Source organism: Melospiza melodia, chromosome 5 (genome assembly GCF_035770615.1).
Source record: "Melospiza melodia melodia isolate bMelMel2 chromosome 5, bMelMel2.pri, whole genome shotgun sequence".
In the NCBI taxonomy this organism is placed as follows: domain Eukaryota; kingdom Metazoa; phylum Chordata; class Aves; order Passeriformes; family Passerellidae; genus Melospiza; species Melospiza melodia.
This window is the reverse complement of record NC_086198.1, coordinates 96,778,450-96,850,538: the sequence shown is the minus strand read 5'-3', so window position 1 is coordinate 96,850,538 and position 72,089 is coordinate 96,778,450. Positions and strand designations below refer to the sequence as shown.

The 72,089-nt window shown below is 43.6% G+C and overlaps 2 long non-coding RNA genes across 2 annotated transcripts; one reads left to right on the top strand and one right to left on the bottom strand.

Moving 5' to 3' along the window:
* Nucleotides 1–20,557: 20,557 nt before the first annotated feature.
* Nucleotides 20,558–59,144, bottom strand: LOC134419111 (uncharacterized). The gene is made up of 2 exons (XR_010027981.1): nucleotides 59,051–59,144; nucleotides 20,558–20,858 (listed from the first exon to the last, which is right to left on the bottom strand). It is a non-coding gene; the product is annotated as an uncharacterized LOC134419111 (long non-coding RNA).
* Nucleotides 43,981–56,123, top strand: LOC134419110 (uncharacterized). The gene is made up of 3 exons (XR_010027980.1): nucleotides 43,981–44,056; nucleotides 54,332–54,419; nucleotides 55,648–56,123. It is a non-coding gene; the product is annotated as an uncharacterized LOC134419110 (long non-coding RNA).
* Nucleotides 59,145–72,089: the final 12,945 nt, after the last annotated feature.

The window sequence follows — 72,089 nt, the reverse complement described above, 5'->3', positions numbered from 1 at the left end:
TCATCCATACTGACATGACTGGCATTTTAATTACATAATATTGCACTTTTTGAAATTGCATTTCCCTGTGATGGTGGAACAGCAGTTCTCCCATCAAGATGCATGAAAGTGTACACGGTTGTGGGTGGGGGAAGGAATTTAATATATTTTATGCAAAACTCATCTATACTCCAAAAATGAGCCAATTTCCATGTGGAAACAGATTTGGCCTCCTTTAAAAACTGGCTGACTTCCCTGGAAAATGTATCCATTTCGGCCAACAACTCTCTAAACTAACAGAACTTTCTTTGCAAACATTTTAAACCCAAAACTCAATACAGAAAACTTTTCAGGATGAGTTTGTTTGCTGTTCTTTGCTTCTTCAGTGGTCACCCGGCTATGAAATTGGCTTGGTGTCATGGTGAGCAGCTTCAGCTTTTCCAGAAGTTCAAGACAGCAGCCACAGTCCCAAGCAATGGAAAACCTGGGTTTACCCTCTCATCTAGAGCCTGGGACCAGCCTCAGCACAGAGCTCCTTGGTGCCCACGCTGGGATGCTCATTCTTTATTCATGGAGAGGAATGCCCAGCACAAGCTAACCCCAAAACCAAACCCCACGCCCTATCCTGCCTCTGGGTCAGAAACATTGGGATAAGCCATCCAGACACACTGAAAATGGAGGAAAATGTGTCTATTTGCTGTTGTTGGGAAGTCGTGTGGGGAAATTCCTGAGCACCATGGTGCTCAATTCTGAGCACCATGCTAAGGTTTTCCTGTAGAGTTTGGCTTGTGCCAAGGATGGATTTTGTTATTTGGTGCCCTGCCTTTGTCTCTAGACACCCCCAGACTGCTGGAAGGGCAATACAGATTTGCACAGGCTCCTCAGGGCTCAGACAAATGCAGCACGAACAGCAGCATGAAAAAGGCATTTTGCCCCTTTGGGAAAGGCTGTTCTGTTAGTGAAGGGTGAGGGAATATGCAGCCCAATACCTGATGTTTGACCCGGTTTTGAAATCAAAGTATCTATCCTTCTGTCTTCTTTATCATCCCAGTCCTGCCAAATCTCAGTCTCTGAGGAAGTGACTTTTGGTGGCTGGCATCCATTTGATCCATCCTCACCAGCTCCTGCTTGGCTCTGCTCTCAGAGCACGGTGAGGTCCCTGCAAGGCTCTGAGCTGCAGGACACAGTTTTAAGAGCCCCAGATTTTGGCTCCATCCCGTCTCATTCAGCTGGCCCACTGCAGCTGTCCCCTCCTCTTGAGGTCTCTAGCTGCTCAGAGTGACCCCGAGATGCATTAGAAAGTCTCTTTTCCCAGCCCAGTGGTCAAAGGAGTCAGAGCTCTTCATTTCTCGGTCTCAAGTTTGTTTATTGTACCTTATCTATAAAATTCTTTCTCCTGTCCACCCAAGGTCCTCTCAGCAGGACAGACAGAGGCACACTGCCTACCCTCAGGGTGGTGTTATCTTTTTATACTAAAAGCTACATGTACAACATTTACAGTTACTTTCCAATACCCATCACCTATGTTAGACAGTGAGCTTCTACTCTAAACCAATCCAAAAGTGCCACCATCCCAGCAGAAGATGGAGGCCAAGAAGAAGAAGGAGAAAGGCTGGACATACCCACATTCTTCCATCTTGCCCCCTGAACCCCCATTTAAAAAAACCCCAAAAATCTATTTTTCCACTTTGTGATAAATTCACTATCCTATTTAAACTTTCGTGGCTTGTAATTCTTCATACAAGGTTGGTAATTGTTTTTTCCAAGGGCCAAATCAAAGGCACTGGGGTCTTGGGCTCCGTGCCAAGGCCTCTGAGCCCCCTGACAGGGTCTCCAGTCCTCCAGGGCAGCCAGAGGAATGTCCTGGGTTCCCACATCCCCCTGCTCCAGGTGTGTCACCTGTCACCACAGAGGACACAATGAAGATTTCTGTGTTCAGAACAAGTTAAAGTTTGCAGCTCTTGTCCCCTTGAGCTGGTCTAGGACTGTTGGTGGCAGCAATGGTGCTTTGACTGACCTGGGTTAGTGGAAGGTGTCCCTGCTGATGGCAGGGGTGGATCTGGGTGATTTTTAAGATCCCTCCCAACCCAAACCATTCTGTGGCTCTGTGATAAAGTGTATTTTCTCTTGGTCACTCAGGTGAATGGGAGAACTTGTTTTGCAGCACGTTCCTCTCTGGATTAAAGCACACAGTTAAAAACCCACTCACTAGCTGCTTAAACTGCTAAAGAAAATTCTCTTTGAGGATTCTATTTTCATGGTGGGTTTTAATGTGCAATCATCTTTCCCTTTTGAAAACTTATATTAAAATCTCCAACATAATTTCTTTCCTTGCCAATGTCAATGCAAGAGAAGGAAGAATATTGTCATTTGGGTTTCTGATATGCTATTCTGGGTTGTCATAGCAATAAAATATTATTATTATTATTATGTTTGATTTTTATTTAGGAATTTCCTCTAAGCTCGAGATTTAAACTGAACTAACAGATTTTCTCAAGTGATCGGTGCCATACTTTGGACAAGAAGATGCTTAAATGGAAAAGAACAGACAGTTCAGGTGCTTTTTCATCTTTCTGATAATTTTACTTATCCCCTTGATGCCCCTGTCCTTAATAGAGACATCCTGAAGCTGGTTCAGCTAATCAATACATTTATGCAACAGTCAGGAGCTGCCATATGGCGACATTCTCTTCTGAGCCTGTTCCTGACTCCTGGCTGGGTCTATTTCTGGATTTACTGAGAATCCTCTGAGAATAACAGCTGGGTGTAAAATGATAGCCTGAGGGTGCTGTCCAACACACACTTCAGATTTTGGATTATTTATATATTTAGGCAGATAGTGATAAAGTGGAACTCTCTGCCTTATGGTTTCTGATTCTAGAAAGCAGGGGTTTGGGGGTTGATTTTTTAAAAATTAAATTTATTTATTTTTTTCTTTTTCTTTTTTTTCCAGCCCACCAAATGCTCTGAGTGAGGCAGTGGGGTAGCTTCCTGGAGGAACTTGTTCTTGCTATAGGCACATATACAAAATTAACCTGCTGAAACAGGGAACTGTGGGCTTTGAGTGCTTGTCTTTCTTTGGTGCTGAGCGTATTTAAAATGCTGAGACTGCTGGACATTGAACTTTTTTGATTTACCCAAAGGGAATTTCTGGAGAAGATGGTGGAAGTGACTCCCTGACCTCTGCTTGGGCTCCTCAGGTGTATTGCTGCTCTGTTGTATTGGCTCCCTTGGTGATTTCTGCACTTGCACAGAGCGGCAAAGTACAAAATAATCCTCTCTGTGTTTGGATGCAGCTGAAAACCACCTATTTCCCCACCTTCTCAGAGCTGCTTTTGTCATTTCCCTTCAGCACAGGCTGTTCAAGACTGTGGCCAAAGGAAGCTGATTGCAGATTTTGCCCCTCATTCTGTGTTATGCCAACATTCCATGGAAAGAGAACAGGTTTGCAGCTCACTCCAGATTCCACTCAGCCCCTGGGGTTTGTGCATTTCTCCAATCTCAGTGTGGAGAGTCCACAGCACACATGAATCAACAATTCCAAATGTTTGTCTTTGGTCTGGGAAAGCATCATCAGAGTGGGAGGAATTGCTCGCAATTTACTCTGCAAAAGGCTTCAAATAACCCCAAATTATTCACCTTTTGAAATCTTTTAAAAGTCCCTACAACTGAGGCCAGGTTTTTCAACTGGATGGGCAGTATGGTGTGAAGCAATGAGAAAGAGGAGGAAGCAGGTTTGGCAAAGAGCAGAGCAGATCAGCCCAGCTGAGGGTCCCCGTGAGGTACCTGGCGCTCAGAGGCTGAGCTCTCACAGCCCTCCTGTGAGGATGCAAACTGCTCTGGGCACTGGTGGTGGTGCTGCTGGTGGCTCTGGGTTTCTGCCCCCTGAGGAATGTGCCTGGCACCGTGACCATCACTCAACGTGCTCCATTTCAGTTAGCACGAGCCCCATGCCAGCCCAGGACCTTCTCACGTTTCTCTTTGCTTTCAAGACTGAAGCTGTCGGCACCACCCATGAATGATTCACATTCCTAGAGGCAGTTGTTCCCATTAAAGAATGAGGTTTATTTTGTACATAGAAGTGAATGACCCTATGGAGAGTAAAATATTTTCCTAGCCTAGCTTATTTCTATGCTGGAAAACACCACCCTAAGACTGGCTTATCCAAGGATTTCCAGATAGAACTTCCAACTGATTTTAGGAGTAAGATGAATTTTCCAGGCAGACAGAGGCCAAAGGACATTTTTGTCCAACTGTTCAGTGGTAATAGAGAGATGTGCATGGGCTGACTAGAAAGCAGTCTATGATATGTCTTGAAAGGGTCTCATAGTCAGATTTGTGGCCTACCTTTAGTGTAAGTAAACGCTTGAAGTTCAATAACATCTTCTGCCACTTCCCTTTCTCGGTGCAGAACGTAAAAAGTGAGAGGAGCTGTTAAAGAGTTTCTTGCAGAGCTCTGAAGATTTATGCTGGAAAGTGTTTTGATGTTTACAAGGCACATTCAGTGACCACAGGTGGTGTAGGGGTGATGGATATTTTAGTGCTGATGCTGAGGAATTGCAGGAATCATTCCAGTGTGGTCATGGAGGTGTTGGTATCTCTAGAGGCCAAGCAGTGCAGTCAGGAGTTCATGGGCATATTCCTGATATTATTCACAGAACAGAGGCATGGATTTGAGATGGGTGTTTTATTTTAGCCCTCTGTCCCCACCACCTTCTGGAATCCAAGTCCTGCTTTGATTTGGATGTTGTCTCCAGTCCCTGCAATAATGTGGCCTTTTGGGAGGGCAGGTCAGGGCCAGACTGAGCACCTGGATAATGCTGTGCCCACCATTCCCAGGGGATGTTACAATCTCTACCTTATTCATTTCATGACCCAGAAACTAAGCTTCCTAGACACGTAAATAATCCAACAAAATAAAAACAATGCAGTTGATTCAGATCCCGTGAATGGGATCAGTCATAAGGTCATACCCGTTCCTAACTTTCAAGGAAGGATGGAGCCCAGCCCCTTTACATCTGTCCCCAAAGACAGAATTATCCCACAGAATTATCCATCTTCAAGGTGAATTCTGAATTTGCTGCTCTGCTTCATCTTCTGGTCACTTCTGATACAGTGGCAAAAGAATAAAATCAATGAAAAATGTAGTTTAATTTTTTTTTTTTTTTTTTTTAGATTTTAGGTAACCTTATATTAATCCAGAAAACATTCAACATTTTGAATGACCAATGCCTGCCCAAACTTGGGATCAAACAGGCACCAGACGGGGAGAGGTAACCCTGGGGAACAAAGCCCGAGGTCAGTCAAAGGCCCAGGCAGGAGCAAATGGAGATGAGACTGTGGACAGGACAGCCACCAGCTGAGGATGGTGCTGGTGTCCCCGGGCTGAGCTGGGACGCGGGCAGGAGTGTGGGGCTTTCAGGGGAGGCTGGGCAGGGACATTAACACCTATTTGTGCCCCTAGGACTTTGGCAGTGTCTGATATTTTCTTTACATTTCATAAATTAACTTCACAGGACCAAAAGATGGGGAGCAGCACCTTGGGAAGGTAAGCAGGAATGTGCATTCAGAGGTGTCGGCTTGTAAAAACTCTGAGCTTAGCAGCCCTTGAGGGAAGGGGGAACCAAGGAAGAGAAATCATTGAACCAAGCCAGTGTTCAAGGAGACTTCTGCCACGCATAGCAGTTTATGGGCCTCAGGTAGAAAGTCACCTGTAAGTTCTGTAATTGATTTCAGCCAGTGTAAGTTTAGGGCTGTGTGTTTAGAAACCCTGTTAGCAAAGAGAGTCTGCAATTCCCTTTGAAAACAGCACTTTGGTGTGATGAGGGCTTTCATGGTTGCTGGATGTTTATCCAGAGCAAGAACAGCAGTTACACACAGATGAGTGTGACTGACCACATAAGAGGGTCTGTCCCTGGCTGTTTCATGGCTAAAATCCAAATATAGCTTCATCCCATATATTTGCCCATATAAACACAGACACCTTGCTAGCATGTGTGAGTTGGGAATGAATTTGCCATGGGCTCTTTTCATAATAAATGGAGGCAGAGACAAATCTATGACTCAGATCTTGGTGAGCTGAACTAATATCTGGAGGGAGGAGAAAGCTTTGCTTTGCTCAGATTACTGCTTTTTATGGGTGCAGACAGGCTGACATCCATGTCTTTCCTACACCTAAACCAAGGTGAGATAAATCCAGGCTGGAGAGCTGGTTCCTCTTGCCTTCTTCCCTCACCTATTAAATTACACATATTCTGATCCTCTCCATGCTGCCAGCCCCTATCCAGGGAAGGGAGGTTTGATTATGCCCAAATAATCAATTCCCTGCCCTCCTGTTCTGCCCATGGGACCAGCATGTGGCACCCATGGTTTGGAGTCAATTTTCCCCCTTTGAATGGAATCCCAAGTCCAGATTTCTCTAGCATGGATGGTGAGGAAAATGTGTGTAAAATCTTAAATGTGTGTAAAATCTTAAATGTGTGTAAAATGGCTCAGACATACACTGGAGCCTCCACTTGCACAGGGACACGTGCCTTGGAAATATTCACTGGGTATATTAAGAGACATCATGCGACAGAGACTTTTTAAGCTGGTTTAACTTCCCATTAGTGTGTATTAATTCTTAGTAAACCAAGCAAAAGGTGATCTTAGAGCCAGAAAGATCAACACAGCACTAATATCTTTTCTGTTTGCTCATTCAGAGCACATTTCCAAGAAAATCCTTAGGGCCCAACTATTTTATTGCCCAGAGGGCTTTAATTTGGGGATGGTTAAGGGCCTTCCAGACCACAAAGCAACTGGATCCCCTGATGTGACTGCATTAATAGCACTGATGGGAGAGCACTAATGCAAGAGAAATGTGAGCTGTGGGTGGGAGACACAAGCCAGAGCTCTATAGTTGGTACAAGTGTAGGTGTTCAGCCTAGACAAAAATGCAGAAGTGTGCCTGTGCTGCCTTTGGATATAGGGCCCTCGTGGGGAATCCTAAGTGAAACACCACAAGGCTTTGCTCAGAGCCTAACTCTGTGCTTTGATAATAACGAGACAAAACATCCCTCCCCAGAAAAGGTGTGCTCTGTTTTCTGACAGTTCATGCAGTGAAACAAGCTCCCCAGCTGGCAGCAAAATGAGATGCTGTGATTTCCAGTATTTGGGCAGTTTGAAGGGCTCGGCAGACTGTGGAAACTTTTCCAAGAGCCGGAGGCCAGAGTGTTGTTTGGCTGTGTGAAAGCTTTCCCCTGCATCCCCACGTGCCCCCAGAACTGACCTTGTGCCCAGGGAGGCTGTGGAGGTCTGGCCCATGTGCTCCTGGGGAAAATAGCAGCCAGAAGTGGAAAAGCACCTGTACTGAGCCCAGCCAGCCAGAGCTGCCCGTCTGAATGAGTCCAGTCAGGAATTAAAAGCCCCAGCTGACATCCTGTGCTGCCAGCAGTGTTTCTGGAAGTCACACTCGTCATATGAACTGCATTAGCTCTATTAATTTTCATCAGCGTGCTGTGGGGGTACTTGCTTTGCTGTGCATTTCTGTGAATGAAAAACTGCACTGGGCCCACCGATTTCCATCAGTGCACTGTCTGGGTACTCACTTTGATACACACTGTGAATGAAATCTCAGCAGAACACCAATTCCAGCATTCCTGAGTACTGGCACTGCTTACAATTCATATCTGAATTTAGTCCCAGCCCAGACCTGGCGCGTCACCTTTGCCTTGAACAAAAATACAGATCCCAGCACTTTCTGTTCTTGCAGTGTTGGATTTCTTGACCCAGGCTTCTCAGCTCAAGGGTTTCCCTTTCTTTTACTCTTCTTGCCTTCTTTTTCTCTTCTCTTTCTGAGTTACATGGGGTTTATTTCTCATTTATTAAGTTACAGATGAGAGGCAGTCTCAGCTAATAAGTTGAATACTCTCCTTATTATGCGTTTGGTTTTTAATCTTTTTAGTCCAACTTTGCCATAGGTTCCATGATACTGTTCAGAAAAGTAAATTAATCAAGTCCCATGGTAAAAAAATCCTGATACATTTGCTAGCAAACATTTTTGCATTGTTATGACTGGTGCAGGTAATGGTGGTATTGCTGTTTGTTATTGGTCGTTAGACATCAGCACTGATTTCACAAAGGGTGTTACTGTGAACCTGGTAGTCTGTGAAATGGAAAACAACCTGTCTGATCTTCAGCACTGATGGGTGGTTTAGGTCGTCTCTGGGCTGGAAAGTGAGTAATTATGGAATCATAGCCAGCCCATCTTTGGTCAGAGCTGCATCTTGCACTGCAAGCCCTGAAAGTGCAGGATGTGACCAAGCAGCCACTGAGGAGCACTGAGAACAAGAAAGGACTTTTAAACCAAAAGAGAGTTAATTTAGATTCCATTCAAGGAAGAACTTTGTTGCAATGAGGGCAGTGAAACACAGGAACAATTTTGTCACAGAGGTGGAAGCTAAGCCCTGCCTGAGAACATTCAAGGTCCATGGTTGCCCTGAGAAAGATGATCTAGCTGGAGACCTCCCTGCCCATTGCAGGAGGCTTGGACTAGATGACCTTTAAATGTTCCTTGCAACTCCAATTACTCCATAATCCAATGAAAATCTAGAGGCAAAAATGGGTCTCACTGGCCTGTGTTCCTCTAGTACAGCGTTTGCTGGGAGCCTCCTGCCACGGTTCTCTTCTGGGTGCCACGGGGAGTTTTGGTGTCCTTTGCCACTGCATGGCTGCTGGGCAGGGTTTGGGTGGTGTGACATGCAGATGTGTGACCATTTTTGTTTGTCATTGTGAAGGATCACATCACCTGGCTGCTGGGCAGGGTTTGGGGGGTGTGACATGCAGATGTGTGACCATTTTTATTTGTCATTGCAAGGGATCACAGAGTTTGCTTGAAGCCAATCAATTAGAAGCCAGTGCAGCTGCACAGATTTCTGTCAGCTGAAGATATGGCAAGTGGTTTCTTCTGCCAACTGGAAGAAAACGCAAACTATTTTATGCTCACCCTGGGCTTCCCAGCATGGATGCTGCTGCAAACCTCACTGCTCCCTTCAGTTCAGTGGTATTTCTGCTCCCTGTGCACAGTGCACTCCAGGAGTATCTGCTGCCTGAGCCAATGTCAGTAATCCAGGCCTTGTGTAGGACCCTTGGGGAGACTCAGAGTAGATTGCAACTAGAAAATGTGAAAATACTGAATCACTAAGTAGCACAGCCTTTATTTGGTAATTAATTAGTAGACAAAGTGCCTCAAAGAAAGCAAGCAGCCTATGTATGAGCATGTATATGCACCTCTTTCTCTCTCACTATACATATGTGCAGCTATTTTAGTCACATAAGCCATGTATACAGCTGGATTTACCCTCCTGTGAGTCTGTTTTGCTCCCTGAGCAGACAGAAAGTCTCAGAGTGTGAAGGGCTGTGCAACATCTGCATCCTCATTTCCTCAGTGCTTCACCAGGTGGCCTGGGGTAAAGAGACACAGTCCAGGGGCTGCTTTTGGTACCTCAGGAAAAGGCAGCCCCAGGCACCCCAAAAGCTGTGCAAAAGCAGGACATTTCCAGAACTGCTTCCTTGGTAAGAGTTTTCTGGGACCTTGCAGGAGTCTGGCAGCATGGGTGCTCACGTTGTCAGTTTTCCCAGAGGAGAGCCCTCGCCCAGGGAGTGAAACACCCACCATGGCCTGTCTGACAGAGCACAATGGTGCAGTTATTGCAATGCAACCCAGGGCCTGGAATCTTTGCAGAAAGCAAGCACTATGCAGAACATATTTGTTGGTCCCCTTGTTATGACCTGCACTATGACATTTTGCTACAAGTATAAAAAATATTTGAAATGGGTATTGATAAATAAACTAAAATTACTAGGAAAAATATGTTAAAAATCCTGAAAGCCTTAGTTTTTGTTCATGCTTAGCCAATCAGTCTTTACAATCAGATCACAGAGTGGGGAAATGTGTTTTTAATATCCAGCAGAACTGTTAATATATTTCTTTGACATTGCCTTGAGGACCAGAAACCAGGATTCCAGTTTCCACTGGGATCTCTGAGAGTTATGGGAACACAGTAGTCAGTGCACTTTAAAGAGCATAAGAACCATCTCATGCTGACAGCTCCCCAAAAGCCTCTGTTAGGGGGGGATTATTGAACAGGGATGTTTCTGGAAGAAAGACAGAGCAATAGGAACCATCTGAGTATTTGTCTGAACTTTTTATGAATGAAACTGGAAAAAAAATTCACTGATAGAATTTGAGGAAAACTCTGAAGTGGGTAGCACAGCCAGGAATAAGAGCTGCATGGTTAACCAGAAGCATAACTGAGATAAAATATATTGTGATTCAGCCAAATGCAGTACATACATGGAGGAAAAGAAAAAAGATTAGTTCAGAATTATCCAGAGGCGATTGTGGAAAAACTCATCAGACTGACTTCTGCTGTCATGGTTTATCCAAGGGGTTAGGAGGGACCAGAAACACTTTAAGTATGGAGATACTTCCACCCAAACAGTGTAAAATCATATTCAGTTTTGGTGCCTATAATTGACAGAAATAATATTACAATGATTTGAGTATTGAAGAAAATGCCTCCACACATACCTGGGATATACAAAGCACTCTGTTCAGCAAGCCCAAAGGAGGTGAAGTGCTTGAATTGGTTACAACATCTACACATCCACTCATGAAGGAACCACCAGGTTCTAATGTGCCCTCTCAGTTTATGGGGAACATTTTAGGGAGTATGTAAGGGCTGAACCCAGATGGTTTCAAGCTGATGATGAAGTCTGAGTTTTAACAGTGAAGGTAACTAACCCTTGAAGCAAAAAGTGATAAGAGAAACAGCCATTTCTCCATCTCATATTGCCTTCATACCAAGATTGGTGTCCTTTCTAGAGACAGAAAAGTACTCTGGTATTGCACAAATGAAAATCCTCATCCTGATATCACATAACTGGGAGAAATGCAGTGTCCTGTGAGAAAAGTTATGCAAATTGATTCAAAAGCCCTTTTCTTTCCTCACAACCCTGTGAGCAAAATTGCACATTGGACTATTTCAGGTTGAGCTATTTAAACTCTCTGAATATTTTGTGCTAACAAGTTTTCCTGAACAGCATCAACCAGACATGTGACAAAGGCTGTGAAGGTATCCAAGGACACATCTACATCTTCAGGCAGAAACAGATGTCTGTGAAATGTTGATTTGGTGTCTGGCTTTCCAGCACACACCAATTGTAATGGGGCTGGAAATTGCATTTACTCACTGGATGGGTTTAGATATCCCAGAACCTCAAATCCCCACAGTAACCACTCACAATATCCAGTGGGAACTAATCAAGCCACTGCTGAAATCAAATGGAATTGGAGTAGCCCACTAATCAAGCTCTGGATTTCACAGGACTTGTGGAGATAGTGGCCTTCATGAGGGCTGCAAGGAGACTGCAATGGGAGAGTTAATGCATATATGTTCCCTTTGCTAAATGATTCTGTAATTGTATGGTTGGACTAGGCAATCCTAAAGATCTTTTCCAACTTAAATGATTCTCTGATCCTATGATTTTCTATGATTCTCTGATTTCCTGTGTTTGGTTCCTGAATGGACTCTTTCTGTCTAGTTTCTCATTTCAGTTTCAGAATAATTTGCATGTGGAGTTTTAAGCCCTGCATTTTACCAGCTTGAAAGACAATCTCCCTATTGCAAAGAGCTTTTTCTGTGCCATCAGTTCAACCAACTTATTTATTTCAGATGCCTGGCTGGAGCCCAAGGAGATCTGTCACTGCTTTCAGGCAGGATCCATCCTCTCCTGGCCCAGCAGCAGTAAGGCAGCCCTGGGACACTGCAGAGGGTGAGGGGGCACAGGGGATCAGGGATGGGCCCCAGGAACGCTGAGGGAGACGCAGTGAGCCCCCATCTGCAGGGAGAGGGCAGGAACAAGGGGCAGCTGCTGGTTTGGGGTGGCACAGGCACGTGGGAATTGTCACACACAGCCCAGTGTCCTCTGTGCCCCTCTGAGCTGCAAAGCCATGCTTCAAACGAAGGCTGAGAGTATTTAGCACCTTCCCATGCCAAGAACCTCACTGCTGGTCCTCCAATGCCTGTTCCACCCAGCCAAGCCAGCTTGTGCTTGGGAGAGATTTAATATCAAACCTAGTGTGAAATTCAATCTCTCCTGTTAGGCGAGCTCTGACAATGGAGCTGCCATGTGCTTGGTGGGTCATGTCAACCTTAATTTACTGCCCCTGGGTGCTGTGGAAATGTCTCAAGACTGTCACACTCCCACACTGCTGAGCTCTTGGCTTGCACACAGTGACCAGGCAGAAGGTAATCACAGGAATGGGGCCTTTCAGAGGGGCAAAAAAGCATTCAAAAGCAGCCATGGGCACCCTCCAGTATTACTAGACCTGTTTAAATTTATGTGGACTGGTACATTACTGACAACACAGCAAGCCACCAAATGACAAAAAAAATCAGTTAGTAAAAGAGAAATTCTTGGAGCATTCAAGGAAAAGAGGAGAGAGGGAAGAAGCATTATATTTAATTCACAATGTAGGGAGAAGGCAAAAAAGTAAAAAAAAAGAGTCAAAAAAAGAGTCAAATAAAAGTCAGATGACCCCTTCTCAAGTGTCAAATCCACTTAGACTGTGAGAAAGGAGGTTAACTTCTTTTACCATATATAAAGCACACACAAAACTTCAGTATTCTTTTTATTTTCAATAATAACAAAAAAGGGAAATAGTAAACACCATCTTTCATCTGAGTCAGCTTCAATATCTTTCTCCTTCCCTAACCCAGGCATTGTTGCTACTGTTTGGTTCTGGCTGTTCTTCCTGCAGCTTACAGAGTTACAGCATACATGAGGTTAATTCTGCAATTTTAGTTCCATTTCCCACTGACCATTTTTTCCGTGTATTTCAAACAGTGTGAGCAAAGAGACATTGTTTTTCTTGTAGGAACCAAGCATTAAGGAATCAGAAGTGCAATGCAGGACTCCCCCATTAAAGATGAAATGCAGGTGCTGTATGGGGCAGTTTGTAGGCAGACTGTGCAAGCACAGCTCCCTGAGCCTGTGTAAGCTCCAGCCCCAGGAGGATTTGCCTGTCCCCACACTGCCCCTCTGCACTTGTTTTGTTCTCAGCTCTTTGGCATTGGATGAAAGTCCATGCACTGCTCTATATCAGATTAGTGGTCTGAATGGGAAGACAGATTTAAATAGTTTTAAGACAGAGGAAATCTTTCTTTCTAAATAAATATCACAAAAGGAAAATAGTCATCAAAATACTGTTTGTGTAGGAAAGAGGCCAGTAAAATCATGCATAAAGGTGCTGAGCCTCACTGCAAGTTTATTGATTTTCCCAACACAGACCCCTCTGATGCAGCTTGTGGAGCTTCCCCAGCAGCAGCCAGCAGGACCTTCTCAAGCACCATCAGCCTGGGGAATGAAACTCTGCTTTTTGTGATGGATGTTCCAGGTGGGGCTGCCAGAAATGCAGCTTTCATTCCCTTCTGTTCATCAAGATAGGGGAGGTTTAGCTCCCAGAGGATCTTACAGAGTCTGATACACCATGAGGATCCTTCTCACCCCTGCTCCCAGATTTAAATGCAAAATACCTGGGTGGCTCCTTGGGCACATGTGCTTTGTCCTCTCCCCCAGTAAAACCCCAACCCCTCTGCTACAGAACCTGTCCCACCATGTGAATTTTGTGGTCCCTTTCTAGATGTAAGGACAAGATCAGTGACAGACATTGTGGGTCTGAAAAGCAGCTGTGTCCATGGCTCTCCAGTGGTGGGATATCTGAACTGCCTCAACTGAGCAGGGATTTGAACCAAGGGCTCCCACAATCTGTTTTCCCTGCTGCTTCTCAATGAGAACACAAAGTTACTCCCTAGAAATGGCAGAGACAGGTCCTGTAAGGAACAGGGGGATCAGTACTGTGCCAGCAGCAGGACTCTTCAGCTCACTGACAGTAACTGCTCTGCAAGGTGGATGAATGATGATCTGATTGTGAGCCTATTTGATGTCTTCCTAAAAATCACAATAAAGTGACTTTTCCAAGGTGTGAGGAAAACCTGTGGCATTAAGGCATTAAGGGCTCCATTTTGGGGTCAAGTTTTGCATCAGCCTCTAGTTTGCTTCAAACCTCATCAAAAATCATGCAGGGCTCTGGTACAGCCCTGCACAGAGTTATACTGGTGCAACTTCAGGCTGAACATTCTCTCTTGGGCTTTATTCATCTCATCATTTGCCTTTAAGCCCAACCTAGCTGTGTGTGGTCCTGCTATGACCAGCAGGGACAGACACCTCCAGGTGACAAATCATCCTCTCCCAAGGGAAACACCTAGGTTGCTGCCTACCTTTCCGCACGGGCTACAGACAGGCTGTGTGACTGGCTCTGCCTAGGTGGCTAAGGATGAATGAATCGAATCAGATCTTAAGCCACAGAGCTTTAGTTTCCATAGAAAAGTTGCTTTGGGTGGGTGAGAACAGCATTTTCTCTAATGCATGCTCTCACAGCTGCTGAGTAGCCCTGGGCCACACTTACGGCTTCTTTGAGCAGGAGCAAACTTTAGATGTAAGGGTCATGTTCAAAGCTGCTTTCCAGCCTTCCATTTGTGCCACAAACAGTGCTGTGCAGTGGAGAAAGGCTCTGCTTCTTGCTGCAGGATGGCATTATTCTTGTTTCATTGTCTCTGTCAGTGGAGCAAAGTTTAATGGAAGAGGTGTGCCTGCTGCTCATTTGGCACACGGCTCTGTCAGGCCTGGCAAGGGTCTGATTTTATTATCAAAGTGTTCCCTGGCCTCACAATCACCAGGTAAAATTCTATAGCTCATGAAGAAAGCCATACAAAACCATCATAATGGTCCCTTCTGGCTGCTCCAGACAATTTCTCCCCCTTGCATTAACTTCGTATCTGTTTGATCCCTCTAACTTCATGTAATTCAAAGGAGAATTGGGCTTTTTCTGAAAGCATGCCTTCAAAGCTCACTCCAAGATGGATGTGCAAGAAGTAGAAGTCAGTTTTCCTGATGAGGGCTTACTCAAAGAATCAAGGTAAAATGTGCATGAGTTCTTCCTTAGAGGAGCAAGAAATTAACAGAGAAATGAATGGGAATCCTGAATCTATCGGGGATCATCATGCCCTGTGCTGTGTATAGCATCACTTCCTCATGCAAGTGCCACAGCCCTCTGCTTTTCCACCAGTCTTATGCAGGCAGGATTTTCCCCCTAATTTTTCTTTTGCTGCTGTTCAATTCAAATTCTACCACATTTATGTAGCACTTTCCAAGTGTGCAATTTCACAGCTGAATGGGAGGTGAAGCTGCAACCCAGCCCATGGAGTCACAGACATCCCTGAGTCTCTTCAAACACCTTCTCCTGCTTCCCCTCCTATCCTGGCTAGCAGCACATGGAAAGTTTTTGTCAGGGAGGACATTCTTGGGCAGGAAGGAAGTGAGGACTGTGGCCAGGAGCCATTGTGGCCACCTGCTTGGATGGTCACTTCAAAGGAGAGCAAACCGACAACCCCAGCGTGCAACCCCACCAAGCGCTGGACATGTCTGCGTGCAGAGTTCACCCACATTTGGGGCTGGGGCATGAAGGACCTTTGCCCAGGCTGTGTCTGACCTCAAACAGCAGCAGCAATTGGATGATGGGGCCAGCAAGAGCTGAGCCAGCATTGTGCTGGATGTGCTCTGTGCTGCAGTACATCTGAGGCATGCCATTCTTCCCACATACACTGCTGTACCCACCCAGTTATGAAAGAGCCCTTGGCTGCCTGCCCTGCTGCTCCAACATTGCATCTTTAGCCTGAATTAAACTCCAGTCCAAGCCCTGCTCATGCTCCTTGCCATTATTGCTGTTTGGAAGGAGAGCACTCTCATGGTTTAACACCCTGGAAAGACTCTGAGGCAAGAGTCAGCACACAGCAAGAGGCAGGTGGACCTATTCCTGCTTCTGTGTGGCTTGTGCAGGTCAGGAACAGCAATGGAAATGCTGATAGAGAGGCATTAACTGATGACAACAACCACATTATTAATTTCCATATTAAATCTCTGGAAGATTTGCTTTCTGGTTCTACCCACGTGCTGATATCCAGGCTATCCCTTTCATGGTGCAAAGTTCTATTTCCTGAAGAGAAGGGTCACTCACAAGGAGGATTGAGGAAAAGCTGCTTGTAGGAATGCAGTAGCAAAGGGTTCAAGGATCCTGAGGGGCTCCCAGAGAAATAGCAAAAGGGTTTCTGTCTCTTGTAGGGAAAGGCAGGATGACCTGGTCTCCTGAGGTTAGACAAGCAGCCAGGTTCTTGTGTGTACTGGTCACACCTTTCTTTCATTTATTATATTTTTCCTTCACAGCTGAGCTCTCTGTATTTGCCCTTATTGTCTTTGCATGCAGAGTGTAACCTAACTCTGGGACCTGGCTCAACACCCTTTCTGTCCACAGGCCCCTTAGGTAGAGCTTAGCAATTTACTGCATCAAAATACCAGAAAATGGCCAGTGTGAATGGGCCGTTGTACCCAGTCCTTTATGGATGTGACTTCACATGGATCTGCACTGGATCTGTTTTATTAAATAGTAGTAAGGAAACAAGAAACGGGAAACAAAAGATCCTTTTGTAGATGGTAACTCCTGCAATGTTCAGAAACCAAGAGAAATGAGGCTGTTCTCAGCTCTTTGTATGCATTTATTCCAAATAGGGCCAAAGATCACAGGCAATGTTGTTTCTCTATGTTTCTAACCAGAGGGGCCTATTCTATCACCATTACATGGTGTATTTCTGGGACACCCTCTGCTGGGATGTGATGAGTAGCCTCACCCATTACAGTAACTGCTGTTCACCACGGCCTAAGGGTGACAGAAGCAGGTGACAGAGAGACATAACACAGATGTGACCTTGTCTCAATACATCTGGAACAAAATTTATGCAAAACTGAAGTGAGGCGTTGAGGACAACTCAAAAGTTGCCCCAGGAACTGGTGAATGCCACATGAGCAGGGAGTGAGGGGTCCTGCATGTCAAAGGAGAGCCCTGAGTTTGTAAGAGTTTGTTTGCATTACCTGTGGGTTTGAGTTATGAGATGCAGCATTTGGCTCTGCATCTGAAGGTAATTGTTTATAGTGAATTTTACGACTGTTTACAAATGTGGTTTGAAGAAAACAATGGAATATGTACCATGTTGTTTTTCCCCAGGTCTCCAGTCCATTAAGCTTGTATTATTTAAAGTGGCTAGACTAGAAATTTAAGTCATTGTTATTTATATTAGTGATAAAGCTAAGGATTCAGCTGAGCTCCAGGCTGCATTCTGAGAGTTGCTGTGTCAGGGTTTGAGAATGGTCTTGATCTGAAATACAAAAGGATCAAGACAGGCTGGTTAATCCTATGATTAGATATTCCCATTAGAACGGGCCTTCACTCCTGTTCCTATTGCAAGCACCTTGTGTGGCCACAGTCAGCCTTTTCAGGTTATTTTTGGGGGTATTTATGGGAAAAAACCCCCAAAACCAAAATATACCACATTTAGGAAGACCAAGATCCCCTGGTAAATTTAAGTGCCAGAATGCTGAGATTAATTTAAAGCATTTTCTGCCAGGTATGGGGTAAACCAGCAGTTCCCACCTGCTGAGACCTGCAATCTCCACTTAGCTCAACATGAGAGACTCAGCCCAGGTCTGTAATGGCTGAGGGTGGTTTCATTGATGTTCAATGCCTTATTTGATAGCCATTCCTACTGAAACATCATTCTGGTTAGCAAAAACAGAGAGGAGAGATGCTTGTGCCTGAGGAGCAAGGAAAAGATGCAGAAATTATGGACAATGCCCTCAGCTGCCGTGCAGACTAGCTGGGTGATTGGGAGAGAGTCTGCTAATCTCTCAATAGTCACTTCACATAATAATAATAATAATAATAATAATAATAATAATAATAATAATAATAATAATAATAATAATAATAATCCTTCCTTCTTCCTAGTCTTTGTGTTTGCTATGTAGCTTTTCAAGTCCCAAAGGCAGGAAACATTGGTGTGAGGTGTGCCATGGCTGCTACCCCAAGGCCACTGTCAGGTGAGGAACTTCTGGGGGCAAGAGTGTTGGAAGAGCTCACAGCCATGATAACAGAAGCAGAACCTTTATTGAGCAGACAGAAGGGGCTCTGGAGCTGAAAAGGGCAGGAAGATTAAGCCCATCATGCTGAGAAGTGCTGCCCCAAGGCAGACGGGGGAGTTGCAGAGGAGCTTGCCTTGCCAATGAACACTCTACCTGTTTGTAGAAGATTATACACCTTGCTCTAGGGCTGGCAAGCCAGGGCTTATCTGCTTCAGAACAAATTCTGACAGAGGCTGGGTGCCATTTCTGTGCCCCAGGCTGCTGTAAGCTATTCTCCTTCAGCAGCAATTCTCATAGGATCTCAGTCCAAGGCAGGGTTCTAGCTACCCTGAAATGTAAGATCCATTGCAAAATCTGCAGGCAGCGGTGCTGGCAACTCAGGGGTTTCCTCTGGGCCTGGCATGTGCTTAAACTACTCATGAGCTATCTGGGCTCCTCAGCTTGATTTCCATCCTTGGTTGACTCATACTTTATTTCAAGGATTGTTTGCATTTTTATGCCTCTGAGACTAGGTCCCGTGGGAATCCTTCCCAAACTCGCTGCATTGACCTCCTGTTTTTCCAGCACATAACCCCTTCTCAGAAGAGGCCATTTGATCCTCCACCATAAATACATGAATTAACACTTTATGCTTTTATGGGATTTTGCCTGAGTTTTCCAGTTTCACAGCACCTTTGAAGATGGGTTCAAGGTTTGATGGTGCCAAAAAACTTGGTCTAGTGGGTGGCATCCCTGCCCATGGCAGGAGGTTGAAACTAAGCGGTCTTTAAGGTCCCTTTCACCCCTAACTTTTCTGTGATTCTGTGGTTCTGTGATTCTCTGATTCAGGCCATTTTGCTATAGTGAGATTCAAGGGAAGAAATCAGAGGAGCATTTTGAGAAAGCTTCACCAATTCTCCAGGTAAATCAGTCAGTCACAGGTGTCAGCTTGGCCCCAGCCTGTTAACAAGCTTAACATCCATTTTCTAATAGACCTAACCAAATAGTTTACTGAGGTAGACAACTCAGAGACAGGTACAGGATGGGAGAACAGATCTGCTATAAATCTCTTCTGGCCCTATGGGGAGGCCAAACACCTCTTTGTCAAGTCTTTATTTGTACATGAATGAAACAAATTCTGTCCCACCCTAATTATGGAGGGCAGTCTGTGAAGGTCGAGCTTATGTATTCATAGAAGAGTGCCCATGAATAAAAAAAAATAATTATATACGTATAGGAATTCACAACTAGTACCTACCAAAGCTCATTTCAGTTATCTGCACCTTCAAAATAAACAGTGCATCTCTGTGTGTGCACTTGCACTAGCAACCAGACCTAGTTTTTCAATAGGAACCCACAATGTCATGGGGGGTTCAATGGAAAGGCCAGTGCAAGTTGCTGACACTCTTAATCCATTGCACTTCCAGGGCAGATGTTGCTTCCTGTGACCATGGACCAGGGAAGCAGTACCCATAGATGCACAGCTAATATTCAGATATCAAAGGCCTTTTCTGCTTGTATGTGGCCCACTAGCTGTCTGTTGGATGGTAAGCCTGGGCATGGATTTGGTATTACCTGGTTAATCATCAAAGAAAGCACATCCCCCTGAAAACAACCCAAAGAAATAATGCTTCCACTAAAATGAGATGGATGTTCTGGCCAGAGTCAGAGTACTCTTCCTATGCCTCTGATCTGTGAGACAAGAACCTTCAACCATGAAATATGTACAGGAATTTACACTTTGAGTGCATAAGATAATGGGCAAGTAAATTAACAAAAGGTTTGCAAAGATGTGGAAAATCTTCTGGGTGGTGAAAGAGGAACTTCTGGGAAGGTCTGGAGCCAGATGCTTGGGCCGGCCCTTGCTGCTCCCTCCCTGCTCTGTGGGCACACTCATCTGCCTCACAGCAGGAGAAAGGAGGCTCCTGAGGGGTGGTGGGTCCCAGCCCAGCCTTTCACACATCTCAGGGCTCTGTGGCTTGGGGATGGGGTGGCTCTGGTGGGAAAGGATGCCTGCTCTTGGCTGCCTGATGGGAAAGGAATCCATGGGCCAGCACCTCCCAGCTCCTTGGCTAAACCCAAGGTGCCTCATGCTCCTCTCTGATGTGGTTTGCACTTTACCAGAAATGCTGCAGCTGCTGGACCCAAAGAACAGAAAGCTGTAGTTGTTACAGCAAGAAAACATCACTGAGTCTTGCTGATTTGCAATAATGCTGTTCCGTCATGGGTGTTATCCTGAGAAACTTCAATTCCTTAGTCCCTTAGGGTTTGTGGTCAAGTGAATGGCAAAGCCTCAATCAGTTCAAGAGCAAAAAAACTGGGATTTTATTCAGGTAGGTGTTTCTTTCCCCTCCCAGAAATGTGATGAGACCACATCCTGTGCTGTAATCAAACAGCACTTGTGCTTGTCAGTCATAGTCCCCCTGACCCTGCTCTGTACACAAACCAACACACACAAACGTGCACAGAGTCCAACTGAAAAACAAAATAAAACCCTAACAAAAAACCCAACCAGCTTTCTCTGAAATAATTTTGGCAACACTCCTCTTATTTAATAAAAGGTTGTGATACAGTGCAACAATACACCCTGCATGCCAGAACAGGAAGAATGCTACTTTTGTGTAGGTAGGGAAATAGTGGTGATGTACAAAGGAGATACTGTTTTTCCAACACTTTGGCCAAACTTTGCACTTAGCTTCTCATGTCGGGAGAGGGTGTGACAGTAGATAGGATGTAGCCTTTGAAACTCCATCTCCAGAGAGAAAAGACAGATGGAATCCAGCTGGCGGATATCACACACGTTCTCTGTTCTCCTCCATATCGCAGATCTGATAAACACAGAAGAGTAACAAGCCTTTATAGAATGCAGATGAACAGAGGAGCCTATCTGTATGTAAAAGAGAAGGGCCTCAGTTGACTGAATGCTTATTTCTCCTAAATGAGCGTTAACTCCCACGATCTCATAAAGCGAGAACCTACCTGTTCGAGGCACACATCTGATTATGCACATACAAATTTCTTGACCTCCCATGGCTGTTGTTATCCCGATCTCATTTAACATCATCTCATGTCAGACTGACATGGGTATCAAGGAAAGGCCATGCAGGTAGAGGCTGTCCAGGGGAGTTTGCTGGGCTGTGTGAATCTCTGACTTGGAGAGAACAATTGCTGGTCTGTGATCATCCAAAGCATGCACTCTGCCTTTTAAAATAAAATCTTAGAAACCTGGGAATAATGTGCTAAGACAAGTGTTGTGTGGTGATGGGAAGCAGGAAATGGTAGCTGTGAATACCTGAGCGTGAATGACTCATGCAGTGACCTGCTTTGGCTCTGCTGTGTCCTCCTGTAACCTCCCCATCTTCCCTGCCTCAGACAGAGCTGCGAGGCTTTGTCACCCAGAGGACTCTGTGATATGGCTCTGTGCTCTCCAGCAAACCTGACACAATTAATAATACAAGATGCCTAAATTAGGATCTGATGTTGCTCAGGCTATTACTGTGCGTTTCACCTGTGCAGATATTGGGTCACATTCTAAAATGTTTTGATTAATAGAGGATGAATTTTTATCTCCTTTTACCCAGTAAGGCAGCACTGTCCTAATGGAAAGTGAAGCCATGACAGAAGGTGGCATTATGCTAGTTTTGATTTCCTCCAAATACAAAGGAGCTGATGGTGGCATGAACTCCCTAAAGAGGGACATTTTATGTGTATATTCATTTAATTCAGCCCTCTACTGGGATGGTACTCAAACATCTTTTTTCTGTTTTCTCCTGTATAAATTACAGCAAAGCATTTCCTTCCTTTTGTGCTATTCTTTTATGGATGAAGGAATTGGTGTCACACAAAGGAAATTCCAGAACGTGGACTCTCTATCAGTATCAGCAAAAGACTCAGTTGTCTCTTAGATGTCAGCTCCTGAGCTTGGCCCACTGCTATCATTTAAATCTATTTATAATTTATGAGGTCATGGCCATAAGTTTTTATTTTAGTTCTCCCCAAAGGAAGCAGTGAAACTAATTTACAAAAGACTTCTGGACTCTGCAAAGACACAGCGAAATACAAATAAGATCCCAGGTTGTTACAGAAATGTAGAATATTGAACCTTAAACTCCAGTCTCCAGCAGGGGCCACATCTGCAGCTCCAGAGCATGTAGCAATCTCCTCTTAACCCCTAAATACTTTGGAGCCCCTCTGGTTTTGCCTAGTGGATTTCAAACCAAGAAAATAAACCCATAGCAGTAAGATACCTAAAACCAGGGTATAATTTTAAGAAGATTTACCCAAAGCCAATTGCACTGAGTAGGAAAAATCTTCTCTTAACTTTCACTGAATGACTTTACCCACTCCTCATGTATTTTTTATCTCAGCCTTTCAAACTGAAATTGTGAGTTTGTAGAGCCCAGCTCCTGTGCCTGCAGAGAGGCACTTCTATCTGTGTCCATTTTGAAGCACATGAGGCATTGTGAAATTCTGAGCCCAAGTGCCCAGTGCCTTTCCTGCTGTGCACTGCTGCACACTGGAAACTCTGCCTCAGCTCCAGCTCTGATTCCCCTTCTCAGGACAGCAAGCACATGCCATGCTTTCCACCTGATGGCTGAAAACCACAGATCAGGAGAGAACTCCTATCCCTTGAAGGATAAATAGTTTTTGCAGGTGATAGGTTCCATCTGTCTGACAGCAAGATAAACAGAGAGGCAGAAATTGAATTAGAAATGCACTTTAAAGGGGAATTTTTTCATGTATCTCTTAAATTTTGTTTTGTTTTTCCTGAAGTCACTATAGAGACTTAACTCTCGTTATTTCCCTATTTTCAGCCAATTAAAATCATGTTGGTTATAACATTAGAAGATAATACAATATATTAAGGGGCTTTGGGAGCTGTGGATGCTTTCATTGTTTCCTATAATTTTTCAAGGGTCCTTGGTTTATCTGCCCTTTAACCCAAGTTTGATTTAGATTATTGAAAAAATGTCTTTTAATGCATGGGATGGTTTTCCAGCAACACATGTTCTATGTTTTGTTACTTTAAATAGATGCAGTTTCCTTTTAGGAAGATTCCCTCTAGGAAGATTTCTTTTAGATGCCTGAATTCTAAATGTCCTTTCTATATAAGTACACAATATGGAAAAAGGACAAACCTAACCCAAGCCTGAAATAATTGAATTTGGCATTTAAGAATATTGAAGGAGTGGTGACAAGTTTTGTAGTAGTCATATACAGCAGAGAAGCTCTTGTTGTGCAGTGGAGTAGAAGCTCATCAGCTTGTAGCTGATTTGGGAATTCTGTTAGATCATGTTCCATAAAGCACCAGGTCCAAGTATTGATACTTGCAATTTGAAATCACAAAGGTATGAAAGCTACACAGCTACAGCCAATAGTTCTGCTGCATCCCTGAGGAAACAAGGGGTTGAAGTTTTGCTTTCCTAACTAATTTCTCTGGAGTTCACTTTTTTGCACTGGCATCTGTGACACAGACCAGGAATTTTATGAAAAGCCTGCCCTGCAGTCTGAATTCTGTCCCAGACTCAAAACTGCTGTGAATATTCCCCAGAGAGCCCCTGCTCAGGGCAGCTGTCAGTCACTTGTCCTTTGGCTTCTTGAGACAAGTTAAACATTGATCTTGATCAGCTCCTGCTTCTTCCACTTTCTGCTCTTTCTCTTAAGTTTCTACATCTTCTGATGTTTCTGGCTTTTTCTCTGGAGCTTTGTTGATGTCACATCTTTGTTCTTCACTATGGTTAATTGGCATTGACTCATTTATCCCTGTTCTCACACTTTGCAAGTGTTTGTGGTCTATGTACTCACACTCAGAATAATGGGCTCTGAGTCATTGATAAAGCAGAGAATTTTCTTGAAATCTTTAGATCTGAGCTAGTTTCTGGACAGAATAAGAGATCTTAGACTCTACAGGCACAAACCACAGACTATCAGCTCAAGCTAGACAACATGAACATAAGAAAATGGGTCCTTTTCAATACCCCAGACAATTACACATGTTTTATACAGAACAATACAATTTACAATTCAGTTCCTGCCTCTTTTCACCTTCATGGATCTTCCCAAGCTTTTTCCCAACAAAGTGTTTCATATCATTCCAATGGTCACAAGAAAACACTGTCATGTAATATCAGTGGTATATTTTCTGCAGTAAAAGGGAAAAGGACAAGACCTGAACTTCTGAGACTTTCTTCTTATCAGAAATATTCCACAGCATTTTCTGTGTGCCTGGAAAGAAACTTCAATACAACAGTGGCTTCTCAAACCAGGACTGGAGTCCCACATAATGGTGGCCGGTGTTCATCAGGTTGTTCCACTTAAAAAAAGGTAACTCCTTAACTAACAGACACAAGTTTGAAATTATAAAAAAATATAATTATGACAAAATATTATAAAAATATATTTTTATATTATTTTGATAATATTTATATATATTATATAAAATATTTATATATAGAGAGAGATATTGATATATAATTATTGTCAAAAATACAAATGAGAGCAGAATTGCAGAATTTGACATCATCACTGCCGATCTTCTTCCTTTGGTTACATGTTCCTCACTGCACCTGGAAGTAAAGAATATTGCTTGCTGACTTCCTTCATACTTCCTCTCCTATTTTTTTAAGGCTTTCTAATTATTGTACTATGAAAGAGAAGGGAAAATATCAAAGACAGGCATGAGGTGGAAGAAACAGGATTCAGCATCAAGTAACTTGTCTACCTGACTGCTTTCCAGACATGAAAAAATTGCCTGAGAAAAGGAGAGGAAGAAAACACAGATAGAGAAGGCCCCTTTAATCTAATGGCCCTTTAAGCATCACAGGAACCAAACTAATGCCAGACTCATTCATATGAAAAATAAGTCAGCAACAAAGACGATTAACCACTGGAATAGTGCAGAGGGAAGTTGTACAATTATTTCCTATGTTCTGATATCTTCAAATCAGGACTCTATTCTGTTCTGTAAAATATGCTTTGATCAAAGAAATTCTTGAATTTGACACAGAGGAGGTCAGCCTAGATAAGGTGGTCATTGCTCTGATGCCAAAACTCTACAAATATGTACCTTCAGAGAGAAAGGCCAGACTGTGGTTGCAGTCTGGCATAGGGACACCAGAGAGTTTGGTCCAAGGCCTGGCTGTGTTACAGATTTCCAGAATAATCACAAGGAAGTTGTGTAATTGATCTGTGCCTCTGTTCACCATCTGTAAAGTCTGGAGAATAATCCTTCTCCTGTTCCATTTTTTAGCTGTTTGGGGTATGGAAAGCAACTTATTAGTGTGGGTACAGACCTTGCCTAAGGTCTGCAAGGGCAAGTATGTAAGCATCACTGCAAAGCACAGATATCCATAAGGAAAACTTGGTGGTGCAGGAGGAAAATATATTAGTAGGGAGATAAAGAAATGCCTTTCTTTCAGCAGTAGCCTCCCGAGTGCAGTTAAAAAGCAGCATGTCAAAGTGTGGGGATGGTCACCCAGCCAAAGAATTATGATTTCATCTCAGGATGCTTCTAGACACAAATAGCATCCAAGGCCTCTTCATGAGGGAGCCTCTCACTTCCTCCAGTGGCATTTGCAACATTGCAGGCATTTATGTTCTCAACAACAATAATCAAATGACCAGTGTCTGTCTCTATCCATGCACAATGAAGACTTGTGCTCTCTTTGCTTAGCTAAGAAACTTTGTGAGCTTCTGCCAAGAAGTGAAAGATCATTTTGAATGGCTGGAACAAACTCAAACCATGTCCCAGGGAGCTGGAAGGCTCACAGGCCTTGTCCACTGCCCAGCTGCTCCTCCCTTCCCTGCATCTCCATTGTGTCTGTGGGTCTCTAGCACTGCAGGAGCTCAATTAGCTGCTGCTCCACCTGGTAGCTGGACTGTCTTCCAGCTTTGCCCTTCTCCTGTCACTGGGGCTGAAATATCAATAGCCTTTCATGGCATGGAGGAAGTGGGTTTTAGGAAATGAGCTGAGCATGAGCAGGGCTCCTACCCAGCCAGGGAGAAAAGGGCTGAATCCCAGCTGGAACCTCTGAGCACCATCTCAATGAGTCCTTATGTGAGCTGCTCTGAGTTATGTCTGCTCCAGAGAGAACGGGCACTTACACAGCAGCCTCTGCTCAGATTCCAAGTGCACAGGGCATGCTCTTTGCTCCAGAAACTTCTGGGTTCAGTCCCTGGTGGTGATCAACATGGACCTGCATCTGTGTGTGTGCATATCTATATATCTATCTATATATCTATCTATATATATATCTATACACACACATATCTTTACACACACACACACACACACATATATATATGTGCACACATATTGTAACATAACATGCATAACAACCCTTCACATAAAAAAGGGAAAGCACTTCTTTATCTATAAAAATTATTGCTTTTTCCATGAACAGAACTACTTCAGCACTGAGATTTACTCCTAATCAGATATTTTATTTAAACAGAGAAAACAGAGCTAGCAAAAGAAAGCAGTGGCCACCTGTACCCAGATTTTCTTGGGCTATGCTAAGGGTTGCAAGGAGAATAAGAGGCACCATTGTTTCCAGTTCCCAGTATTCCTCAGAAGCCTCACCAAGCCACAAGCATGACCAGTGTCAGAATAAGGCACTGAAAGGGTGCCTTAGGAGGGTTTGGAGAAGGAAAGGAGGAGACACCTGTTGGGATGAGTGGAGAACCATGTCAGAAATACAGTGAGACACAGCTCCAGAGAGCTACAAGATGCACTTGTGCCATCCTGCCAAGTCCTCCTTGGCACAAAGTCTCTGTCTGTGATCCTCTTAGTCTATTGCTGGGTCCCTGCGATATGTGTCTATCTGCTTGCTTCAGTAAACCCTTCTCCTGCACTAATCTCATTTAACAGTTCCACTGACTTGAAAAGAGCCCAAGTAAAATTGCTGTGCAATTTCTGCTGGCGCTATTATGGCTGTATCACTTGTCAGCTTTCATAAACAAGATAAATATAGTTAAAGCATCAGATATGAAGAAATTTGGCGTGTTACAACAACTCATCAGAAATATTTTTTAAAAGGTACCTTGTAAAAAAAGAAACAAGAGGATGCCAGAGAGGATAAAAACTTCAATTTTCTCTTTTTGCAAAATTCTTTTGCCCAAGGAGGCTGCAAGAGCTCAGTGTACACTGCCTTTCCAACCCCACGTGCTGCCACACACAGCAGCTGGACCCACACTGGCTCCCTAAAAGCAGTGCGTTTGATATCAGCCTCTGTATCTCACAGAGCCTCTCTCAGATTGCATCACTGGGATCCAGCTACCTGCAGGATAAAAGGCAGAACATCAGGAGGCATGCAAAGCTGGAAGGAGGGGGGAAATATTCCTGTTCCTCTCAGCAGGGGAAGCCCCTACTCAGAGGTGATTTGTGACGTGTTCTCACAGCAGAGGACACCCTCTGAAGGGGCTGTGTGAAAGGCCATCCCACACTGTTCCCCACACAGGTGGTTGGTTGGTGCCTGCAGCTATTCCCTGCCCCACAGAAGACAAGAATCTCCCCTCCAGCACCTGCATGAGGAGGCCAAGCCCAGCAGCTCTCCCCACGCCCAGCAGGTGCCCACGCTCTGCTCCCTTATCGCCGCCAGCAGCAAGGGGATGGTGATGGAGAGATGGGGGAGATAACAGCACAGCCCCACAGGGCTGACCAGGGCAAGGGGCACAGGAGTGCCTTGCTCAGGGACTCTCCACAGGGTGGGCCTGGGCTCCCCTCGCTGTGCAGCCCTCAGCCCCCTCAGGGACTCTCCATGGGGTGAGTGGGCCTGGGCTCCCTCGCTGTGCAGCCCTGAGCCCCTCAGGGACTCTCCATGGGGTGAGTGGGCCTGGGCTCCCCTCGCTGTGCAGCCCTGAGCCCCTCAGGGACTCTCCATGGGGTGAGTGGGCCTGGGCTCCCCTTGCTGTGCAGCCCTCAGCCCCCTCAGGGACTCTCCATGGGGTGAGTGGGCCTGGGCTCCCCTCGCTGTGCAGCCCTCAGCCCCCTCAGGCCATGTGCAGGTCAAACAGCACCAGCAAACACGAGGCAGCTGTGCTGAGACCTGAGCCCGTGGCTCCAGGGAAAGGAGGGGCTTCCTAAGGTCAAGACTCCTTCTGGAAGAGATTGGGGATCACAGGAGAGGCTGTATTAGCTCCTGGCCAGAGAGGAAAATACCAGCCCTAAAAATAACTGAATTATCAAGGCCAGTGACAGAGGTCAAGACATTGATGCTCAGGAGATGAAGTAGCTGGTTTCTGATGTTGTCTGAGTGCTATTCAGTCCATAAAGCACTCCAATAATGATACACCTCTCATCGCTCATGCAGTTGTAAAATATAATGGGGCAGATTTTCAGCATTAGGAACGTTTAGGACATTTATGATGTCACTTTTTTTTTTCCCCAGAAATATTGAACACCAAAGTCTTGACAGAGGTACTTGTGGGGAGGGGTGTTGAAATTTGATGGTGGCAGACAGGTCAGGATGTTATGATCAAATAAAGACCTCTTTGTCTTGTGGCATCTTGCTTTTGAGGAAATAAAATTCCCATCTCTCCACACCTGTGCCTTTCCCATTGCAGTAAGGAGCAAAAAACATGCAGTATTCCTGTGGAAGGTAATGGGAAAATATTTTCCTGCATTTAATTGGGGTAAAGCAGTTATCTTCAACCATTTCCATTTCCCTCAAAGAAGCAAAGATTCCCACTCGAGCTGTGTCTAAATTGTGTGACAGAGATGAATTTGAGCCCTTTTTTGTAGTCATGTGGAAGGTCCATCCAGTTGATCCACATGTAAACACATCTTCTCCTTAAAGACAGGAAGATGCAGTCCACGGGGATGCCAGGCTCTTGTGGGCTGCAGGCCCTGGAGCCCAGGCACCTGCAGCACTGCAGATCTCACCACATTGACCCCAGACCAACATCTGCAGTCTCAAATGGATCAGAACTTACACAATTCTGGCACCCCAAATTGCCTAATGCCAAGGAGCAATCAGGGAAAGTAAGGAGAAAGAAACTGTGAGTTGAAATGAGCTCACTACTCTTCTCATCACCTTGGGTCTAGGAGGCTCCCTACTGCTTTCCTGCTAGAGCTTTAGACTGTGGTTTTAATTAGTGACATATTTTATATTTTATATAATAAAGTATTTTTCCACTGATTAGTTATGCTAATTTCTGGGAACAGCAATAAATAGTCTAGAAAAAAATACATGCTAGTGCATTTGCTGTGAAGACAGTTATGACCTGTCATATATATCAGCGGGCTGTTATTGATCAGAATGTTAGTTTTATAACTTTATGTACTTTCTGAACATTTGCAACCTTCTTTCAAGTAATTAAAAGTCACTCTTCATAATAGACAATAATTTACTTCATAAAAATATATAGTCCCAGGAACACTGGTGAGTAAATAGCCTCAATCTGTCCATGTTTATATAGACTTTTCCAGAACTTTAAGGCCTATAAAAATTAAACAAACTGAGTGTGTGTCTTAGAAGGGTAAGAAAAGTCTTTGTCATTCATCTTTGGCCATTGTAGTAAGTCATATGCCAGACAATTTGTCATTGAAGGAGAAAGGGAAGAAGAACACTCTCCCAGGAGAGAAACCTTCACTGCTTTCTCATGCACCACTTCAAGGTTCTTATTAGCATGACTGCTACCGTTGTTCAGAGTTGTCCTGGGGCCATTGAACTGCAGCCATGCAGGAAAGCTGGGTTCAAACCAGTGCTGATTTTTCTCAGCGGCTTTCCTCAGCCAGTGACCTGCCATGTGGATCACAGCTGGGCTGGGCCTGAGCTGGCTCTGGTGGGACAGTCTCAGCTGCTGCTGGAGTCACAGCAATGCCCGTGACAAACCAACTGTGTGTGTGTGAGAGCATGAGGGCTGGACAATCCTGCCTCGAAAATGTATTTAAAAGTACCAGTCCCCAGTGGCAACCATGAGCCTTGTCTCTCTCTGTTTCTCCTCCCTGGTTGAGGAACCCTGGTAGCTGTTTTGTCCACAGATATGGAACAGCTCCTGGGATGTGGAGGATCCTGCTTGCTCTGGTTTTCACCACCTGCAGCAAGCGGACCTGAACCCACAACATCCTTAACTGCATTCCAGTCCAACCAAAACACAGGCACTAATCATATGGTTACAAAGTCCTTCGGTGCTTCAGATGGAAAGATTTATGTCCTCAAAGCCTTGGCCAGCCCATTATTGCTCATTCATTGTGTTTGCCTACAAGTTATGACTGCTCTTTCCATTTAATTTTTAATGTGGCTGTAGCCTTGCTTCGCTAAGCTCCAGGAAAATTGTAAAGGCACTGGCTGTTGCTGTGGGCCTGTAATCTCTTGGCAGAGGCAGTGTGGGCAGGCAGAGTCTCTCCCCATTGCACAACAGCTCCCAGCACCACACTCTGACCCTCATGCAAGAACCACGTTTTTCTTCAAGCAAGTGTGCAGTGCTCCAGTCAGGTGCTTGAGCCAGGAAAAGAGTAAAATGTCCCAGCTGAGGCATATGGACTCAGTGAACATCTGAATCACGCACTGGGGGTCTGCATGTGGTTTGTTGCTGTTCATAAAGCTCATTGCTATGCTTACCTAGTGTTTCTCTCCTGTTTCATTTTTACTGAGTGCTCATTGTCTCACTATCAGTAGTCTGGGTCCTGAGGGGAACTTTAATAATTCTGGCCCTTAGATTTTAACTCAAAGCAGATTATATTACTATGACATTGGAATTTAGTGACTTAAGATGTTTTCCATTCCAGTTGTTTTTATTTAGGCAGCATATCCCAAATTGTCTCCTCATTCTAGCTTTCCAACACTTGGACCTCCTTTGCAGGTGTACCCAAACTGTGAGGCCTGATGCTAACTATCAGCAAACCACCTACACAGTGACCACCATCCAAACCTGGGCAAATTTTTCATATATGGGCAGGAGATGGTTTTCCTGATGCCAACAGTACAGTGTACTGACACATGCACGTAGATCCCTCTGCCCTGGAGCCCAGGTTATTCACCCAAAATGCAGGAGGTTCTTGAATGTCTCTGAAGCACCTAGAATTTCCAGAAAGGACTAGAGATGCCCAAAATGCCTAAGAAAAGGCAAGAATGGAGAGATGCTACTGCAAATCTGCATGGTCTGGGTTGAATTTGTTTCTTTCCCAAACAACTGCTTTAGGCCCAGCAGCTGCAGTGTTTCTGGTAAAGTGCAAACCACATCAGAGGGGAGCAGCAGAGGTTTTAGCCAAGGAGGTGGTGCCCAAGCATCCATCCATCCCTCAGCAGCCAAGCCCAGCATCTGCCCTTTCCCACTGGGGCCACACTCTGGTGGCCCCTTCAAACCAAATGCCAAACACGAAATTCTGCTGATCATGCCAAGCACAAGCTGCACAGCAAAGAGCCTTTGCTGAGGCACCAAGGTCTCACCCCATTTAACAATTCACAGGGACCACAACCTGCTTCTGCTGCAGTGGATGCTGCTCCCTGGCATCCACTGGCTGCAGGACAATGAGGGTTCCCCCAAAGCATCCCAGACACTGAGGGCTGTGTCCTGCCCTAGTGCATGTCTGAATCACAGGAAACCCAAGGCAGACCCTGGCTGGGGATGGAGCCCCCTCTGTGACAGAGCTGGAGTGTCCCAGGCACTGGTGGGGTGCCCAGCACGGGTCAGTCAGGGCAGGGAGCAGCAGCCCCAGCCCACGTCACCCTTGGCAGAGTGGCCACGGCAGTGGGACACAAAGCCAAGGTGCTGCAGGTGATAAACCATTCACAAGGGCTGGGCACCCCATGAGGGAGGGAGCGAGAGGCACCCTGAGCTCCTCCATTGCTTCTCCTTTGCTCCTCCATTGCTTCTCCTTTGCTCCTCCATTGTTTCTCCTTTGCTCCTCCATTGTTTCTCCTTTGCTCCTCCATTGCTTCTCCTTTGCTCCTCCTTGTTTCTCCATTGCTCCGCCTTGTTTCTTGATTGCTCCTCCATTGCTTCTCCATTGCTCCTTCATTGCTTCTCCATTGCTCCTCCCTATTTCTCGATTGCTCCTCCATTGTTTCTCCTTTGCTCCTCCATTGCTTCTCCTTTGCTCCTCCCTGTTTCTCCATTGCTTCTCCTTGTTTCTCCATTGCTCCTCCATTGTTTCTCCTTTGCTTCTCCTTGTTTCTCCATTGCTCCTCCATTGTTTCTCCATTGCTCCACCTTGTTTCTCCTTTGCTCCTCCATTGCTTCTCCTTTGCTCCTCCATTGTTTCTCCTTTGCTTCTCCTTGTTTCTCCATTGCTCCTCCATTGTTTCTCCATTGCTCCTCCATTGTTTCTCCTTTGCTCCTCCATTGTTTCTCCATTGCTTCTCCTTGTTTCTCCATTGCTCCTCCATTGTTTCTCCATTGCTCCTCCATTGTTTCTCCTTTGCTTCTCCTTGTTTCTCCATTGCTCCTCCCTGTTTCTCCATTGCTCCTCCATTGTTTCTCCATTGCTCCTCCATTGTTTCTCCTTTGCTCCTCCATTGTTTCTCCATTGCTTCTCCTTGTTTCTCCATTGCTCCTCCATTGTTTCTCCATTGCTCCTCCATTGTTTCTCCATTGCTCCTCCATTGTTTCTCCTTTGCTTCTCCTTGTTTCTCCATTGCTCCTCCATTGTTTCTCCATTGCTCCTCCATTGTTTCTCCGTTGCTCCTCCATTGTTTCTCCATTGCTCCTCCATTGTTTCTCCTTTGCTTCTCCTTGTTTCTCCATTGCTCCTCCATTGTTTCTCCGTTGCTCCTCCTTGTTTCTCCTCCCTCCCCTGCCAGTGCTGTGCCAGGAGCATGGCCACAGGCACCATTCCCTGCTTTGTGCATTTGTGGGCTCAGCCTCTGAGGCCAGGAAAGGCTGTTTCCTCCATCTGTCTGTACTTAGCTCGTGTTTTATGCAGCACTACACCTCTCATGACCCACAGGATCCACAGCCCTGGCTACTGTAGATATTCAAAGTTCACTTGGACCCAACGGGAGTCAACATTTCCCTCCTTACTCTCTGTTTGCAGTTTCTCACCATGGGCAGCAAACTGCCTGATTAATAATTACAACAATTAATAATTACAATAATTAACTTTCACCAGATAATAGGAAAAAAAAGCATCTGATGAGGTTTGTGGTTGGTAATCTGGGGGTCATTTAAAAAAAATCAGTGTAGTCAATAAAAAATGAAAGCACCATTCCTTTGTTTATCAAATGATTTATTAAGTGTTTTATGCATCAAAGACTATGCACTGTGATATAAAATAGAAAACTAAGGGAATTTAAGTAGCTTGGCTCTGTCCATTCAGTGGTGGTGATGTCTTCCAGTCATTGTTAACTCTTAGAAATTACTATCTTGTGAGAAAATTTTTGAGTGAAATTATTTTCAGAAATAGAAAGACTTTTTTGTGGGGTCCACATTATTTCCTCATGACACCTGTGTACTTTTTGAAGTTAAAAAATCACCTTTGTGTCAGAAATCCACCTGTTGGAGATATAAGTTATGGCTAAGGATAACATTTTCAAACCTGATTGTCCAAACTAGACTTCTAGAAGGAAAAACTAAAAAGAACTTAAATCAAGGGCCTAACATTTTATCAGAAACATATGTATTTGTTTATTTAAAGGAGCCTGTGCATTAAGTCTGTGGATGAGAAGGCATAAGCCAAAGTGTCAGAGAAGTCCCCAACAGCAGCAAATCAGGATTCTCTAGTAAAAATTTGCACTCCATCTTCCGTCTAAGAGCAATCACATGGATACATGGTGGGAAGGAGGGAGAGCCTGTCATGCTTGCAGCTGGTAAGGAAGACACATTGATGTCATCACATAAACTTTAAAATGTTGCTGTCCAAATGAGCTAAAAATTTTTAGTATTTCTGAACACTGTTCCTCAATATATTATTTGTCTTTGGCACCATTATGCTTTCTCAGTGAGAAATTATGATGGAACAATTAAATTTGAAGCATCTTGCCCCTGGGTTGGCTATATCCTGGGCATTAATCCTCTAAAAGTGCTGTGGATATACTAATTGGCAATGCCTCATGAAAAATAAAGGTCACTCTAAACTTATATATTTATTTCCATCTTTTAGATTATAACATTGCGATAAAAGCTTCAGGAGAGGATGTTTCCTAAGTGACAGGCAGAGATTAATGACTTTGACTTTTCCTTTGGCCATGCCAGCTCCTCCCAGCTGGTCATCAATTCCCAAGAAATATGGGAATTCCCTTGAGTGTTTTTGGTTTAACTGCACTTTTAATTCCATGCCAGCCATTAAGAGTGGTGCCTCTTGCATGACAAAGACACCTCTTGAGTAACAGCTTTACACCCTCCCACTTTATTTGGTACTTATATCCCAGAAGTCAGAGAGGAGATTTATTCTGACAATTATTTAATTATAAATAGGGCTGTAAGACCAAAGCTGGGAACCCAAAGCTGCTCCCCCATGAGGAAGGTACACCAGGAGCTGATGGGGATGGAGACTGCAGACGCACAAAGGAGCGCTGACTCCTGTGCTGCTGCCCAGCCCCTCCTGGAGCTCCTGGCACAGAGCTGGTCTGCACAGCTCCAGGCAGAGCTGCTGAGCCCCCAAGGTGGGGCATGCCTGCTCCTGGCTCGGGGATGAGGCACGGAGAAGGTCCCAGAGGTGGCAGATACTCTGCTCTGTCCCTTGAGGCAGATTGCTCAGGGGTATTCCTCAACTTGCTCCAATTTACAGCCAAATCCAAAATCCTAGTCAGGCTAAGCAGAGCAAATTCAATAATAATGGTGTGTTTGAGAGTCAGATGTGCTGGTCCAATGGCAGAAAGGCACAGAAGTCACTGTTCAGTCTGAGTGAGGAGCGGTGCTTTCATGTATCTGTAGGATACAGCACTGCCAGAAGAACTGGAGCAAGGTGCATTTATTTTTACTGATATGTCTTTATTTCCTAACCCACAGACTTTGTAGTTATTGACAATGATTACATATCAAATGGAATCCTCATCCAGATCCCCATTTTAAACAATTTTATATGGGGGATTTTTCAATCCATCCTTTCCCAAAGGCAGTAGTTATAATTTTGTACAAACATGTGGGATTTACAGGTGCTTACCTCACTGTGTAATGCTGATGCACAACTGCTCAGCAATTGAACAGTGTAGTGATGGCCAGGACAAGGTGACCTGTAAATGATGTACACTTTGTGCCTAAATGTGTCATCCAAACATAATGGAGCACTTTGCACCTCTGTGTCCTCTGATCACCTCAGAGCCACTTTGTCAGCTCTGATGACCAGACAGGGAAGGATGCTCCTGTTTTATAGTGAAATAATCCAGCAAGGCAATGCCTGAAGGAATGAAAGACTGCTTTGTTGGGTGAGTTAAGAACAGGTACAACTGATACTGTACTAAAAGCCTTTGCTGGATGCAAAGTTCATGCTGACTGAACTTTGGATTTTTAAGTTCAGGTTAACTGCTGAGTCTGGACTTTCTGAAAATTAACTTAAAAAAAAGAACAACCCAAACCACCTCTCAACCAGAACTGGGAATAGCAGAAATATCGATATATTACAGAATTGAAACCAAGTTGTAACATGGACTTTAGGGTGCAGAATCACTCTGCACAAAGCTTAATAATTTTAATCATGGGCCCAGATACATGTCTTGGCTCCTATAAGGGTGAAAAAAAATAAAGCTTGTTTTAAATATATTATATTTATAAATAGGTATGTATTTGTCACTTTTCTTTAAGGAATAGGTTGGCTAGAGAAAAAATTCTTGACAAAAGCTTCCGGGGATCCTCACTTAAGAGCTGATTTCCCTGTTTCCAGCAGGAACACACAGGCCCAGCATAAACCAGTTAATGCACATTGTTATCACTTGTTCTACAGCAGTAACCAAAGCTCTCAGCCATGATCAAAGACTTGCTCAAGATCATGTAAAAACCTGCTACAAGACAGGATTCTCTGCCAGCTTCCCCTGAGCATTTTTTCTTCTGTTTTTCCTCTTTCCATAAGAGCATTTTTAGCTTTAAGGTTAGAAACAAACCAAAATGCTTCTGAGCAGATAACAAGTGGCTCCTCCAAAGGGAGGAGGTTGGGGTGGGGAAGGCAAGGGCGGAGGAGTTCCTAACAAACCCTGCTGACCTGCAGGGGAGCTGTAGCAGCCAATTAACCTCTGCAACACGGGGATTTCATTAATTGCCTGAAATGGGAATGGTGATATCGCTGCCAGACATGGGCCTGGACACTGCCACGAGGTTCTGTGCAGGAAGAACAGCCCCAGACACAGAGAAAATAGCTTCAGGCTCTTCTGGCCTTAAAGAGGGGGAGGGAGAAAGGGCAAATAGCGTCTGCATTAAATGTTTCTATTAAAGTCAACTGCCAGATAATTCATTGCAAATTCAGAGTACCAGCTTTGTAATGAGTTTTGCTCGCCAGAAATGTAGATGTGTCAGAATCAGGGGAAAGTTAGGCAATTTTCTCATGTGGTGTATACGTATGTACAGCTCTTTTTTGATGTTTTGCCTCGATTGATGCAGGTATAGCTGTTATGTGAGCAGGTGGGAAGGTTCAGCTTAGAGGAAGAGGATTTAAAGATGTAAATACCGAGCCAGTAAGACTTTTCTGGAGTGGCTGGACTAACTACCCAGACCCTGCAGCAAATACACCTTTTGGGCCTGAATCTGAGAATGCACAACTGAGAGGTCTCCTTCAAGCCCTGACTCAGACATGCACCTCCTAGTTTAACCCACCCATACCAGCCAAAAATTAAATTATGTCCGTTGACTCCATGCCAAAGCTATTGCCTTATTTCTGCTAACCTACAAGGTTATTTACACATTGCTCCACCAGAAATTCCTCTGGAACAAACGCATCTTTTCACACCCAGTGGAGTTGGCCCATCATGATGCTCTGAAACAAATGCACTATTTCTAAAGAACACAAGTGACAGACATGAATTTTGCTGTAATCTTCTGGCTGCACTTCTATCAGGGCTAACCACAATCCATCATTACTTTTTCTCACGTCTGTTGCTGTGAATCAGCACCAACCCTCCCTCCCCACCTTGGCTCTGGCCTAAGCAGGGCTCACACACATTATGCAAGAAAACATCAGTCCTCTCACAAAGGAGCTAGATACATTCTCAGGTTCCTTCATGACACGAGGTAATCATCACCTTCCCTTCTGACCCCAAAGATTTCTAAACCCATTTGAATTCAATGATTGCACTGCATTTCTATGCCAGCCTGTAAGAGAAAAATAATTTACCCAGTCTCAACCTAGTGGGTAGTAAAATATGAGTGTACTGCTGGCAGCAACACTGCCATGTAGAGAGACAGAGCAGGGAGTATTCCTTCACTGAGTAACTTTACCTCTGTAATATTTTCTTATTGACACCTGACCATTGTACTGAGCTTTTGCTCAGTAGAAATGTCCCTTTTGACATAATTACATCAAATCACATGTCTACATTGCTTGACATATTTACAAATTTGAATGCCCTTATCATTAATTTGTTTTGCAACATTGTTTTCAGCTGTCCTTAGAGTGATTACATTGAATGACATGAGTGGTGTTAATTAATTAATATTTGTTCATTTCAGGTAGTAGAAATTCCATGGAAAAGTTGTGTTGAATAGATTCATGGCAGGCAATAATCTGTTGCAAGTACACAGCTAATTTTTCTCTTTCTTTCCCATTAGACCATTAGAAGGTTTCTGTAGTAAATTTGGCCATTTCCATAAGACTTTAACTCCATTAGTCCATGTCTTAATGGGATTAGAGAACTGTTCCCTCTCACATTTTTGGTTTGTCACGTGTCCCCTTCTGCCACCTCTAGAAAGGACAAACTCTGTACACATCATAGAAGTTATGGACCAGCACAACAAAGACCTCTGTCTCTGAGGATTTTGAACTTTACCCAGCAAGGCTTGGTGTGGGAGAAGTTCCTGTGCCCTCTGTATGAGCCACATATTTTTGGTCTTTGCAGATATCTCCCAGAAGAAACTGTAACTGCTTTATCTTGTGAAACACTCAGAAACAGGAAAAGTCACCAAGATTCAGGATAAAAACATTTAGACTTTTTACAGAAGGCCAGGAAAGTTTTTATTCCATAGAAGATCACCACAGACCAAACACACAAGTGCTAAGAACAGCCTTTCCTTTGGCATTTTTTCACTGTCTTTTCCAAACACAGATGAAATCAAGAACTGGGGAACATGCAGTTTTGAAAAGTTTTGCTTTGACTTTCTGGGAGAAAGAAGTCCCAGAAGAGGTTTCCAGAACTGAGTAACTGAGTAATGAGATTGAGTTGAGTCTTCTGCTCATGCTGTGTCACTTTATGCCTGAGGAAGCCTCTCTCCTATCCAGAATGTCCTGGGGTGACTGCATAGAAATACAGAGAACAGACATTCAAAGAGCTTTCTCCAGGGCCACCAAGGTCACTGTGGAGAGCAGTGCCAGGCCTGGCTGTGGTGCTGGAAGGTGGCAGCATCTCCTGGATGTTGACAGGAGGGTTTTCCCCATGGCAGTACTGACCTGAGGGCCCCAGCTCAGATTCTGCTGTAGGTTTTACCATCTTGCTCCACCCATGAACACCTATGGAAATATCTGTCTTGCTTCTGCTGGGTCTCCATGCAATGCCTGACAATGATGGCTTTGTCAGATGTGTAGATCACAGGAGGTATCTCCACAGCATCTGATAATGTAGGCATGCATTTATTGAGGGAATGATGCCAGTTTAAATCACTTAAGATTCCTGTGCTTATGGATGTGAAATTAGAAGTGTATACTTGAACCAATTTAATCAACAATCATTGTTTTGCCTGCTGTAGGCTATGAAAACAGACTTTTAAACAAATTTTATCTTGGGCCTTACCCCAGCTATCTGCACACTGAAGTCCTAACAATGTCCTGGCTCCTGCTGGGAAAATATTAAAAATGTTTAATACCCATTTGTATATAAATAGTAATATCAACAACATAAAATCTACTTATGGCCCAATTCAGCAGCCAGAGCTCTTGTTCTTTCTGGTTGTCACTTTGATAATGCAACACAATCACAAGGGCTTGCAGTGCTGTCTGCTTGGTGTGCCATCATTCATAACACATTATCAGAGTGACAGCTGGCAGTAACAAGAGGCCAAGTGCCAGATATGCACGGTGCATCTTTCTGAAAAATATTTCCCCTTTAAAAGGCAGATAGGTTGATTAAGGAGTGAGGGAATTCCTTCCCCTTCCCCAGATGGCTGAGCTGATTCATTGGAAACCAACCCAGACACAGCTTGTCAGTGCATTGGCAAAACTCCACGCTCCACCTTCCCTCCTCTATTCAGGTTATGTCCCATGGGGTTCATCAGGAGAATTCTCCCTGACAAGGATTGAAAACAGTGATCTACAAGCACTGAGCATCACCACTTGCTTTAATTAGGCAGGACTAAAAGCTTGTGGAGGATGCAGTGCAGGGGAATACCCTGGGAGGGTCCTGTTTGCATCCTCCTGCTCTGTGTTTGACTAGGCTGCTTCCTCTGTGGCCCTTGATTCAGGCCCAGACCCTGTGCCCTCAGAGCTTCCCCGCCACCACAAATCCTGACTTCAGGCCCAGACCCTGTGCCCTCAGAGCTTCCCCGCCACCACAAATCCCTGCCTCCTCCCTCAGGGAGGCTCCTTCTCAGGCACCATCTCCAGGCATCCCCACCACCCTGCTCTGATCCAGCCTGGCCTGTTGACCAGTACTATTGAAGAGTCACCCCTTTCAGCTGCAGGAAGCAACCTGGTGTATTAAACCCTCTCTGTTTCACTAAAAAGTCCTGTGACTTCACTAAAAACCCCTCAAAAGGCAAGAAAGGAGTTGTGTCCCCACACAGAGGGTGCTAATTTGGAATGTCCAATGAGTTAAAAGAAGAGCAGCACTAGAGAAGATAGCTTTATGAATTGGTAGAGTTAACTGGCTGCTATTCCAATATAATGCCAGCGGACTGTACAAGACTCCACAATGTTCTCAGGGATGTGGGGAGCAGTGTGTGTTCCCTGGAAGAGACCCAAGATCTAGATTAAAATCTCCCAGAGTTAATTTAGGAAAACAATAATATTTAAAGTTGGAAGGTTGGAGGTTTTTTTTAAGCTTTATCCCACCATGAAACATGTGATCTCTGGGCCTATTTCTTGTCCACATAGATCTTTCCTTGTGGATTCTGTGAATAGCTGGCCCCACAACCTTAAGTGGGAGGACCTAACAGGAAGTTAATAAATTAGTATTTTGATACTCAAATAAATAGGAGTTTTCAAGAAATGTTGAAGTGTGTCTCCAATTAAATTATTGTCACAACCCCAAATGCTTAGTAAACTGATCAGCACTAGTTAGTTTGTACAGAGCCCAGCATTGACACCAGTCTTGGCTGAACTTTTGCAGCTCTTTTAACTCCTTACAACTGCTCACCTGAGGTAATGTCCTCACACTTCAAGCATTTATTCCTAGAGCAGAGGACAACTTGCAAAATGGGATCTGGACATTTGCTCAGCTCTCAGAACCATCCAGCTGCCATCTAAACCACCATGGCATGGTGGTGTCTGCCACACTCCCAGGTGAATATTTGTGTTGTAGGGCTTATACAAGGTCTGGGTGTGTGCTGGGGAAAACATCCCTGCTGCTCCAGCTCTGCCCTGGAGGATGCTGTGCTACACAGGCACAGAGAAATAAGAAAAAGAAATTATTTTCCCCAGATGTTTGTGCTCATGCCTGTAACAGAGGCCAGAGTTGTAGGGTTTCATTGTACACCATAACGTCTGTTTTCACCCCTGCTTCTCCATGTGATGTTGCATAAATGCATCAAGTTTTTCTCTTTCTCTTCACCTGCCATTTGAACTCTTTTTTCACCCCTTTGCATGTTGCTGTGTGCTATGAAAGTCTAAGTTTTACTTTATCAAGGGTTAGTTGCAGTTTTGTTTCTGGTGTTTGTTCTTCACAGACCTCGGCTTTCCTGTAAGAGATGGAACAGGTGAGGGGATGAACCAGTTGGAGATGAGGACTGGCAGGAGCCCCAATTTCAGTGTGTGCACCTCCTTGTCTGAAGCAGGAATCAGTGTGTGGAAGGTAAGAAGCCACCCTTCCTCATTATCCATGGTGACAGAGGGCGATGCTCAAATCTCCTTTGTCTTCAAGAGCACTTTTCATTTAGTGAGTCACCAGTGGATTTGTGCTGAAGCACCTCTGAGTGTCCCGTCTGTAGATGGGATCATTAGCACCTGAAACCTGCCTTGAGCAACATTTTCAATTATTTATTTCAAGTATTTATTTCAATTATTTATATTATAATTTCCAGTGGGGTAGATGTCTACTCTACGCAAAGGTTTGTTGCAGTGTTATCAATTCTGGAAAACTTTAATTTTGTTTTCTAGTCAGCAGAGTCCATGCTACAGAACAAGCAAATAATAGTCCAAAAATACCAACTGCAACTAGTTCCCCTTCCTAAAGTAAAACTGAGCTGGCAGCATTATAACTGCATGCAAAATTGGGTGTACACAGGTTTATCTATTTACACAATGTTAATGTGTAGATAAGGCCTTAACAGACATTTTAGTGTCCCTATCATCTCTGAAAATGAGACTTCAGGGGTACTTCAAGAAATTCACTTTAAAAAAGTTAATCTGCACAAAAATGGAAAAAGAAGAAAAAATATTTGTTGCTTCTGGAAGCTTTGCTTCCACAAGTAGATTTTACAAGAAGACAGATATGTCAATGCACCTGGGGCTGCCTCTGTGACCTGTCAGAAAAAAAGGATTTTTGTGATGTCATCACCATTAAACATTCCCCATTAGCAGCCAGTATCTAGTTAGTAAGTACTAGCAAGTTCACATTTGCATTTTGGCTTTGCAATTAAAGTAACAAAGCATTTTAAAACTCTTCTCCTTCTGTGTCTAACTAAACCAGCACAATTACAATTATAGCACTGCTCATGGAATTAATTTATGAATACCTGGACTGCTGAGGCCAGAAGATTTTGATCAGAAACCATGACACATATTAGCTGCAGAATGCATAACCTGCCCTAATTTTGAACTTTTTAACAAGATTATGTAGTTTCAGCTTAGTAAACTGCTTGAAGATATTAGAAGATATTAGAAGAATAATACACTGTGTTATTCTTCCATTGTATCCTTAATTTAAAACCCTGTTGTTTTGGAAGTCCACTGTTATATCTGATTTCTAGTCCCAGATTGTTAATCTTGTAGTGGATAAAAATATGCATTTTTTAAAAACTTAATAAATCCTTATCTTCTAGTATTAACAGGAACTAGTCAAACTTTGTGGGTTTTGTTGGGTTGCTTCCAAGGCAAATTCACCAGATCTTTCTGCTGAAGATGGCTATGTAAATCAGGAATATCTCCATGAAGCCCATTAAAAATGCATCAATGGAAAACTGGTGTGAAAAAACATCCAAACTTATTGACTTCCTCTGGAATTTGTATGAATGAAAAAAGAATAAAGAAACTGAAAATTTTATTTTTTGCCTTGGATTTTCTTCCAGAAACCTTAACTCCCAAGAAGCATGGCTAAAATAATTTCCAGGGAATAATTAAACAGGTTACTGAACTGATTAAAATGAAAATGAGATGAGGTAGAGGGGAAATCTGGGGGGAAATACTAGGAGTATTTACAACAAAAATTAATCTTTGCCAAACACTTGTGCCTGCATGTAAGACCATACTTTTAACTGGTAAAAATGGTGCATTATCAGAGAAGAGAAGAGAAAAGAGAAGAGAAGAGAAGAGAAGAGAAGAGAAGAGAAGAGAAGAGAAGAGAAGAGAAGAGAAGAGAAGAGAAGAGAAGAGAAGAGAAGAGAAGAGAAGAGAAGAAGATGAAATAGCAAAGATTATCAGACAAAGGAAGAACTGTTAGACACTATCCATAATAACATGAAAAAACGTATTTAGGAGAAATTAAAGTAAAGCAAATGCAGGATGAATATTTAAAAGAAGACCCAGAACAGTTTTATGGCAGAGAAAGAGAAACTCTGTGACATTTTCTGTCCCGAGGTTCATCTCCTCCATAATGTCCTGCTTCTCCTTGCTGGAATGGGCTGTGATTGGAGAATGGTTGGAAATTATGGCAGTCAGTGAATTAGTCATGAAGGTATTTCTGTGTCTAATTCTTGTGAAATCAGTTAAAGTTAAATTTTTTAAATTCATGGCCTTGGTTCCTGTCCAGGTTGGTTTAGCCCACTGTGGGTCTGTTAGCTTCCAAATTGTGCCCATTTTGAACAATTGCTATTGTTGCATATTTTTTCCTTACTGTGTCAATATTTATTCTAGCTCATGGCCCTTTAAAACCATGCTCCAGTAGACACAGGCTTCTTTTAATGCCTCCTCTAGTCCTAACATGCTTTTCCTTCCAGTCTTTGAATGGGAACTGCAAGGATGGGCTCTCCAGGTATTATCTTTCTTGGAGAAAAATATGACCTAGTCTGCTTGCCATGTAAGTGCTGAGCAGAAATGTTTTATAGACCCTTTAATAATACAATTTTTTTGCATGGCTATCTGTACTCTGTGAATTTTTCAGCTGTTCATTTGTTTGGTGTTAAATCATACTCTTTTTTTAAGGTTTGGGGTTTTTTTTAAGTTTTTTTTCCAGTTGTTTCCTCTTTGGAAAAAGTATTAACAATACTTAAACTTGCAGTAGGTCCTATTTAAAAGCATTTGGAAGTAACTGCCTGTCAACTGTTCACTAAAAAAGGAAAAAGTGACTCTAGAAGAGGAATTTATTAAGGAAGTGAATAAATAATTTCTCCCTCTCATTGTCATGTCATTTTCTTTACCACTTGGCATCCACTGCACTTGGAAATTCCTCCAAGTCTTTGTGTTCCTGAGCTTTGAGATTTCAGAAAACTGTCCCGTGGCCCCCAGTCCCTGCCAAGATTGCTACTTTCATACTCCTTTTCCTGTGGATTACAAAACAGGATATTATTATAAAAACAAACAGAAATTGCTGCTCACTGCTGCTAATCTTGAAGAGAACCATAGGGGAATGGAAGCCCTGCAGTTCTTCCTTTTTTAGGTGGCTCAGGCCAGGGATGACTCCTGTTCTGCTGCTGCCAGGTAAAGATCAAACACTTTTCATTGCCAATTACCAAAGGTCACAGGAGATAACTTGGCAGTTTTCTGTCCTTCCTTTGAAATTTTCAGTTACTGAGAGATGAATTTAAATTTTCTTAAAGTTTTTTTCAGTTTTTAAATTTCCCAGTGTGTTTCCTGGTAAAGATGGGATCACTTATACACCAAAGGCAGTTGATAATAGAAAGCTAAGTGAAGACATTTCTGTGCTCTGTGCATGTCTGCAGGCTGTTTCAGCTCTGGGCAGAAGGGCTGCTGTGTGCTGTTGTCTTGCTTTTTCCCTGTGGGTGATGTAGAAGGTGTTTAAAGACCTGTATTTGGCCCTTCTGCAGCTGAGAACCAGGAATATCCTCTCTGCTTGATTTAAAATGAGGAAAATGTGGTGCCCAAAGCAGAATCATGTGCTGGTTGTGCAGCTCAGGAATGGGAGTCCAGGGTGGTATCTGAGGAAGAGACAGATCTCAGAACAAGTCCCCTGTCTTTCTCTCCCCAATTTATTTACTCTCTTCCCCACAGTATCTGGTCCCATTAGGAAAGGATTTTTTCTCTACAGCTCTCTTGCAGGATTCAGAAGTGTGAACCATGGTTTTGACAGAGGGAAAGTGGGATTGATGCAGTTTTGGTGCAGATCTTGCAGGAAGAGTTGGGCTGAACTGGGAATAGAGGTTGGGGCTTTTGCTTTATTAGCTCCAACATGCAGCTCCAAATTAAACTCTTCTTTTGACCATCCTGTCTTGGGGCATGAGGATGATGTGCTAAACTATTAATAGAGTACAAAGACTTCCATAATGCTCCTTAGGCTTCCACCATTTGCCAAAGCAGATTCTTCACCTTTGGTGAGGGCACATTCACCACGTGGCCATGCCATGAAGTCAGCGAGGGTGCTGTCGAGGATGACATCAGGTCAGACCCCAAACAGCATCATGGACATGTCTGAGGCCTCTTGGCTACTGGCTGCTTCTTTCCAAACCTCAATTAGCCCCATTTCCCATTTCCATCCAGTAATAAGCAGCAGTTTATATATCAGTTTATACTGGTTTCAGTTCCAAGATGAGCTCCATGGACCTGCTCCAGGCAGTCCCCCGGAGCCATGTGAGGCATCCTGAGGTGTCCCCAGAGGGCACAGGCCTCCTTCCAGCCCTGTTCCAGGCACCTCGAGGAGCTTGAGGGATCTTGGATTGTCTTTGGGCTGAAAGCAGCAGAGCCGACACCTGCATTCCTGCATGGTGGCACTCCCTTCACTGAAAGGCTGGAAAGCAAACTGGGCTTGGAAAAAACAAACAAACGCAGAACCAGGAGCTCTGGGGTGTGTGTTCTTGGGAGAGTCACTCAGGGTGTGGGCAATGGGCAAGTGGGTGCTTGAGGGCTTTGAGAATGGCATCAGCCCTCTGATAACACTGCCCTGGTTCCCAGGCTCAGGCAGGAGATGCACTCTGGTGGATGTGTAAATTGGCAGATGGATCATTCTATGGGTTTATTAATGTTCAGGACTGCTTTGCTCCCAAAATATGTGATATATGGTGGCTTGTGAGGTGGCTCTCAGTTTCTAGGCTTTACATGCTTTATTTATTAACCTCTGAGCTCCTTTGGACATCAGGCAAGAACATTAATAGAAAATGAGGAAACTTTCCTGATGTTCTTTTGTCATCTCCAAAAGAGACAATACAACCCTAATGAAAGTCAAACTCAAAGATGGGTTTCTAACTAATGCAAAATGCCTTGGACAAATCAAAAACATCTCAATTTCTAACATTTTTGTCTTCCTGTGAACAAACAGGAGTTTTAGATTGTCACTTCATCATTAGCATGCATTGAAATGGGCACACTCTGATAAAACCAAAAAATTATGGAAATTAAGGCTCAGAAAACAAATGAAAATCAAGAATTACTTGGCAACAAAACTTACCTGGGAAAGTAGGGAGCTCAAATGAGACAAATAAATATAAGTAGTCTAGGACCAGGTCAGATTAAGGCTCCTATTAAATGTGTCATGTCACTAAAACCATATCTGAGAATTGAAGTTACAGGGAGAAAAAAAGCACTTTGTGTTGGTAGAATATCATATTTTACATTATTGACAAACACCTAGCAATTTGGCATGATACTTATATTTTACAATGCTTTAAGATCACAGTAATGTTTTAGCCAACAGTGCTTGAAACTGCTGCTAGAATTTTTCATCAGCTTAACATACCATAGACACTGTTAAAATGTCATTCTAAGCCCATTTTCTGACTTTCCCCTACAGAAGGATTAACTTGTCTTTAGAATGTTAAAAATGCTTAAATTACTTGATATTAGATAAGAAGGTTTAGCTCAGGCTCAGGAAGAGTTGGAGAATTTTTTAGGAAAATATGTGTACATTGTTTTTTGCTCAGTGGATGTAAGTCGGGCTGTGCACAGAAAGGATCCTGCTGATGCAGGGCAGTTGGAGTGAGGCTCATCTGCACCTGCCAGGTACCTGACATCACAACCAGGTGAAAACTGACTAAATCCCAGAGCAGAGCGCCCTAGTACAAGTGCAAGTCCCAGTATCTGCTTTGGTTGGGGTCCAGGTGAAGGGGACATGTGACACTCATGCACGTGAATGACGTGACATTGCCATTTGCTCTCTGTGTCTCCATGATTGATTCTGCATGTTAGTTGACACATGGCACAAACTGATGGGTAGGACAATCTGCATTTCAGTTCTGGGTGCTCTGGGACCAATGGCAAATCTCAGGGATCTGGATGTGATACCCAGAGCACCCTGCACACACAGTATCTTGTTCCTTTTTCCACCAAGGCATGTTGTTTCACAGATCTCCCTCACCCTTGAATGCCATTGTCTTCCTAATTATAAATTGGATTTGATTTTTTTCCTTTGAGACACAGCTGAGGAAGTCTTTAATCACCCGCTGCTTGTCTCCTGGCAGAAAGCTGCCCCTGGAAGCAGACTGGTGAACAATGGCAGCCTGATGTTTTTGGATCGATGGTTGGACCATCTTGTGGGATGAAAGGCACACCATGGCCACAGCTGGTCTCCTGTCTCTGGTGGTTCCTCAGGTGTGCTGTGTTTCCCAGCTCAGCTCAGGTTGAACAGGGAGCCAAGGAAGCAAGCAGCCATGCAATTACTGCATCCAATTTCAGACCTCCATTTGCTATCACCCCAACAGGGCAGGGCCATCTGTGTCTGCATGCTGCAGGAAAGGCTCTGCACTATCTGTCTGTAACAGGCTTCTAGGAAGGACAAACTGAGAGAAACTCACCCTGCATTTGCCCAGATACACCCAAGGCAGATGAGCTGCAGGCTTCTCACCATGAGTACAATGGCAGACACAGTTTGTTTGGCTCTCTTTGAATTCTGGCCTTTTTTTTTCCTTAGTGGGATTAGCAGGCAGCAGGATTGCAAATGTGGCATTTGGCTCTCCCCTGATGGGTTGCAGAGCATGCCCACCACCCCGAAGTGTAAGGAGCATTTTTGTACCCTTGGTCTAACCAGCTGCCAGGTTGGCACAAATTATTTATGGGGCTCAGCCCTGCACCCTGACTCTGTGACAGAGGAGGAATGTCTGCTCTCCTGCTCCTTTCCCCTTGCTCCACAGCTCAGGTGAAGCAGATGAGCTCTGTGCCAGTGCTGAGACCAAAGATCACAAGGGACTAAGCATGGGGTCTGCACACTCTACAGCTCCCTCAGGAAACCAGGAGTAAATGGCTCTTACCAAGGAAATTCTTGCTGTCAAAGGCAGGAGCAGCCTCCTAGCTGAAGTCTGCAGCTTGCACATTGCACACCAGCAGGGTTTAGGTGTGACCAGGTAATTACTCCTTAAACCCAAGGCCTTAGCTGTGCCCAGAAGCAATCAGTCCTGTGTGTTATTTACCACTTCCTCCTTGACTGCCCTTTCATTTCAAGCTTGCTTTGCAACAGCCTGATTGATTTATCCAGTTCATGCCATTCTCTTAATGTAGGCCCTGGATTAAAAATAAACTCTGTAAATTGCTGCTACATATTTACTGACCATTGTGCAGCATGGCACCTCCTGCTTGCTCAGAAAAAATGCTTCCTCCTCCTCTCAGCGTTGTTAGCTGGAAAAGACAGATAACTTCCTGCACTGAAATATAAATGGTAGAGCTGCTTATTAAGCTGGACCTTGGTTAGCAACGCCAGCCTGGCAAGAATGAATCAGTAGGTGAATGCAGCGCTGCAAAACCCCTCAGGATTCTCCCACCCTGAAAGAGTCATTAAAAACACTACAGAGAAAGGAAGGGTCTGCCAAGTTTAAGATTAACTGCAGTTATGACTGTGAAAATCGTACTGGGAACACTCCTACGGGCAGGCTTCAGTCTGAAAAGAGGGCATTATCTCCCCTTGGCACCAACGTGCATGTCCAAGTGATAATGCTCTGCAGGCTCACGTCCACACAGAGGGCACAGTGCCTTGCTGCAAAAGGGCAAATAACCCTCAAAGAGCAGAAAGGATCTCTCAGAAGGGAGCACCACTGAATCAAAAAAAGTCAATGTACCTATGGAAAGGACGTGACAAAGGATCCTCTCAAGGCAAGTGAAGGGAACAGGTTTTAAGGAAGGGAACAAACTCTGAGAAATGAAAAAATAAGGGTTAAAGCAGCAGTTCCACCAGGGCTTGTTCTGTGAAAAACAGGATCTTGTGTGTGACTCATCTTGCCCGTCCTATGGCATTTCTCACACACCCATATAGATAACCAGGCTCTCAAAAGTGCTTGGAGACAATTTTCAAGTGCAAAACATGCAAAGATCTCAAAAGACCTCAATTTCTGACATTCTTTGGAGGCCAGATGCCTCCTGCAAGGCTGGGGCAGGGCTGAAACTTTCCATCTTTCTGGTGAGGTTTGAGCTAGTGGTTGATGCCAGGAGGAGGGGTAGCAGGGGTGGCAGAAGGCCCAGCTCCAAGAGAGATAACAATCAGTTGGAAGTACATTTTAAAAGATAGCATCGACCTTTTTCTTAGAAACATCTTGTTGGCTTATTTTTGCTCTGGGAGAATACAGAGCCAAGGAAACAAAGTCTTCTGGTTTGAGTTGTTTAAATAATCAGGGCCCATGACTGAATGAAATAGCAGAACGGGGATGACGATAGCAAAACGCACCCATGCAGCAGCTCCCTGCCAGGGAGGTGAGCTGAGGGCAGCAGCCACCCTCAACAGCCTGCTGGGCTCCTCTGGGAAAAGCCCTGCAGCCTTCTTCCCTTGCACCTTTCTTTCTTCCCTTGCGCCTTTCTTCCCTTGCACCTTTCTTCTCTTGCCCCTTTCTTCTCTCACACCTTTCTTCTCTTCAGATTTTTCCCCGATAGACAGGTGTGACCCCACGCTGGGGGCAGGCAAAAGGAAGGAGCTCAGCACCCAAAATTTCCCCTTCTTTAACTCAGAAAGAGCCCACTGAGTCAATTTGGTGCCTTAACCCAAGCTCTTTTTCTGGTGGCTCCACCTTGAAGTACCACCCAGCAGAGCCAGGAATGGGAGAGATTCAGCTCGTGTCAGACAATTTTCAGATAGTATAACATTAATCTTCTCTTTTATCAACACATGCCCACATTTCTGGTCTCAAACACAGCTCAGCCTGGGAAAAGGGGCTGTGCACATGTCCCAGGGATTTTTGGCGGCTGTAGAAGCTCCTCAGAGACCAGAAGCACCATTTAGCCTAGAAATAGTTTTGCTGGACTCTGAGCATTGCTGGACTAAATGGCCCTCAGCAAATTCGCACCATAACTTTCAAAGGACAACAAAGCATATCCTAAACTTGGAAGAGAGTTGTTTTATGCATTCTCAGAACAAGACAGTTCGACAAAACTCAAAGGAAGTTTTCCACAGCTAATGCAAAACATAAGGAAATGTATGCCTGCTAACAAAGAATGAAAAAGCCACGCAGGCAGGCACATTTTTTATACCAAGTAAAATTCTACAAACAATTTCTATCTGTATTGATACCTGATTTTTGTTTTTCTCTTACAGGGAGTCACATATCAAAGTTAGGTAAATGAGAAATGGCAAGAGAATAACTGCTCTGTTAATGTGAAAACAAAATGGTTAACTATGTTACTGGATATTTTTAAGAACCAAGATTTCATTAAAGAAACATTCAAAGGCAAAATAAAGCATCAGTCATCAAATGTTTGTGGATAAATGTACCAGCTTATTGCGCCGAGCAATGAAATGGGGTTTTGGGGAGAAAAATTTGCAAGTGAGTAATGGCTTCTTTAACACTAATGTGGGTTAATTCTGAATTAAATCCTTGTCCTGCAAACAGAGGCTGTCATAGAGATCAGTATTACTTCATCTCCTTTTTCCCCCCTTCATTTAATGTCATTACAGAAAGCCCAGTACTCCAGAAACATTTGCTGCTACCCAGTATGTATGTATTAACAATAACCACTTTATGCTCCTTTGAAAGAATGGCCAGCATGCCTAGAAAGTACATTGAAATATAAATTAGAGAAATTTCAAAATAATCCATTGGAACTAACAAAAGAGCAGTACAGTTAAAACAGCTTAGAACTGAAGACTTGGTTTTGGAAATGGCTGAAATCTCCTCAGAGAGAAAATGTTTTAGATTTTTAATGATGATTTGGATATGTATAATAAAAATTGCAGTTTTTTTCTGTGGACTGAAAAGAAAGAAAAAAACCTCCTACATTTAAAAATAGACTGCATTAATTGCATGACAATTGTACCTTGTTGGCCATGACAACCAAAGTATTTGAGTATAAACAGAGCAGCTGAAGTTGTGATGGCTCAGTTTCCTCCACAGGTCTCATATTTTATGTATTTTATGTCTGGGTCTCAGGATTTCATGTATTTTGTTGTAATTCCAGGGAAAGGGTAGCACTTGCTGGGCTGGGTGCTGAACAGACCCACATGGACAGTCACCTTCCACTCCAGGCACTCAGAAAGCCAAAGTGGCTGAGATTTCACCCAAAATCTGTGGCACAGGGGAGCAGTGGAACTGCAAACCCTTGGTTCCCTCTCTGGGCTCCCGTGCCCAGTGTCACTGTGGTGGCTTTGGGACAGCACAAATAACAAATAGCACTGAGCACCATTTTCTAAACCATGCAGGGTTTAGGCCACTGAAAGGCCTGTCCAAAGCAAACTGCTCTTTAACATTGCTCAATGGCTTGTTATAAACAGCTGAGAGTGTATCCTGGCTATTTTGCCTGTGAATTTCCTGGTTTTGTTGTAGGAAAAGTGCTGGTGATAGATAAATTTCTATGCATCTGACAGTGAGTATTTTTAATTTTTCCTCTGTCACTGGTTTAAAGATTTCTTGTCAACAAGTGACCTTGCTTTCTGAAGAGTATTAGAGAGTATTCTCTGAGCAATGCTGAAAGAGAAAGAACATGGCCTGTAAAACAGGATGAGAAACACTGCTGCATATACCCCTCACTGGTAGGAATCAGCAATATTTGTGGCCAAGAGATCTGCAGGATTCAGTAAAGGAAAAATAAACATCCAGAGATCTTGGATTTGCAGGAGGAGCTGAAGGACCACTTTAAAAGAGTCTGGAACAAGTTGCTTGGACTGATTGGACTGTGATAAGGGAGCTTGGACAAGAAAATTTCCAGAGGATCCTTCCAATCTCAGCTGTGCTGGTCTGCATATATCAATGCAACCAACCACCCCTAACCTCAATTTCACAGCAGTACCACAGGGAACTAGAAATATTCAAAAAATCAGTCAGCCAGTCCATTTTCATCTTTTCACCTGAAAACTATAACTATTAGTTTTTTCTGTCCTATACCAGCCTTTTCTCTTCTCTTTACAATTTGCTATTGAAAAAACTTGGGGGAAAATAAAGAGGAGAGAAAGAGGAAGACATAAGAATATCAAGGTTTTCAGGTGTTCTTAGGAAACTTTGGTGATTCAAATCTTTCACAATTTTAGTAATATATGTTTCAAATAAAACTTTGAGTGTTTCCTCCAATGAAAAAGTTGTTTAAATTATCAGAACCTTCTCTGGTAAGCAGATTATATTTTCCTCTATTATCAGCAATGAGAGAACACTCCATGTTCCCTGACTCAAGGATTTCTTTGAATACTCAGTCTTAGAATCATTGTTTGGAAAAGGTCTTCGTGTCAAGGGCTTCATGAGCAGAGCCCATGTGGAATTCATCCCTAGGGAAGTGTTGATAATCTCCATCCACTCAAAGACCTCTTCCCCACTTTCTTTCCCCCAGGTACAGTGCTCACAACTCCACGTTATGGAAGATAACCCAGCACACCCTCAGCACAACACTTTGGCCTTTCAGCAGAACACTCAAGTGAATTGTTCCCTGCTTGCTGTTGCAAATGCCAAAAGAATCCACCTTACTTTCTCCATGAGGAATTAGAAATTACCTCATGAGGGAGGTTATAATCCACTGCCAATTTAGAGAGTCAAGATTAACCAGAGTAACCTGATTGATCTCTGTGTGAGGTTTTTAATGAAGCTCTGGTTGTTTTGCACTGCAACAAGGTGCAAAGCAAGGTAACTTGTGGGGTGCTCTGAGGGAAAAGTCAGAGTAAGGACCACTCTGCTCAGGACCGTGTCTCCCAAATCAGAGACACACTGAAGGAAGGACAATTGATCAGTCAAACAAACAGCAAGGACACACAGACACAATTTCCAGTCTTTGGCCTCAGCTGGAACTCAAGATCAAGAGCAATGCACTCCTGCTTGTGTGAGTCAGTCACAGCCTGGTGCTGTTAGAAACACTGCCTATTTGGTCTACCTGAAAAGGATCATTTACTGCTCCCCAAAATCCTGTGACATCAGACAGAGTAGCTGTGGGGACCTGTGAGCATCAGGAGATGTGTTTGTGTTCTGGACACAAAAATTTTCCTCCTTCCTCAGAATTAGATATCTGCTCCCAGTTCTGGTTGTAAACCATTGTGTAGTGTGTCTGTGTTTTGATTATCATGAAAATTATGCCCTGGAGCTATCTGTACTGTGGTTCTCTGTGTGTCTCACTAAAGAGGTGAATGAAATCATCTCTGGCAGTCCAGTTTGTGCAGAGGCTGTCTAGGCAGTGCATAAACAGGATCCTTTTTATTTACGTCAGTTGCATAAAACCAAAATCCTTTCCAAGGATTTGCATGTTCACAGGCCTAATCATGTTAGCACAGCGCACATTTGCAAATTTACTCTCTGTCAATTGCTGGAATCTGGAAATCTCTGTGATTGCTGTTGGAGGCATCGCCAGTGCCAGAGGCAGTGGGAGCAGGCAGGGTGCAGCGGCCGAGGGTGTGAGCAGAGCATGCACCCACCCACCCATGCCAGCAGTGGAAATGCCACTGCATAGCAAATGATCTGTTGTTCTGCTTAAGTAAATAACACCAGCTTCCTGTCCCTCTGCAAGCCATACCTGTAAACAGAAGCTTCATTCACCCCAGCTCCTACTCCTTTATTGTTGTGTGTCCGTGTTCAGACTTGCACAAAATGTGCAAATCAAGGAACAATAAAGAGGGACATATTTCCAGAAAGACTGAGCTCTCATTGAAGCATAGACTAGGACTCAAATTTTTCATGGATTCAGATGTCTCCTGTTTCAAAATTACAGGCAGAGTTTCCAAACAAAGCCATATTTACTGAAGTCTACTGAAGCTTAACCATGCTTTCACTGCACACAAGCTGAGGTTCTGATCTGGTGTTTTCCTAAATGTCCTCCCAGGCACACTCATTCCCCCCTGGATCGAGCAGAGCTTTTCTCCTGTGCCTTCTGATTTACATGGAGGCAACTTCCTTGGCTGCTCACCTCACACAACCTGCCCAAGTAATTTAATATTTCAATGCTGACGACCCACCTCGAATTCCTTTCACACCGCAGGGAAGCCGAGCACATTCCCCCACAATTCATTGAGGAGCAATCCCAGAGCTGCTCTCGTTATTGGGGCAAGGCAGGGAAGGAGGGAGGAGCAGCACCTGAGATCCCACACTGTGCTTGTCACACCTGAGATCCCACACGGTGCTGCTCACACCTGAGCCCTCCAAGCCAGGTGTGCAGCCAGGGAAGGAGAGCAGCACCTGAGATCCAACACTGTGCTGGTCACACCTGAGATCCCACACGGTGCTGCTCACACCAGAGCCAGCTCTGCAGCAAACATGCACCTCCACATGCACTGCTGAGGGAAAAGTTCAGCTCCTTGGGATTTCAGTCTTTAAGTGCCAAAAACTCATATAAACCAATAAATTTTAAAAAACCAGTGTTTCCATAAGCCCCTTTGCTGTAGGTTTTACATTCGCTCTCCTTTCTATGCTTTTGTACGGATTTTAGGTTGCACTGGGGACCATGTCTGAAATATATTTCGTCTTTTAAGGAGAGATCGTACTGGATAAGAGAGGGACAGACAACCCAGTTTTATGTAAGTGTGGTTTTTTCACCCTCTATCACAGTTAATTCATCGTTTAACATGAGGCTTTAATTCAGTTGTCTTCATCAACGAGCTACTTTGTGTCCATATGGCTAATAAGTGTTATTCTGCATTCCAATTAATGGGAAAATAGAAAGTATTTTAACAGTGCAGCTGATCTAACAAAAAACACATCTGAGGAGGATTAACATTTCAAAGGAACTATTTGCTCAAGTGAGCTGTCTTCATTATGATCTAAAGAGGGGGGAGTTGAAGAAGAAACCTTGAGTAACACTTTCATTATGGTAGCTTAGATACTGGAAATTAAATAGACCTGACTGAATTATAAAAAATCCTTGTAGTTGAGCCTGGAGATAATTAAAACTGTTTTACCATGTGTCAATAGTAACAAATGAAAACTGGTAGAGATGAAGGATAATACAGTACTGTAAATACTTTCTGGCAAACAAAAATAATGCTCCCTTTAACTATGGCCTGTAAAAGAATATGATTTACCAGAAAGCATAAAGAACAGGCTGAACTGTATTAGTATGTTTTTATGGAAGACATATGGCTCATTCTCACTTCTCAAAAATGTAGGCCCTGGTAGTAGGCAATTGTTTTACTACATAATACAAGCACAACTTCAATTTAGATTAAAAACATGACAGGTTTCCGATGCAAGACAGGCAAGTTTGTGTTTTGGGGTTTTTTAAATCTCTATTTTTCCATTTTTGTAAACCTTGTTCTATTTACAGCTGTTGTCTCACTGTCCCCATGTGATGGGGAGGAGAAGCGAGCACCTGCTTGCGCAGTCAGAGCCAGCATTGCTCCTTGCAGGCCAGCTGGCCCCGGTGCCACGCCGGGTATGTGCTCCCTCCTCTGCAGAGATCAAATGCACCAAGCAGCGTGGGGATGCTCCCTGCCAGCCCAGGATCCACTGCCTGCCTTTCTGCAGCTCCACAGCTGTGGAATCTGGCTGCAAAATGCCCTCTCTGCTTAAGAATTCATCCACTTTTCTCAAAGGAGTGGGAAGAGTAAATCACACTGTTGAGGCCCAGGGTATTCAGCATTAAGTCAGTTTGTTCAGACTAAACTTTCTAAGCTGAAATCTTATAGTGAAGAAGGATCTCAGGGTTGAAATGTCTCTGATTATTTCAGTTGCTGAAGTTCTTATAGCCTTCCACTGTGTACTTGAAAGGTCTGTGTAACATTCGGATGCTTATTGTGTCCCTTCCAGGCTCCAGCAAGCTACACATTAAGGGGACATTCCTTTGTCAGATCTTGCACGTTCCCTGTAGGTTCCCTCCAGTCTGTGGAGTCCCTGATACTGGTATGTGGATGGTCTCTGAGGGACCCCGCGCTGCAGAGTGAACAACAGCCCATGGCCACACGGCTGATGCAGACTCATGAGAGGCACCTTGAGCTGCTTGATGGGCCCTTTGACAAACATCTGCCAGGATGAACAAATCTCTCAGCTCCCCATGAGTGACTCTGTTGACTGGTGAGGCCCATTTGCACTGCAGGAGCAGAGGAACAACATGGAGCCACTGCTGATGTGGGTGGATATGTTCATAGCACAGACTCAGGTGTCCCGGTGTAGGAAGGGCTCTGCCCTTGCCTGAAGGGCTCTCAGCACTCAGCTCTCAGCACACCAGAGAGCTCCTGGCATGTGAAAGAAGGTGCACAGTCCCTGCAGTTACATTAATTGTGGATCTCTGCTGATAGATTCTAAAACCCACACATCTTATCTCTGTCTCTGGAGGGACACTTCTGGAGGGACATGTCTGAGAAGAGACCTGTGGTGGCCACTAACCAGCATATGGCCTAAGACCCTTCCAACCCCAGTGACAACTGTGTCCAAGATACATTTTCTTGTTGGAGGTGATGGCTATCAGAGGGTAGTATGCATTACTAGATCTGTGTGTGCGTCCTTCCCAAACTAGTGGCCCCTGATGACCCTCTAACCTCCTCTCAGGTGGTAATTCTGATGCGTGCCCAGAGTTGTCACAATGTGGGGACCTCGATTTAGGGGCAGTCCTCCAGCTGTTCTGTTTTTCCGTTGTTGTAGACGAGCAGAGATGCCTGTGCCAGTACTGCAGCTGCAGCCTCAGAAAGATGGAAATCCCAGGGTCCAGCCCTGTGGAACCTGTGTCTGGCTGCAGAGAGGGTGGATCTCTGCTAGCAGATCAAGCCCATTGTGGTCACTGACACATATTGCCTTATTTTCACAAGAACTTTAGGAATTGAAAAGTTTTGACTGATTGCATTAACACTTAAAGAGTTTTGTCAAGTGTGTTTGTCAAAAGAGCACAGTTTCTCTAAGTTCTGAGAAAAGTGGTTGCTGGGGAGAATGAAACTTGCAGGCACAAAAATTAAACTCCTGATTTCAAGCACAAAATTCAACAGTTGGGCTGCAGACTCAGTTTCAAGTCCTCTGATTTTCTGTATATGTGGCTGTCTCTCGAATATGAGCCATCATTCTCCAGAAACCTAAGTGCACATAGATGTTTAAATACATTTTAAATGGCAACACACATTGGGTATTTGACAATAACTCCTGGAGGAGCCCTGAACTCAGGTCATTTCTGCCTGAGCACTGCCAGAACAGCATCTCCCTGTCACCTCCTGGCTCAGTGCCCTTCTTCCATGCCCCCAGAAGCTCTTGTGAGTGGGTTGTGCCTTTGTGTTCCACGGCAAAGCCTGGTGTGCTGAGATCCTTGTGTGTGAGCACGTTCCCATAGCCTGCAACAATAACTGTAGCCATGAGAACCCCAACCGCAAATAGGAATTGTAATGTTTATTAATTGCCTTTCCTCCATAGGATTTAACTGTTTTCAAAATGTTGTTTATCACTATTATTTATTATGTGAGCTCCCTCTTGTGTCTTATTTTGCACCTGTGTAATCCAGTTGGCTGCAGGACTTTTCTTTCAGGTGAAAAATCTAATTTTGAAGTTGCTACTAAACAATTAATTCTTGTAATCTCTTTTTTCCCTTTCAAGAAACCTTTGTTGTGATTCATTCAAGTGATTAAAAAACAAAATGGAAGAAAAAAACCCCAAACAACTAAAATCTGCAGCACTTAACAAGAAAAAGTATGTTTCTGGCATGTGGTGCTGGTTGTCATGCAGGTGCACCCGAGGGCAATGCCTGAGACTGAATTGCATTCAGAGAAGGTTCGATATGGGAGTTTCACCCCTGATGCAGAGAACCCACAGAGGGTATTTATGTAGCTGAGCTATACACAGTTACCCCATTAACATTTCCAGGGCCAGGCGTGTGAGCACAAATGCCCATCCACAGGGAAACGCTGGCAGGGCCAGGCCCTTCCTCATCGTGCTGCTCACCCAGACTCCCAAGGGGGAATTTTCAAATGGTGGGAAAAAAGAGAAGCCTTGGCAGTGCCTGAAGTTTACATACACCTATTGCTCTCTGCAATGACTAACTTTACCCCAAAAAATGACTCATACAGGCAGGGGCTTTGATCTGATTGCATCCATCATTACTATTATTATTATTATTAATGATAATAACAGCACTGCAGCTGTGCCCCAAGGCCCCAGCTGAGATCAAGGCTCTGTTTTGATAGGCACTGAACACACTGAGAAGACAAACCTTGCCCTCAGGAGCTTACCCCTGATCTGAAGAAGGCCCACAGAATGCACGGAGAAGGAAGTGGCGTTATCTTTGTTGTGCCTCAGGACAGAGAGGGTGAGTGGCTTGCCTGAGGTCAGGCAGGTATCTGGAGGCAGAGGCCGCCCAGAGCTGTGCTCAGAGCTCCCAGGAGCTGGGACCAAGCAGGACACAGTTCTCCTGCCTTCAGAAACCCCTTGGCTCATTCCCAGCAAGGGCACTGCAGGCTGGCAGGGCAGGATTCCAGGGCAAGGGCTCCAAGGGGGAATGGCAGCACTGGCTGGGGCGGGTGAGCCCTGGCCACATCCCTGCCTGCAGGGCAGGCCCAGGAAACTCCCTGCAGCACAACAAACCAAACCAAACCAAACCAAACCAAACCAAACCAAACCAAACCTCCCTGTGTCCATGGGTCTGAGCCACAGCCTGCTGCCAGCGCTGGGAAACGAGCTACAGCAAACCCCACACCTCTGTTTGCCCCAAAATCCCTTTGTGGGGTATCTTGGTGTTAGCTCAAAGGCCTGTACCCCAGCCCCAAAATCCGTTTGTGGGGTATCTTGGTGTTAGCTCAAAGGCCTGTACCCCAGGCCCAAAACCAGTTTGTGGGGTATCTCAGTGTTAGCTCCAAGGCCTGTACCCCAGCCCCAAAATCCATTTGTAGGGTATCTCGGTGTTAGCTCAAAGGCCTGTACCCCAGGCCCAAAACCAGTTTGTGGGGTATCTCAGTGTTAGCTCAAAGGCCTGTACCCCAGCCCCAAAATCCATTTGTAGGGTATCTCGGTGTTCGCTCAAAGGCCTGTACCCCAGGCCCAAAACCAGTTTGTGGGGTATCTCAGTGTTAGCTCAAAGGCCTGTACCCCAGCCCCAAAATTCCTTTGTGGGGTATCTTGGTGTTAGCTCAAAGGCCTGTACCCCAGCCCCAAAATCCCTTTGTGGGGTATCTCGGTGTTAGCTCAAAGGCCTGAACACCAGGGTGGAACTGGGAAAAACTGCAAACACCTCATGCCTTACCTCCCCAAACATCTTCCCTTTTGCAAGGCCATAGCAAGTCTTGTGACTGCAGTTGGAGAGCGGCAGCAGAGGTGAAACTGTTCTCAATTATCATCAGTGCACTTGGCCAGATCTAAAAAAAAAAGCCCTGAAATTAGACCCCTCTTGCTACATTTTGGCACCTAAATACATGACCTGCTTTTGCAAGAGTGCTGACAGTCGTTGGTATGGCAACTGTGATTACTGGAAATTTCCAGGGGCTTGGCTTTTTGGAAAGCTGGCCAGTTATTTGGGTGCCAACATTCAGGTTTGGAAGCCTGCATTTAGACATTTACAACTTAGACACCTTTATTTTCCTTTGCTTCCAATCACAACTGCTTATCTATGAAAAATAGATCATGAGTTTGGACACATGTAGGACACGAGATGTAAATATGGGACATTACAGCATCCAACAGCTATGAGGGGCCAGGGGTAAAACATGCTACAAAGAACCATTTGATTTAGCAATGAATGAAAAAAGATGCAAATGCAAAAGCTATCTGGAGCACACTCAGAAAGGGCTATATTTCCAAAAGCACCTGAGCTCTGAATGTCCACTAACATCCTGCCAGGACAGCAATTTTCAGCCAGTTACAGCTGAGGGCACCTCAGCTGGGGACTGCCCAGTCCATTGAGTTTACATGGCTGTATAACCCTTTTTTTGAGATATTTTGGTTCCTGCTACACCCTGTGGCTATGAGTGCCACAGTTCCATATGTACTGTGGGCACAGTGGGTAGTTTGAATACTGAGCACAGAAAGAAAGCTTCAGAATTTACCAGAGCACTCATTGAGCACCCATTAGGTGAAACACCATGGAACTGCTTCTAATATATTTATTATCTATGTTCTTTGTAAGTGAAATGATGACAAACATCAATATATTCGGCTATATTAACCTTTTTTGTACCTGATGCTGAATTAAATTAATTTTAAAGAAGTGATTTCTTGGCTGTTCTCTTTGATTAGTTTTCCTTCTGCTTCTGTTTAGAAATATGGGAACTAGTTTGGCACTCACAGTGATATAACTCCAGTCTGGATTTACACTCTGGTCAGAATTGTCTTGTTTGGTTTTATCCTTCTAATTAGTTCCCTTGCATTCATTTAATTTTGTTTATATTTGGCCCATCTCTGTTGCCATATTTGTAATGGATTTTCTTTGGGAAAAAAGCCAAACTGAGGATGTTCACATGCACATGGGTGCAATGTCTATAAACTAATGCATGTGTATGTGCAAATATGAAATAAATACGTAAAATTGAATATGTACCTGTGGGCATAAATGGGGGAAAAGTGCTTTAAAAAATCACTAATAAAAGTGCTCTTACTCACCCCAATAAATCCACACCCAAACTTTTTTTCTCTCTTTGGGCATATCAACAGACTCTAACAACTTGGGGGCTTTATCCTACCCAAGGACCTCTCTTTGCTGCTGGAAATTTTTCCCTCCTGAGGAACCCCAAGGTAAAGGGCTTTGGTATTTTATAATGACTTTTTGACAGTTGCTCACTGGCAGCAAATTTGAGGCTGGCTCTGAGGGTGTACTTGCCAGTTCCTTTTCCATGCTCTGATTTGTCATTCTTGGTCTGCCACAAGAGTCTGGGGGTTGTGAACAGAGGGGATTTGTTTTCATTTCCTAGACATGTCAGTAGAACAAACAAACCCAGAATCATCCTCAGCAGGCTGTGAAATACCTGGTGCCAAACCAGTTCACCTACTTGCTTGGCTGTCCCGTTGGACATCAAATCAAAGACTTGGTTTTCTCCAGCTCCCAAATTCTGACACTTCCTAAATTTAAAAAGAAAGTTAAATGGCAATTCCAGCCTGGAACTGGCTGACAGGAGCCTACCCGGCTCCAGGAATTAATCCAGAGGAAATGGATACTTCTGACATTGCCTTTATTTTCTTCCAAGATACCCAGAAACTAATACATATTCTGGTCAGCTCCATTCCAACAGGCTGGAAAATACTGCCCAAAAATGAAGAAACTGAGAGCAGGGATTAGCCCACATATACTTGTTGTTCTGCACAAAGTGTCCTTTCATCCTGGTTGAGAATCCTTTTCCAAATTATTTCTCTTACGCCAGTCACGTGGCTCTTGTGGCAAAAGGCACAGCTCTGTGAGTTAAATTGATATTACAGGGAGTAATTCAGTTACTGTGTGGTGCAGCAAAGGAGTGTGCACAGAAATTTCATCTTCCTTGAGTTTCTCTTCACATTTAGCAAAATTTATGAACCAAATCTAAATTATGTTTTGCTTAAAAAAGAAAAAGCCAATTACCTATATCATTCCTTACACAACAGAAGCAGTTCTGCATTCCCTGATCACAGAATCTCAGAATGGTTTGGGTTGAAGGGGACCCTTGAAGATGGTCTCATTTCAAGTCCCTGCCAAGGGCAGAGTGTTGGATATTTCCAAGGAGAGGCACTCACATCTTCCCTGGGAAACCTGGTCCAGTGCCTCAGCATCCACCCTTGCTCTCAGAGCTACCACCCTGATCTGCCACCCTGGGAGACTTTCATCTCTCTATAAATGGGATTTTAGCACTCATCATGACTAAAACCATTATGGCACACAAAACAGAAATTCTGTTTTGCTTTTAGTGTTCCTTTTTATAAAGATAGTTTTATTCAGGCCTGTCCACATGCCACCTGACCAAACACCCTACGTGTCCTACCCTCAAATTAAATTAAATCAAAATATATTAAAAAATGTTTAAAAGGAAGTAAAGCTAACCAGGTGGTATCTACAAAAGTAATAAACATCAAGCCAGTGTTCATTTCCTTGCAAAAAATTCGCCAAGAAACAAATTGTGAAATATTTGTGTGTGGAAATGAAAAATGAAGAAATGCAGAATGCACAAAGAGAGGAGCCAGGAGCCTCTTTTTATGAAAAGCCACCTCACCAAACTTCCCCGAATAAAAGTTCCTCAATGCAAGTGCAGGTTTGGCAATGAGCAAGCCTAAATTCTCACATTGACAGTGTACCTTTAAAGTAAAGTCTGCCCATATTGAAGACCATTTTAGTTTTGAGTATCATCTCAGTATCCTTCCTTCATGCCTGTTGAAGTTGTATAGTTTAAATTCTCCCCTGAATGACAAGGCTTTATTGTAAGGAAGTTAAAGGATGTAGAGACAGAAAGTAAAAACGTTTTTTTGGTGTAGAACTGTTTTTTCTCAGTTGTGGATAGATATCATAGGTTGAAGTTGAGATGAGAACAATCCAAAACAGGAATGAGTTTCATGGTTTTGGGGTATTTTTAAAATAAAAAGCATAGTTGGGGATGTGAAGATTTGCCCATTTCCAATGAGGACTGACTCCTTTGTAAAAGACATGAGATATGGCAGCTGAAAGCTATGGGGCCAGAGCAGGTAGCTGAAATAAGCCTGGCTCACAGCTCAGGCTATGGAAAGTGTCTGATACACAGTGGAAATATGTGCTCTTAACTACAGTCATTATGAAAAAACCTCACAATATAATTTGTGTCTGTGTCCAATATCTACCTATCGTAAAGGCAATTAATTTATTCCTTACTTGTGGAAAAGACCTACAGTTGTCTGTTCTTCCTATTTCTGGGGTCTGCTGTAAGACAAGGAGGCAAATATTGTATTTCTTTGCTCTATGCATCTTTCATACTAAAAAGAAACAAAACTGTGTCTAAATATTTTGTCCTTTAAAAGCTTGCCTTTCTTCTCTTAGAAGTTCTCTTCTTTTTCTGTCCCCTGTCTCCTCTGTGTCTGCTGACAGTGCATAATCATAAGGCCATGCATTACAATGTGTGTGAATGTAATATTTATGTGTGGAACAGCACAAATACAATGGGCAAGCCTAAGTGTGGTACAACTTCTCATTTCAAACATCCCTGCTAATTCTCTGTGGCCTGAAACCAGCAATGAAAGCAGACTCACATGCAGAGGAAGGTCTGCCTCAGACTCACAGGACACAGGTCCAAAAAGCCAAATCCCTGCAGGCATGTAAAAACACTCTTATCAAAGGGGCTGTTCATAGGCACTCACACTGTGCAAGGACAACTTGGGTTTTCCGTGATTAATGATAAGTTTGGAGGAATGCAAGCCACACTATACTCAGGGATTAGCTGTTTATCAAGCAAAATATATTGGGAACTGGGCCAGCTGGGGCTGCTGAGCCACACAACCTTCATTTGTTAGGTGCTGCTCTCCTCTCCTGTTTCATGTGCAAAGGGTGTGTGTATGTGAACCCTAGCAAAGCCCTTTAAAGAATAACTGTGCACAGAAAGCCTGCTTTGCTTTGAATGTAGTCTCTCCTGTCTTCTGAAGCACTTGAGGTCAAGCTCTTATGAAGGCATAATGTCTCCTCTTAATTTTGCCTCCAGCATAAACTGGGCTGCGTGGAGTGAACTGAGGCATTGTAACTGAGGTGCTTTCACTCAGAGCCATTTACACTGCTATTATTGCTGATTTCCTCTGCTATCCAGCCTTCCAGAGGTTATGCAAGTCAGAAATGTGGGACTATTGGTGTCAACAGTGGCTGTTTTATTGGAAAGCCTGTCTTGGAGAAGGTGGTTCATGTGCAGATTGCGTGTGAAGTCCTGGGTGTGTCAGGCACCCCTGCTGGATCCCTGCCAGGTGTGTAAAACCTCTGGGTCACACCTGTGGCCACACTGGGCATGCTGACTCCAATGGGTCTGTGCTGCCTGCACACCAACTGAAGCTGGACCATCTAAAAGAAGATAAATATGTGATGATAAGTGCTTCATCATTAACTAAAATTTTCAGTTCAGTCATGGGCAAATGTCATTTAACGCCCAATACCCAGGCAAATATACAGAAGTTACTGTTATTCTCAGACTGTATCACCCTACTGGCTAACATCAAGTCCTAGAGTAGTTAAAAACCTTTTCTTTCTAGCAGTCCATAGAGAGGATTATATTTTGAAACTTGAGGGCTCTGTCTCTAGTTCTGATTTTTCATTCTAGTACATTCACACCAAAGATGCAGTGAAAATCATATATCAAATGAAGATGTAGCTAGACAGGTTTAATGCCAAGAAAAACACATAAATCTTCAGACCACAGCAAATGGTTAGTAAAACTAGCCAAGAGGAGTTCTTGGTAGAAAAATAAAGCCCCATGACCTTTTTGATTGCTAACAAATAACTTAGTGGTCTTTCTGCTGAACTTACAGAAAACAGGGGCACCTGTGATGGTGGTTTCTGTGGCTGGGACACCTGTCTGCTGGAAATTGGGTCAGGGTGTGATGACTCAGTTCTCAAAAGCTGCCAAGCAGCTGTCAGAGGGTGGGAGTTTTCACTGTCTCCCAGCCTTGCTGTGTGTGCTGACTTGAGATAGAGTTGTGAGTCCCTACCAGCTTCCCCAGCCTCTCCCTGTACCCTGGGTCCTCCTTCATTTTGACCACTAGAAAGGCAAATGTGGCTATTTTTAAATTCAGTGACCATTTTTAATATGGCTTGTGTGTGTGTGGGCATGTGAAAAATTATCGACTTGCAAACTAAGCACACTCTCTGCTCTGATGCAAATCAATGGGAGCTCTGAATGATCTTTTCAGGAGGAGGAGGTAATGTTATTTCGTCCAAACCAAGAATCCAGGGACTCCTGATCATAGAGTATAATTCTCAAGAAAGCATTGCATTCTGCTCAGTGCTTGGAGACTTTAAGAAAACTCCAGAACAGGATCTCAGAATGGGAACTCACATTTGGCCATCCAGAATATGAATCTCTGTTCCAATGGAGACATGTAGATGCAGTTACCCAGAGGTGTTTGAAACAGGCAGTAGTCTGCAGTGGTCTCTCTCTTGTGATTAAAGGGAGACTGTACACAGGACTCATTTTTGCTGGCTAAAAATGAGTGAAGAGAATCCAGCCTCAGTGTGACCAGCTTATGATCCTACATGGAAAACAAGCAGCACTGAGAAGAAAGGGTGACAAAAGAGCTTCCCACACAAGAAAGTCAACTGACACTAGAAGAACAATCTTTTCCTTATTTCCTAGACCATTATTTCCCTTTTCCCAAGACACTGTGATGCTGTCTTCCAGCAGGCAAGAAAATGCAGCTCCATCATTGCAGCACCGAATGTGCAATATTTGTAAAACAGAGTAGAAAATTAAGGTGTAGATGGTAAATAATTTGCCTACAGCTGCAAAATACATCAGTATTAGAACGAAGCTAATTTTTAGAGATTGCTGGTACCCATTGCTCTTTCAGAGAAAGGTGATAGCTTATTAATGGTTATTCCTGCTGTATTAATGAAATAAATCCTTATGTAAGAAGCTACAATGCCTATAGTTTTAATTCCTTCACTGTGCAGCTTTAGGATGTGAGTGGGATTGAAGGAAAAAAAAGGAGGTGACCTCATTTAGATTTAATTAATTTTCTCTGAGGCTTGATGGTAAAATGCTTATTTTCTAAGGTAAGGCAACTGTGATGTCAGAGAAACGATGAGATGAAGCCCAAGAGTTTGAAACCATCTTTGCTGGAGCCAAACATCTCTTGTGTTGTGTAACACATTTCACATGTTACAACAAAAACCATTTCAGGGTCCAAAGCTGCTCAGTACACCAGGGTTCCTTGTTCTCCTATTTAACTAACTCTTCTGGAGAGGAAGAGACACTTGTTTGCATCAGTGAGCAGGTCAGGATCTGCTTTTTCCCTGTCCTGCACACTGAGTGCCTTTTGTGAGTGAAGCTGAATGAGTGACAAGGCTCAGCATGCCATGGTTTCCAAAAACTTCAGCTCTCTGAGTCACCTGGCTGTAAGATACTTGGCTATTATTTTAAAAAGAAAATATTTTTACATGTCTTCATAGAAGAGAAGAATTTGAAAGTGTTGTCATAAATGACCCAGAAACAGAAAGTAATAATGGGAACCCCAAACTGACTATTTAGCAGAACATGACTACCAATAATTTCAAGGTTTTGGAGGCTGATTTAAGACTTCTGAATGCTTGGTATTTACCACTAAATTGTATGAACACTGATGAGGCAGTCCTGTTTCAGACCAGTTTTATATATCTGTGGGTTCTGTTTCAAGCCAGAGGTTTCCAAGTTCACAGTTATTTTTGCAGGAGAAGCCAAGAGAGGTTAGTGCTTGCAGGTTTTATAAACTCTACAGGCTCGCACGGAGCCAATTCTCCAGCCTTCCAATGCACAAAGAAAACTTTGTGTAACAAAATCCACAAGCTGATACAAAAGCCTCTATGTCCCAAAGAGCTGTAAAAGCACTGATCAAAATCTGCCCCCAAATAAAAAGCTGAACAAGAAAGTGAAGAAGATACATTTATAGCTAAAACATCCAGTTGGATTATTTTCACAAATGTCAGGTCTCCTGGGAGCTTGCCTTTGATTAGGGACTGATCAGATATACTTCTTGGCTGCAGTTCTCTTGTAGCATGGAAATTACAGCGTTTACTCATACCTGCAGTACCAGCCCCAAACAAATGCTGCTGGAGAAGACTTCATCTTCTCTTTCAGGATTGTAAACCCCCAGATACACTTTTTCTCCTTCCACAAAGAAAAACCCTTCTCATTCATGCCTCTGCACAGTGATGTTGTTCTTCAGATGGGCTCTAACTCATCCATGGCTTGGTTGCTGATTTTGTGAATTTTGGCTGTCCCATGATACGTGAATTTGTTCTTCTTCCAGTGCTGCACACAGGCAAAACCATTGGCTTCTCTTCTCCAGTCCATGCAACCACTTCTGTGGCCAACCCTGAACTCTGATTTTCTATGAAACTTTTGGAGCCAGCCACAAAAACCTTTAAATATGCTGGCCTGTTTCTTACTGCACAGATCCTATTTTTGGATAGTGTTGATTGTGGCTGATGCTGACCGTGCATCTTCCCAGCTGAGACTGGACATTTGAATCCAGAGAGAGCTGAGCACTCCCTGTGTGATCTCAGTGCAGTTTGATGTCCTCAATTCAGGTTTGTTTCTCCTTGTGCAGCACTCACGACACTCAGGATGTGCCTGGAGAACTGAGGGTGATTCAAAAGCACAAAGAAGGGGCCAGAACATCACACAGCTCTGTTGATAAATGCAAAATATGGCAAGTACAGCCAACAGAGCCCATAAAGCAAATAGTAACTGAAACACTGTGCAAACATTTTCCCTCAGGCCTTCAATGATTCAATCACTTTAGCCCATTAATTGTAATTACTGCTGTAGGCATGGGAGCAAACTTTGGCTTACATGAATGTTTTGGTAGGCAGCAAGGAATAAAACTTGGTAACTGTCTTGATGACATCCAGACAAGCAAGTGACCTTTGAAAGGAATATTGGTAGAAAGAGGTAAAAAGGGGTTGGCAATAAACTGATTTTTCATGTCTCCATGACAGGTGGAGAAGATGACAGCTTGAAATGACATTCCCAATAAAGATCATCTCCCACCTGTGGCCGGTTCAAGGATTGCATGAAAGAATATTCATGAAGTAAATGCACCCTGTGTACTCTTGTAGACACAAGAAGCTCAGATTAATTCAGAGTAAGTTTAGAGTTACGTGTCTCTCAGACAACAAAACTCACCCCCCTCACCTGCCAGCTGAGCTCATCTCCACCTTCCTCCTGGCTTTTATTAACACTGCTTGCATGGAGGCATTCACTTGATATTTAAATTGACAGCTCAATTATCTTTTCAAATTTAGTGATATGACAAGCCAGGGGTTTTATCCCATTACAATATTTCTAAGTGACAAAATTATTTTATCTCTCCTTGACAGTATTATTGACCTGTAATCAGCAGACGAACGGGAGAAACAGAGGTCATCTCAAAAGTAAAAAGCCAGTTAGAAAACTGTTTGGCCAATTATGTCAGTCATCTTGACTTAATCTTGCAGCAGAACAAGGAGAGATTTGTTGCTGTGAACCTTGGCCCAACAAACCCTACATGGAAATCTTTCCACTCATTTGAAGGAGGGTGTCTCATGCCTGTGACTTCTTGCAGTGAGGTCAGTGGGCCCCAGGGGTTGGTGGAGGATGAAAAATAGTGAGGGGTCAAGGTTTGTAAAGCAAATCAATTTCCTTAAAGAGAAGATTCTTCTCAGAATCAAGAACCCTGTGGCTATGTTACAGGTCAATTTTCACAAGGTTACAGCTGCTACCAAGCATCTGGGCTAGAAAGCTTTTTTGACTCAAATCTCTTCATCAAGTTGGTTGATGTTTTTCTTTGAAAATATGTTTGCTCTAAAAAATACTCAGCATTTTTTTAATCAAACATAAATGGTTATCACACATGCTTCATTTATAAAGCTGTCTCATTGACACAGGAACATATAAGCCATCTGTGGGCTGCTTAATCATTTTAGCAACATTTGTTTTTCAGTGTGTCTGTTTAGTTGGGCTTTTAAGCTTCATGAGGAATAAAACATGCAGTAAATCAGAAAACAAAAATATGTTTAATATCAATAATGCAAAGTTTTTTGCCAACAGTTTGAAGTGGCTTTAAATCAGAATCTTCTATCAAAACCTCAGCAGAATAGATTGTTACCTATTATTTGGCATTAAGGATAAGCTTTCACTGAGCTGGGCAAGCCCATGCTACAGATGAGATAAGCTTTGATTTCCCTTAGATTGGCCAAAGGTTTTGGGGTTATTCACCAGTCTGCACTCAAACTGGACAATCCCTCTATTTTTCAGCTGGATGGGGATAGCCATGGGCTGATTTTTTCTAGGATTTTCTGAACATCATTCACACAACATCCATCACAAGGTCAGGGTGTCAGAGATGTCTCCTTTGATGGCCATGCAAGGCCACCAGTGAACCAAGCCCACACGAGTCCTTTATCACTATAGGACACGAAATAACATGACATGCACACACTGCTGTTTTCAAGGTAAAAAAGGGAAGTTCATTTTTTGACTCTAACATTTATAGATTTCCAAAAGTGACAGTGGATTGGTGCAAGTGCCAACTCTTCATTGCAGGGTGAAAGTGCCACCTCTTCAATGACATAGGACAAACCAACAGTCCATCAAATTTATCCTCCTCCTTAAAGGAATAAAAAACAATAAGTTATTTACAAAAAAATGTGTAAAAAAGTTAATTTAGGAAATGTAACATCAAAAAGCTTAAAAAATCTTTAAAAAATCAAGGTGACAGTCCTGATGCCGCTCCCTGCCAGATGAGCTGAGCCAGACACAGCAGTAGCTGGGAGGAGCTGGAGGCAGAAATACATATCAGACAACAGAACTAAAGCTTTGGATTATGCCAATATTATTCACAGAATCACAGAACTATTTGGGTTGGAAGGAAGCTCTGGAGATCATCTGGTCTAAGCCCTGCTAGAACAGGTTCACCCAGAGCACAGAATTGTGTCCGAGTGGGTTTTGAACATTTCCAGAGGTGGAGACTCCTCAGTCTGCCCGGGCAGCAAGTGCTCAGTGCTCAGTCACCCCCACGGTCAGAAGCTTTTCCTCAGATAATTCATACAGAACTTGCTGTGTTTGTGCCCCTTCCTTGTCCTGTCAGAGACTCACTCACAAGGGTGACCCTGACCTCTTGACATCTGCCCCAAGATATTTGTACACATTGATAAGGTCCCTCTTACAGAAATGGCAGAGAGAAATTCTCTGTTTGGAAGAAATGTTGGAAGATGAAGACCCATGTTGTTTTCCAAAATAAACTATTCACTTCTAAATATAAACCATGGTTTTTTTCTATGGAGACTGGTGATGCTTTGTAAAAAAGGATCACTTACAATGATTATTGTTATTTTGCATACTACCAAGGATTTGTATAAAGAGATACTGAAAAAAACCCCAAGAATGCCCCAAAGATGTAGTCATGCAAAATGAAGGGAATGGAAATAAAAGCAGAAAAAAAAAAACACTAGAAGCCTGGTACATCTTTGCTCTTATATATAAATTTCACAATTGGCTTTGTCCTAGAAAATACTTAAACTTTAGGAAAAAAGTCATTATTCTCTCTGGATTTGGAACCATTTCTATACTTTTGAAACTGATGTTTCTCCTCATGTTGAATGAAGGACAAATCACCAGAAATGCTGCTAAAACCAAGGAAGAAATCCACATAATTTCTGTAGAAACTCCTGAGAATTACACATTTCTTGGACAGGCACAGAAAACTGTAACATACAATATAAACCTGATGTCATAACAAGAAATATAGTTTCAAAGTAATTCCTCTAGAAAGAAGCATAATACCAGGCATGTGTTTTGGTAATCTTTTTGCCCTATTTTTTCTTTATAGAATTTAACTTGGAATAGCAATACTGGTCATGCAGATATATAAACACTTCATTTAGACATACTGCAAACATGTGTTCAAACATGCCTGCTTGCTACAGCCTATTAAACTTTATTATGCACCTTATTAAAAACTCTTTGGGCAGCAACACTTGTTCAAACAAGGTGCACCAAAGCTATGGATATGCACTGGGGCTGAGGGACACTGCAATAAACTGGACTGAAATCCTTTTGTTTTCTCTGCTCTGAGCAAACCACCCAGGCCAGCCTTCAGCTCGATGGACAGCAGAGCATGGGGCACATCCCCAGGGCATCTGGCACTCTCATGTCATGACATTTTGCCCCATATGCCTCTGAGCGCTTGGTGTTTGGTGGAGTGAAATAATAAATTGTTTGAATGAGGGGTAAGAGTTTGCAGTTAAATTAAAGATGGTTTTGAGCCTCGAGTTCCACCTCAGAAATAACTGCTCCATGTTGTCTGGGATGACACAAACCCTCAAATTCCCCATTTCACTGATCTTAGGCTCAAGGAAACCCCCAACAAACTGTTGTTTACCAATAATTCAGGGGCATGTAGTGATGGGACAAGGGGGAATGGCATTAACCTGAAAGGAGGCAGATTTGGATGGAATATCTCTGCTCTGTGAGAAGGTGGTGATGCCCTGGCACAGATTTCCCCGAGAAGCTGTGGCTGCCCCATCCCTGGAGGGGTTCAAGGCCAGGCTGGAGCAGCCTGGTCTGATGGGAGGTGTCCTTGCCCATGGCAGGGGGTTGGACTGGGGGAATTCTAAGGTCCCTTCCAACCCAACCAATGCCATGGTTCTTTGATTCAGAAAGAGTAATTGAAGTTTCATGTTCACAGCATTACCTGAAACAAAGTTTGGCAGTTGAGTGCATCTCCCTGCTCTAACTGTGGGACAGGGAATGCTCACCTTTGGACAAGGCTTCTCGTCAATCAGACTGACCAGTCTGAATAAATTAATCTTGCAAAAGTCATAAGAATATGCACAGGATTTTCCTCACCAGGAGGGACTTCAAAGGAATTGTTCAGAAGAAATTAAGTCTGCAAAAAAAACCAAAAAGCTTTTTTGAGAGGAGGGTGTTTTCTTTCTCTCAAGGCTACTCTTGCCAAAAAGCCATGGATATGGAATTATGCCTTATATGTAGTGAAATTAGGAAAAGAATAACTCAGGAAACAGGTGACCAGCTCCAGTCTAATTCATGCCCTCTGGAAACTTGAGTTCAGATCAAAGGTAGCAAGTTGAAATGTTTTGCTTTCCTATTACATATTACTCAACCACCACATAATCTGGCATAATTAACAGATTAGGATCAACTGAGGTCTGAACCTCATATAGGTGGAAAGATAGAGAGTGTAAGAAAATTGCATAGTCTGAGAGGTTCAGAAAAACATCTGAGCTGAATGTTCTGCTCCTTTGAATTTTATTTGCTGCTGGATATTAAGATAATGCAGCAATCAGACATTAGATCAGGAGCTAGAGTTTACCAATTTATGGCGACACATGGCAATTCTTCTTTGGTCTCACAAAGCTTTATTCATGTGGGGGTTTTAAAATTATTTTTACCACACTGACAAACTGCATTTTTGCCACACAAAAAATGTAGATCACTTCTCCAGTAAAAAAAAAAAAAAAAAAAAAAAAAAAAAAAAAAAAAAAAAAATTAGCAACAGCTGAAAATGGAGTAGCCAAGCCCAAATACATATTAAACAAGGGCAGTTAATGAATAAGTGGCATGAAGAATTTCCTGCTACGTGACACTAGGTTTTAGGGATCAGGATTTCTAGAAATAACAAGAAAA